The sequence below is a fragment of the Platichthys flesus genome, chromosome 15, assembly GCF_949316205.1.
Source record: "Platichthys flesus chromosome 15, fPlaFle2.1, whole genome shotgun sequence".
NCBI lineage: Eukaryota > Metazoa > Chordata > Actinopteri > Pleuronectiformes > Pleuronectidae > Platichthys > Platichthys flesus.
In genome coordinates this window covers 8,379,855-8,445,489 of record NC_084959.1, presented here as the reverse complement: position 1 = coordinate 8,445,489, position 65,635 = coordinate 8,379,855, and the positions used below count along the sequence as shown (strand labels likewise).

The 65,635-nt window shown below is 42.2% G+C and overlaps 1 protein-coding gene across 2 annotated transcripts; it reads left to right on the top strand.

Annotated features, from left to right (window-relative positions):
• Positions 1-31,706: 31,706 nt before the first annotated feature.
• Positions 31,707-64,083, top strand: cpeb4b (cytoplasmic polyadenylation element binding protein 4b). Of its 2 annotated transcripts, XM_062405689.1 has the most exons (11): positions 31,707-32,127; positions 33,009-34,249; positions 45,095-45,185; positions 50,175-50,225; positions 54,712-54,735; positions 55,968-56,138; positions 56,371-56,460; positions 56,804-56,922; positions 57,042-57,156; positions 58,022-58,203; positions 59,241-64,083. In XM_062405689.1, exons 2-11 carry the CDS (start codon positions 33,056-33,058, stop codon positions 59,466-59,468), a joined length of 2,265 nt encoding a protein of 754 aa, XP_062261673.1. In that variant the 5' UTR covers positions 31,707-32,127; positions 33,009-33,055; the 3' UTR covers positions 59,469-64,083. The 2 variants fall into 2 exon arrangements, with proteins under 2 accessions (XP_062261673.1, XP_062261674.1); XM_062405690.1 differs by lacking the exon at positions 54,712-54,735 and having other exon boundaries at positions 31,708-32,127.
• The last annotated feature ends 1,552 nt before the right edge of the window (positions 64,084-65,635 follow it).

Here is a 65,635-nt window from a genome sequence, read left to right as displayed (position 1 = left end):
AATTGAATGACAAAATACACACTCTTATACATTATTTACAACTAAAGTTACTCATTTAATAAATCAGTTTTTGCTTCTAAATGAAAAGATTAATTCAGTAAATGAACAGCTTTGTATAATTATCACCCTTTCTTCTGAAAATGACACATAAAAACAAAGACTGGTTCATGTAGCTCTACATTTCTACTTTTAGCGACGCGGTGAGACAGGCCACAGGACTGAGAGTCTACACAGGTCCTAACTCAGGGATCTCGCTGCGCTCAGTCCATAAGTTGATTCTTTGTTCAGCATTAATAATAAACCTGCAGTGAAGAATGGAAATGAGCATTAAAGATGCACCTGGGACCCTTAGAATATGCAAATGAAGGGGAAATTAGGAAAAATACAATTTGCATGATAATTGCATCTGTTGCTCGTGCTCTACAGCCCCACGTTCCCTCCACAGACCATCGGACTGGAGCTGATCCCTCTGAGGGGAAACTGTCACAGCACCACCAAATTGTTGCAACGTCACTGCCGACTGACGCCATTATTTGTATGCACTTCAAACCAGTACCACATCTGACCACACAAGGTTTTCTCTGTAGTCAGTCCACATTGTGCACCCTGCCCCTCAGGCTCCACATATTTCTGATCTGGGTTTGGATGTACTGCACATAAGCATTTTCTCAATTCCGCTGCTGCTTATAAATACAGGCTTTGTTGAGCTCAACATATCGTTTATATAGCCTCAATTGAGTTAGACTTTCTTTTATTCCTGCTTTTGTTGACATGATTTTGAAGGTTGCTCTGTGATATTTATCATTTCTGTATCATATTTGGCCTTGTCAGACGTCTGTTTTTTTTAGTTAATGTAAAAAGTGATTTCTCACTCACTTTTCTGCCTTTGTGTTCAATCTTGATTCCACACAAAGTCAACTCAAATTGACCTTTACCTTTGGATGGCCTCTGAGCAAAATAATCAGTTAATTTCAGATGATACTTTAGACAGAAACAAGAAAACTATTGATTTATTTCCCAAAATAAATTATATATATATATGTTTTCATAGATTTCTGTCTGTCACATAATGAACTTCGACAATTTATGATTCTCTGTTTCCGTCCCACCTCTCACAGAGACTGTTTTGTGCCAGACACAGAGGAATTAATGATTTGCCTTTCATTGTTATCAATGATCTCATTATCTCGTTACATTATCATTTTCAGATTACATATGAAGCAAAGTTCTTCATATTTTATTTTTAAATAATAAAAGCAATATCCCAGCCTGAACAGGTACTCTGTCTTCCACTCAATTCCCCAAAGTGCTGCCGTCTGCCCACTGTTTAATTGAGCTATTCTTCATTGTAATTACTGGGACAGAGTGGCCTTGTGGTGATCTCTCTCAGCGTTTCATTACTTGAGATCAATGGGGGCTTGAGTGACACATTTGGCACCGAATCGACTCTGTAACCTGTGTTTGCAATAATTACAATTAAATAATAACATATTTTTAAATATATATATATCGGTGGTATTGAATCCAACCTCCTAACTTGTCAACTCCACAAATGGTTGTGGGTTTCATCTTGCTTGGCACCGGGAGTTATCGCTGTCAAATTAAAGTCCAGCCTCACAAAGAGAAGTTTTCATTTGATTTTATTCCCCTACAAATGCCTCCTCCTCTCTTTCCTCTCCTCTCGCTCTCTTTCACTCGTTTCATAAAGCTGCCTGATCGTGGCTTTCACCAGGAGGCAGATTATTGCTTTCCAGCTAACACCATGGACATTTCATGCTCAAGTAAGAAAAGGGATTTAAGGACAGAAATCTAATCTACTGTAGTGTGCCGTGATGAAATATCAGTGTAATATCTACCGAGAGGCCTGAGAGAACCTCGATAGAGAGTCATCGCCAGATATGATGGAGCATTTCTAATCCCATCTTGTCCTCTCTGCCACCTTCCTCCCATTCGTCTTTCCTCCTTTCCTTTCCTTGCTTTTGTTGCCACCTTGTATTGCATTCCGTTTCTTTCCTATTAATTTCCTTTTTTTCTTTCCTTTCCTTTCCTTTCCTTTCCTTTCCTTTCCTTCCCATCTCTGTGCATAATCCAGGAACGTCAGAGCCGATTGCGGCTGCTCGGCTGCATTAGCAGGTGTAATCTCAGGGTCGTCCATCTCTCATCTGCAGATCTCCCTCTGCAGCCTCCCTGGTGCTATTTATGGCTCACATGAACACGCAGCAGCGTTGCTGAGAGGGAGGCAGGGATTGGGAGAGCCTTGACGGGAGGAGGGGAGGGAGGGGAGGGAGGGGTTGAGAAGCGCAGGGTAGCCTTCCTGAGAAAGCACAGGCGGAGGCTATAATCTGCCTGCACGCTGCTGTCGATGCCTGAATTAGGTTCGAGGGCCGCATGCGCCGCACTGATCTGAGGTGATTGTGTGGGATGTTGGATTTGCATTGGGGCCACACACCGGGTTAGATCATGTAAGCTCACGCTGGGGCGAGTCTTGAAGGACGCAGCCCAAACAGGGTCAGACAACATTCCTCTGCACCACCAGCAGGACTGTCTACTGCCTAGCATGCCACATTATCCTCACAGCTCCAGCCACCCATGCATGTGCCTTCACACAGCCCTGTAATGGGAACAGCACTATCAGCACTTTGTCTCCACTCAGTTATCGTGGTGGTGGTGGTGGTGTGTGTGTGTGTGTAGGGGGGAGGTTGACTGTGGGTCGACATGTTAACAAAACACAGTGAATCCCCCTCTCCCTCTCTCTCTCTCTCCCTCTCTCTCTGCTCTGTCTTCGTCTCTACTCCTCTGCTGCTCCACCGCTGAGTTTGTTTGTGTCCAGCCAGCAGTCCTGAGAGCGAAAAGCTTCATCAGCTGAATCCCTGGAAGTTAGCTGTCTCACTCAATTAGGTCTTGCTGTTCCGGACACATGCAGCTGCGGAGGTGCACTTCCCTTACCTCGCCTTTCTCTCTGTGCTGCCATCTTGTTGTCCTTCATTTAGTCTCTTCTCCTTCCTCCATCATAAGCTGCTAATCCACATACATATTCAACAAATTACATTATCCATACGGAGCCCAGGGCAGCCTTTACTTGCTCCGCCTGCCCAGTAAGACATGGGATTCCAGGTAGAACCCTTACAGGTACATTTGTCTTCACATAACCAAACAGGCCATATAAGAACACATACACGGAGAGGATTGGATAGGAAAGAGCAGAGGAGGAGGAGAGGGACAAGACGACCCCCCGAGGTCCTGAGATAAGCAGTGATCCCTTTTCTTTTATTCTTCACATCCTCAAAAAGTGCTGAGAGGATGCTCACAAGGGCAGTGTCAACCACTGTACACACACACACACACACACACACACACACACACACACACATAAACACACACACACAATCACACACTCAACCCCTTCAGCCATACATCCTGTCATGTGCTCGGCTTGATCCTACAGTGTGGACGAGCCGTGTGCTGCCTCCTGACCAAAGGATTTTCCCACACAAAGATCGCACTGTAATTAGCAGTGACTGTGTGGAGGAGCTCAGAGGTTATTTCAATATTTGGTTGCTCTTGTTGCAGCACTGTGCAGGTGTGAGCTACTCTATGACCTACTTTTCCCTGCATGTTGTTGCAAATCACGGCCTTTTTGTCAACTTGAAACGATGCAGTGTGGGGACGAGATGAATGTTTTGTGATACTGATACAACCAGGAAATAAATGATGGAAATGTAAAGCGTTGATATCTGGAGCTAAGGCCCCCGTTCTCAGTGGCAGCAGAGCAGAGTATGGCCATATGAAAGAAAGTGTGTTCAAGATCTTTAATGATTCTATAAAGTATATAATGATCAGTTCTTATTCAAATAGTTTTACAGAGGTTTGGATTGAGTTTTATGATACTTTTTGAGGCCACAGTTTGTGGTGCGGGACAACCGGTCCTGCAACACACAACAACCTATTTCTATTATTTTGTCCACCCTATATCCACCCATATCAAAAAGAAAAAAATAAGGGAAACACATCTCTGAGGAAAGCAACACATACAACCGCACCCCTTTCTTCATCCTCACCATAGTCACAGAAGGTTTGAAACACTAAATGAATTTAAAGATCAAACACTTTTGTCATCTCAATATTTCGATTTTCAGCTTCCTCTTACAAACAATTCTTCGAACATGCAGTTGATATCACAAGAAAATCTGTTGGAAAGTAAAGGGACAACGGCATTGTTTAACTCGGACGGCTGCATTTCTGAATCTTAGACCACATTTTACTTCTTCAGAAAGACCAATGGGGCAGCATTGTGATGCAGTGATTAACACTACGGTATAAATCCCAGTTCGCCCGGGGTCTTTCTGTGTGGAGTCTGGATGTTCTTCTGTCCAAAGACATGGACTGTGAATTGACCAATGTGATACGATATTCTGGCGACCCTCTCATCCAATTTCAGCTTCGATAGGCTCCACCCCCCCGCTTCGATAGGCTCCACCCCCCCTCCTTATGACCCTAAAAGAGATAAGCGGTAGGTGATGGATGGAGAAAGACCAACGACAGAAATCTGAGAGATCGCATCAAGTTACAGGAGCTAGTGGAACAGAGGGTAGCTGTAACGTGATGTTGCAATCTTCTTATAAATAATGCAAATAGAAAATGTGTCAAATCAGTAACATTATTCCTAATCTAACAAGATCTAACACTAGATCACAACTGCTGAGCAACCACATGTGCTAAACTAAACCATCTAGAGGGGCCACTGTCATTGGTTGTTTCACTGTCAATTGATAAACAATAACCACCTATCATAGTATGGGTTAGTGTTCATGTGGGTTTTATAAGGTTTATTTTGGGCATAGGCATTCAAATATAACATGAAGCGGATCATCTGCCTCAGATGTGTGATATCCTCCATTTGTTAAAGACATAAAACAAACTGGGATTTTTTGTTTATTTTCCTCTTTAATATTTCCTCTTGATTCAAACAGCCGTGCTCTAATCCACCGCTCCTCTTCATGACTCTTTAAGCTCCTGTAGCAAGTGAGTCTGCACCACTAAATATAGCATTTCACAAAGTCAGGCAGCAGGTGATGAGTGTGTTCCTGTACGCTCCCTCCTGCTTTGCATGTTAGGCGTGTTTGTCTTCACAATGCGCCGCTGTGGCTCTGTCCCTGTGTTTGAAACGCTGCTGTGAAATTCCTCCTCACACCTGACCAGTGGAGTGGAGATGAAACATGATGACTTCTGGCCTCTTTAAGGGGGATGATAATTCGCTTGTCAAATTGTGTTCTGCACATGGTCATGGGCTGGTTTCCAAGGCGACGCTGTAATTCCCGAGTTAACTCCGGCAGCCTCACTTTTGTTTTTAAACACCGAGCGGCGAGCGGAGGGCGAACGTTTGTCATTCACAGACATGGCTTTGAGTGGGGAGCTTCACAGAGAAGTGAAAGCTGGTCATGTGATCTGCGTCACATGAGGGTTTCTGGCCCGCAAAGACTGTGTGTATTTGTGTGTGTATGCTTCTGTGTGTGTGTGTGCATTTGAGGGATTTTTTTTTTTTGTGCGTGTCTGAGCACATGCAGAAGCGAGTAGTGTATGTCTATGTCACATGAGTGTATAAGATATGTTGTGTGTCATCAAGCTTGTAGCGAAGCAGATGTGCTCCACAGACACACACACACACACACAGAGAGAGAGAGAGAGAGAGAGAGAGAGAGAGAGAGAGAGAGGGTCACATGGATAAGGTCACATGGGCTCACCATGTGCTGCTGCTTGAGGCCTGATGAACTACCCTCACAAAACAATCCTCCTACTGTGTGTGTGTGTGTGTGTGTGTGTGTGTGTGTGTGTGATTATGCTGATAAAAACAGAACAATAAGTGTGATTCATTGTGTCTTGTTTGTGCGACTGGTATTTTTGCAGTCTGACAATGAGGAATGGGTGCGAAAAGGGTGTTATGTTTGATTTGTTGGAAAATAAACCTCATAAATGAAATTATTTTTCCTGGTGAGGTCTTTGTGTTGATCGGTATTATTTTGCACCATATTGATATTTTCAGTAATAACACACAATTCTATGACTTGTGAAAACAACTGGGACAATTCTTCCCAGTCTAATAAAATGTGTATTCAAACCACAGAACTTGAATATATACAGATTTGGGGGTTTTTGTTTTAAACCCTAACCACATATTAGCGTGAGATCAGAGTATTGAGAGATGTGAGGTGTCTGGGATGGCTTTAGACAACAGGACCACAGATTGTAAATGAAAATGGACGACACATCTCCACTGCATTTTAAAACCAATCAAATAACACGTAGGCTACTCTTATACTCTCTGCTATCTCAGCTTCTGTATCTCCATTGAAGCAGTTGGTGTTAAGTTTGAGAAAACTAGTAAACAAAAGTAAAAACAATCATTCTAAGAAGAGATTATTTGAGTCTTAGATTATTGACCCTTGCGGGAATCCTATTCCATCAATGCAGTCATTGTTCTCGGGCTATATTTAGCATCAAACTGGTGTTTTATTTTCGAGCAGATGACTCCATTATGGGAACAACGTCACCGCCTCTGCGATATAATCCTGGATGGAACTGAGAATCTGAAAGATGTTATTACTTATGAAGGGATATTGGTTGCATTGTTATAGGTTTAAACAGGTGCTGTGAAGATACCAGGTTTCAAATCAATCAGGGTTCTGACAATGTGAATGCATGTGTGTGTGTCTGTGTCTGTGTGCCTTTGTTGTTTCCCTCAGCTGCTCTGTGGTGTCCTAATGGGGCAGGAATAACAACAGGAGATCGTAAACAGCAGCTGTGCCTGGTCAGACCGCACTGGGCTCTCCACCATCGAGGTACAGTCTCATGCAACTCTGTGTATAAGATGACAGAGTTCAGCAGGAAAAGACAGAGCCAGTGATGAAAGACGTGGGAGTGAATTTCACAGATATTGTGTCGAGCGTTAGCGGCAGAGGTCTGTGTCCGCTCGTGGCTGGATCACTTCTGACTGGAATATTCTAGATAAATTGCCATACAATTTTGGTTCAGAAAGTTGTGGTTCCCTCAGGATTGAGCTCGATTGCCTTGGCGACGCGATGATTTTTCTACTGGCACCACTAAGGTTGACATTTTTGGGTTAAAGTCAATTGCCTCAACAACCATTCCGGAGATTTCCATTAAATTTGATGCCCAAATGTTACCATTGGGATCAACTGTGATAACTTTGGTGATTCCCTAAAGAAGCATCACGATAGTACCATTAATGTGTTTGTGAGCATATATGAGCCAATTTCCAGCACAAGTTAGAAATTATGTTCATTCACAACTGAACTACAGCACCAAATATGTGTTATAGGAGATGCAGGTGGATTAGGATCAGAAGGAACTGTTCCAATGTAAAAAAAAAAAGGGCACATTGTTAATGGGGGTGGATTTGCAGAGGAGGGATCGTGGAGTTACAACATCGCGAATGTTCTTCTGTAATAAACCCAGACCTCTATCTTCCACTGACCTTAACCAAGAGCCGTGAACAAAACCATAAAAACGTGTCACACTGTTGTGGTCAGGACAAATTGTATCCCTTTTATGAAAGATATTTTGGGACATTTCATCTTTATTGATAAGCCTTTTTTTTATGTAGCGCCCGTTTGCTTACGGTTGAGCACCATATTGTCAAATATGTCCATTAAGAAAATATCCTCTCTCAGAGTGTGATCCTGTTTTAAGTTAATGTTTTTATAGGCTAACATCGTAAGTTTAGCAAAGCAATCAAGTGTTCCAAAAGATTGTAATGAGCTGCTTGCAGAAACGAACTGAGGAGAATCAGAATGCCCCCCCCCCCCCCCCCCCCCACCTTCGGCCTCTATGTCCTCATGTTGCGTATAGCAGGTTGTCCGTAATACACACAGATAACTTTACATCAGTCCTCACCTAACTCCTACCTCACATCCTTTTCTTATATGTACTTTGGCTCTAAAACACCAACACAGCTCATTGATGAAAATGTGATGAAGCAATGAGAGCTTATCTGGAGCTTTTAGTAAAGTGTGTGGATATATTGTTGACATTTGTTTTGCCTTGAGTGCCCATTCTACAGCTTAACAGAAAACGCTGAAAGATTTGCTTTTTTAATAAAATCCAATTTTTACTAATCTCCCTTTTAAAAAGGTGTTGAATGTCTTCACACATCCCATGGGAGGAATCAGTGGAGATGATAAACACTAGCCTTCTCACCCTGCGTGTACTGGCAGTAAAAGGAACACTGGCACAGAGAGCAAAAATTATGCTCGGTGTTTGTTTGGTTTCTTCTTCAAGCATATTTTAATAAGCCTGGCTGGAAAAGGACAATCACAGAGGAGTCGTGACGGAAAGAATTAAACGGCAGCCAGGGGTTAGAAGCAGATCGAGAGAGAAGGATGAGGCTCTGTGAGCCAGAGAGAGAGAATTCGGCCGATAGGATGGGATTAACTGTCCAAACCAGTCTGTCATCATCAAACCAGTCTGTCATCGTCATCAACGCAGATCTGGACATGGAGCGCTAGCGTTCGTTGCTACGACGACGGTAACCAGAGATACCCGCGTTGGTGTTCAATCACATGAGGTCACCCATTGTCCCCCGGGGAATCAGATCACCCCCGGTACAGGCAGCGCTCTGTGAAGTGGTACATCTACGTCAAACTGGGCAACCTGAACCAGGCCGTGGCGTCTCATGGGATTGATTATATTGAGGCACGAGTGTCGCGTTCCAAATCTTTCCTCATCTTTTCAGGTAAATCTGAATTCAAATGTTGGAAAAAATTCCTGCAGACTAAAAGTATTTCAATTTAAATTACAACACTTTTGGTCGTCTGTGCTAGAAACTAATTATTACCTTTAGTTATATCGTTTTTATTTTTGAGCGACGTCCTGCAGCTCTGATAATTATGACTGATATCAAAGGAGGAAGTCAGATGAAGGACAAAATCCATGTAAGAACGTGTGTGAAGTAATTCAACTTTCTCATTTGCAACCCACTGTTCCCACGTGAAAGGGATCCATGATGTAGAAGTAGATGTTTTAAACAACACAAAGAACTGAAGAAGTTTCATCAAGAAACTCAACCTAGTCCAGTTTTTTGTTTTTATTGGAATTTACCATGACCTGGATGACTGAGAATCTTCACAACCACAATTGAGTGTTTCATAGAATTGTCCAGTATGAAAATGAAAAACTTAAGATATGTTTATTCATACCAAACACATGCACAGACATGCACAACACACCCATGCAATGGCAGGCAAATTCAACCTCTGCATTTAACCCATCTGTGTGCAGGACACACAGAGCAGTGAGCGACCATGTACGGCGCTCGGGGAGCAGATGTTGGGGGAGTAAGGTGCCTTGCTCAGGGGCACTAGACAGGGTAGGGAGACTCTTGGATTTTTGGACAGATCAATCCAGGTTCGTCTTTTGTTGTCTCTCCGTGGAGTTGAACCAGAGACGAACCAGAGACCTTCTCTGCCCATAGTCCAAGTTTCTGCCACTAGACAATGTGCAGTAAATGGAGGGCTGTGGCTCAGGAGTTAAAACGGGTCGTTCACTGATCAGAGAAGGTTGCTGGTTCGATCTCTGGCATCATTACCAAGTAAAACTGTACTTGGGAAAAATGTTATTGTATATTAGTGTGTGCTAGTGCAAACATCATACAGTACACCCCATTAATAATGATTATTATTGACACAAAGGTGAACAAAAACACTAAAGAGATAAATAAATCATGTGGTTTTTGTTTCCTTACACATGAAGGCATCTTCAGCTGACATGCTTCTGGGATACATCTATTGAAAAGGTTCATAAAATTGATTTTACATCATCACCTTAGATGCTTTTGGGAAATTAAGCTGTGAAAAGTGCAGAAGTATGTGTCAGTCCACGTTTTTGAGGAGATCTAATGTCCTGAGAACTGCAATGATCTCATATTGGACTAAACTTCAAGACTGCAAATCAGTATGATTTTTTAAAGTTCTTCAGTCCTATGGTGGTTTGCGTAATTTGTTCTAATTGAAGTGAAAGTTACTGATAACAGTTTTTAACAAGTTGTATGGACTCAACATTACCAAAACTTTATCTAAGAAATGAAGTTAGTTCATCTTAATGAAGCTGAGGGAGGAACAATCTAATCCTGTTTTTAGCACCAGAAGTTGTTGTGCACAAAAACTACCAAACAGATTTCTATAAAATGTTGTGGAGGGGTGGAGCATGCCCTGAGGAGAAATCCTGTTTGGTGCAGATCGGGATCAGGGGCGGATGCAGGATCTTTTTTCTTTTTCACTTTCTTAAAAATTGGGAGATAGGACGTGATTTTGATTGATTTATCATATGGTAATTCATTGATCTTGGGGAAAAAAACCTGGCATGTTTACTGGACTGATATTTATGAGTATGTGAAATTTGGACTTTTGGACTGTTAATCAGCTGAGTGCCTTCCCGGCTTCACAATGCAAATTACGCTAGTGGTTCTCAACAGCACAGCAGAGACATGTCCCAGGATATCATTTATATACATTATTCAGTTACTTCACCAACAGACAGGAAGTATGGTGACCTATTAGACCCTTTGGATGTCAGTGCTGCTGTGAAGGGGGTTAACAACACCACTGAGCCGCTGCAAGGCGAGCTAAGGAAACCAAAGCATAATGCCAGCAGGGGAGGTGTTAGCTGCGTCCGCTGCAGCCATTGTTCAGCTCGTCTCTTTCAGGTCACATGGAAATTAAAGGTGTCTTTATTATATAGTATTAGGGCAAAGACGGAAAAAAAACAACCATTAAAGACGATGGTGACAAAGGAGTGTGTCAGGCAGCACGGAGGTGTCCCAGGGCTAATTACAGGTGTCAAGAACAATGTGTATGTTATGGAACCAGGATATTAAACATAGATGTGTGTTGACATTGGGGTCAGAGCAAGTGACTTGGAAAAATATTACATACAAATATTTTGAAAAGGGTTGACTGATCAACTGTGATGATAAAATGATACAAACATATACATATATATATATATATATATGTATGGGTTCCCTGGAATTATAAATACAAATGTTTTTTTTTGGAACCTGACAACTACATCAGAAGTGATTATTGATAACATACAGGGAAAGAAGATCCTCTTCTCTGACGCCTGATTAGGTTTCTCAGCTGCACTCAAAAATGTGGAGTAGTTATTAAATTATTTAGTTTATTTACTCACTTATTTAACAAGAGAAAAAAAAGCTGTAACCCCTTGTGCAATTACAAATTTTGTCACAAGGGGTTGAACGAGCAACACTGTGCAAATAAGTCGACTTTCATTCTTCTTCTTCATTTATATTTTTGAATGTTAAGGTTTTATGCTAAGCTAACAAGCCCTGACTCTGCTAGAAGCTCTTCACTTAAATCCAAAACAATTAGGAGAAGAACAAAGGGAAATATCATCATCATGGACTGTATGATGGTGGCTGGCTGCAGTAAAGTATATCCCACCTCCTCCATGTTAGCAGATGAGACATAGAACAAACAAAATAGGTATCAGTTATTTGTCGTTATGAGACTGAGTCACGATTGGTCGAGCACGTGTATCAACCGGACTTTGCTACTGTGTCCCCAAGTGTGAATTGGCATTTGGCTTCATTTCTAGATCGTGGGAGGAAGAGAAGACGTGTCATCCATCTTTATGGTTGCTGATTCAATTGCTAACAGTTGCTAATTCACACAAACAGCAGCCACGGAACAACATTACCATCCATTTGCAGTGGCGCTTCTGGCCAGCTGGTGATTGCAAGTCCAATATTCACTTACTCACTTTCAGCCTCTCTTCTGAACTCCTGGGGGGATTGTGTGGCTCCTCAGCAGATGGCTCTACTAAATGTTCCTGAATTCACCAGTTAGTTGCAGACTTCTGTCTTTGTCTGTGGGTCTCAGGTAGTGGATTACAATTTTAGAGCTCTGTTTTGGTGCTGTGGCAGAAAACCCTACAGGAGTGTGGTCACTTTAAATCTGCTGTAAAGGCAATTATCAATTTTTTCATCACTTACTCAATTTCACAGTGTAATTCAATACGTTGTTAATATGCGATATTAGGAATATGTCGATGTCACATTGATGGATACTTTGCTGCTGTACTATCCACTTATATTGTACTGCCTTGAGATGGCATGACGATGATTTTGTCTTGCTTATCCTATTCCATTCAGTTTCCCTGTTGAGAGATGAATAACATATATTGTATCGCATGGCATCTTATGGTATCATATCTTTTGGTATCATATCATCTAAAAAAAATTACATATATATATCAGTCTGGCAAATGACTGTATTTCGTAAAATGTTTAAATATGCATATATTATTTAATGATTACATAATGTGAAAAGTACTTAATTGCTCCTAAAAATAAGTAGGTAAATATAAGTATCGACTTTGAATAGTATCTTTGCACCATATACTTTTGTGTTTTGTCTATCCTCTGCTCTCCTCTCTTCCTTTCGACCCATTACCAGATGTGACCTATCACAGGCCCCATCTGTCTAATGCACCTCATATCTCCAGTGGTGCCATCTCCACAAAAAAGTCCAGGCTGTCTCTCTCTCTCTCTCTCTCTCTCTCTCTCTCTCTCTCTCTCACGCACACACACACACAAACAAACACAATCTGCCATAACATTTTTTTGCCACTGATTACCCCACAGTATCTAATGTATCTCTTACAATCAGCTTCTTCGGGTGATGTCCCACTTGTGCCTCATGTCCTTTCATACGATGCTGCAGTGATAGTGAGCCGGCGTCATTGTACATGAACATTAAAGGACTTCACCTGAGTCTGTAACGATGTGCGAGATCACAGATTTAGCAAGTTTTCCACCTAGATGGTGTTTTTACTGTGAGGCTGGCTCCATTATTTATTTATAGGCAAAACTCAAACCTCGATTAGGACTGACCTACTTATCTTTTCGGATACCAAAGCCTGGCGTTTCCCTTCACTATCTTTCCTCGAGCAGACTCTTTCTGCAACTCCTCCCTCCATCCCCCTCCTCTCCTCTCCTCTGAATCCTTCCCCCTTTCCGCTTTGCGGGCTGTCACACAGTCACTTCTGTTGCTATGGTGAGGCTGTGGGTGCGAAGATGGAAGGCCACGTATCCAAGACCACCACAGGCAGAGAGGGGAAGGTTAGAAAGAGGTGGAACAGAAAAGCAAAGACATGGGGCGGGATGAGTCGGAGACAGCAGGAGGTGAAGAGAACAAGGGCGAAAGAAAACCAGTCGGGTTTGGGGTGCAAAAGTGAAGGTGATGTGTGGAACCAGTCTGTGAATGTGAAGGTTACAGACAACAATTTAGTTCCACCTGTCCTGAAACTCAGTTTGAGGAACGTGAGGGCTGATGTTCTCCTCTTTCTTCACTGCTGCTGACAAGGTGCCCTTGAGCGAAGCGTCCAACCACGTGGAATTTGATGGTGTGTCAGCAGCAATGTGAATGAGGCTGACGCTGAGAAAGACACTGAACAGCATCCTCGGATGATGTAATGTAGCTCTGCCGCCGTTATGTATTAGATTAAGCTCCCACAGTTTAAACAGCACACGGTGCATATGCTGGATAAGCATGTTAAACAGGAGGAAGAGGAGGAAAGAGGAAGAAGAGTGTCACTGTGATGATTCATCAGTGCCATCACGTTCTTCTCTGCGGACTGTGCGGCCTCAGAAATAACCCCACCGTCTCTCCTTCATGTTGTCATGGTAATCCCTCCATCTTCTTTTTGATACCTGTGGCAATCAGAGGCATCAGGACACCAAGAAGAAAACGAGGAGGGAGAGATAAAACAGCAAAGATATAAATTGTGCGGAGTCACATAAACAAATACGCTGGGGGGAAACGGAATCTCTGAGTGTGAACCGTACAGACATTGTCGGCAGAAGCCCGACTCAGAGAAAAACAGTGTCAGATGTTTAGAGCCGGTGACTCGTTCCTGCACCGGCAAGTCTGTCATAACCTTCACACGCCAGTGCTGAAAAACAAAATGGCATCTGTGTTAGAAGTGACAGTGCAGTTTCGCTTTCACAAAGGAGCTTCTCAGGAGGTTAGGGTGGATGCAGCGAGTGGGCAGCTCTTGCTCTTTTTACGGCCCTGCCCATCTTCCCTCTCTCTCCTTCCCTCACACACACATGCTTGTGTGTGTATTAATGTTGTCGGAGTGTGTGTGTGTGTGTGTGTGTGTGTGTGTGTGTGTGTGTGTGTGTGTGTGTGTGTGTGGTGTAGTTTTTGGGGGCTTCAGAGGCAATCCTGTCAGGTGCCTATGTGGGACAATTACCTCCTATGGGGCCTTTTTAGATGAACACGCACTATCACATGCACACAAACACACCCACACACATACACACACACACAAATGGATATGAACTGAAGTGGAACAGCAAGGTCACAGTTTTTTTCCGGGTGCCCTGACACCCTCCTGAGAAGATGATAAAAGCTGAGAAAGAGGGAGAGGAGAGAAGGGGATATTTCTTCATAAATGATGAGTTCTCCTTGACCCCAATTATAACAGTGGGATCAGGTGATTATCATTTTTCTGTGAGAGAAATAGAAAGAAAGAGAGAATGAGTTAGATGTCTGCTTTGCTGGGAGGGTTTGAGCCACAGGAGGATTATTAACTGACTGAATAATAGCGATGGACAGAGATGACAAAAAGGGCAACTGCTTTCACAAATATTTAAGTCAGATATAAATTGGGTGGGTTCTATAGAGGCTGCAATCACCATTATGTTGTCTTAATATTGGAGGACACATTCCTCATTGTTACTGAGGCTTCGTCCTCTGAGGACCATGCATATCTGTAGAGAATTTCAAGACATATCTTGACATTTGTTCATTTTTCAGTTGCCTCGTGCAAATGCGGCTCCAGGGAATAGCCTGACCTGATAATAATTGCTTGGCACAATCCGAATGTTCTGGACGTCACCAAAATCATTATACGTCACTCTCTGGAAAAGAGGTTCACTCTTAACCTTTCACTGGGTTTATTGAATATGTACCACAATGACTTTGCAATGTCTAAAAATGGAAGATCCTTGCTCAACATCTGCTTTTGGGAAGTCAAACGCTGTGTAGCCTGTTCCATGGAAAAAAACAAACACCTTGTGTAACCTCAGAATGGCTGAAAGGAAGGACTTCTTTATTTGCTTTGAAAAAGATAAGTTACGCAACACAGAACATCTTGACCAGTCCTGGAACATCTGTAACTAGTTGAAGGAAAATAAACTGATAATAAACCGATTGCTACTGAAGACTGTGATTTGTTTTGTGAAATGATAAGAGTTGTTCTATAATAATTATTAATAATCACAATATTTGTATATTTGTATATTTATATGGGCACATGTATATCTTTTATGTTTGTATATCTACATGATACATCTTAGATAGAATAATTACTGTGATGTGGTAATTATTTGCGGTATAACTACTAGTATGAGTATAGCATTGTAAATACTACTATTCAGTATTGTATATTCTATGACATATGATTATCTGTACAATGTGTTTATACAATCTCATCATTAGTTTTAGCCACATTGTGAATCTAACCCAGTGGGGAAGCAACTTTTGGTTTTTGAGTGGCTGACAGCTGTAATCATTGTATTGTAACGTACTACAATTCATGTAAGGTATGTCTTCATTTTGCAACATTGCTCCTCTTTTACTCACTATTCTTCCGAGATGTAGTTACCTCCTAATCTGAGACATCAAACTGACAATCCCAGAGAGAAGATGTTCAAACATGAAAACATCAAAATGCCACTGCTGCTGACAGAGACTGGATGGACATGAAAATATGCCAAATTACAGGCTCTGTTATACTAACACACCATCATCCCTTCTTCGTGCCAACCCTCCCCCCCTACATTAGTGCAGATAAACTGCTGCCTTATGACCTTTGCTCCACTAAATGCTCCTTACAGATTGCAGATCTGGGCGCTGAATTGTGTTATTTGACTTGCATGCACCTGCTTGTGGGCTTAAAACCGTGTGAGTCCACAATGTCTATTTCTTTACATTTGTCACATCTGCTTGGAAGCAGCGATGTGTCACTCAGATTTCAACACCAGCTTTAACAGCAGCATCTGAAGTGTGATAGACTAATTGGATGACAGCACATCTGGTGATTCCAGCCTAAATAAAGAGATGACTTATACATTTCAGAGGGATTTTCTTCTTTCGGGTCCTTTGAGCCAGATTTTGTACTTTCCCATTGGAAAAGAAATGAATAGAGTGACTCAGTGACTGAACAGGCAGCTATTAGAATCACTACAATACAAGAGTCCACAGCCATGATAGCAGCCCTGTGAGGCTGCACTTAGGCACAGCAGTGCCTCCAGGTAAAATACTAACCCTGACAAAGGTAATGTGCTGATGTTTAGCAGGTTCAATTTAGCACGTACAACATCCTAGTTTATCCTGCTGACATTCGCTGATCATTAAGTACAGGTGAAGCTGATGAGAATGTTATCGGTTTTGTATTTAGGATATTTACTCACAAACCAAGGCTTTAGGCAAATTAGAATTTAGTAAAGATTCATCCTCCAGGGACCATGAATGTCTTAACCGAAGTCTGATTGTTTCAATAGCTGTTAAAAACGACATAATGTATATAAGGATGGACAGCAAGTCTCCACTTTCTCCCACTTCCCAGAAATGAATACAAAATGTTCTGGATGCAAACGCTGCCATGTCAGGGGATCGAGTTGTAGTATCGAGGTCTCACTAATACGCCAATCGACCAATCGTGGGTCCACACAGTGCCAATACTGGGCCACAGCCAAAACACAACCGGATAAGCCAAAACTGGACCAATCGGGAATCAAACATACCGACAAAATGAACATGTAAAGACACAACAAGAAGTCCCTGAAATGACAGACATCATCGTTAAATTTATTAAACATACTTTGACATGTTAGTTTGTTCCACTAACATGGATTAGGTGGCTTATAGGACCTATATACTGCAGCTCTTTGAACAACAAGAACTCTCAACTACAATGATTTCGAGTCACGTTTAAACAAGATGTATAAATTTAGGGTTAGTCAGGGTTTGCGTTTGCATCATGCTCATTTCACCAAACCAATGGAGGATGTGTCTGTTTGCAGCACAGTGTCTGGATATGTTAATAAAAGGCAAACACCACCTCGTGCCCCTGCACCACCTACACTTTAATGTTCAGCTGTTTCTGCATCGTTTCATCATCCACAACAACAAAGTTGATGCTCAAAGGAAGAGCAAAGGAGAAGACTTACAAACAATGCTTTATAGTGCTAATGTTTATTTCTTTATTTATTCAGCATGGCAAAGAGGTGCCACAATAAACTAACACAAGGCAACAGATAATGTTTGATAAAATTCTTCTGCTCCAACAAAACATGCTGCCTCTTACGTTCTGCAGTCAGTGGTGTTAGGAAGAGAACTAGAGCAATCTGTCTGGTCTCAAGCTTGATATGTAAGTGTTTGTGTTGGCAGTACTTGGCTTTAATAACAGTGGTGGCCTGTTGAGTCGAAATATGAACTTTGTGATACACTGACTTTCCAACTAATGGTGTCTGTTTCCACTACCATTAAATGGATTGCCGTGCAATTTGGTTCACAAATATATGTCTCTGTCAGGATCAAGGGTAATAAATTTGATTACCTGACTTTCCAGAGATGAAATACCTGCAAGGCTAACCGCTCTCACATTAGCTTCATCTGAAATTTGGAGCTATATGGCTTGAATTAGCAGAAGTTAGCATTCCGCACTGCCATAATAATGATCACTACATGAAGGTCATGACATGTTTGTTAGCATTGTCGCTTTGAGCATGTTTGCAGCATTAGCGTTTAACTGAAAGCACAACTGTGGCTTCAGTACAGCCTCGTCGCAGAGCTAATAGCATCACAGTTTAATGTTGGTGCAGAGCAGGAAGTATTGCAGTATTTGCATTGCATCACCTCTGCAAGGATCACCTCGTACTGTTAATTGAAAGGATCAACTCAGGAAATGATTTCTGATTTTAAATGATGATCCTGGTGTCTGTGTCGATCTCTCTTATGCATCTGTGCATGTGTGTGTTTGTGTGTTGGTGGTGGTTAAATGGCTGCCAACAACTTGGCAGAGCTTTGTTTAGACCTCGCTGTGCATCTCAATGACTGCAGACACACTGCAGGAGGAGAGCGTGGTCCACACTGGCAGAGAACTCAGACTCATCTCTGGGTCTGAATTCCTGAAAATCAAGGTGTGTGTATGTGTGTACTTTTACTTATATCTGTGAGGACCAGGAGCATGGACGTTACAGAATGAAGACATTTTCGGGAAGCTAGTACATTTTTGGTCGGCCCCCACTCAAAGGACTATCTGAGGCTTAACGTTTGCTTTTAGGGCTAGTGATGGTAGGGGTAAGGAGTTGGGAAATGCATTATACCAATGAGTGTCCTTGGATAGAAGTGTGTGTGTGTGTGTGTGTGTGTGTATGAGACCTGGTGACTGATCTCTGTGATAGTCTCTGCCTGCTTTGTTCTGCATGTCCAATGTCATTATGTGTAATTATCTGTCTAAAATAAAAGCGATACAGTGACCCACGCAGGTTATTAAAGGCCAGGATATGTGACAATGAACAGCTCTTCTGTGTGAGTGGGTGAGTGAGTGAGTCCTTGCATGTGAGAGCAGACACACTCCCCGGTTTATGCATGACTTGCATTTATTCATGCTATGATTGTCTCACTGTCCTCTGGCAAACCTCTTCAAATGTTTACTGCCTTTGCACACAGAATTGTACGTGACCCCTCACACAGCCGTAGCTGCGAGCCATCGGCTCACGTTATCTCTGCTTGGGGTTTCAGATCATGCAGCAGCCGGCTTGTGTTTGCCGTTCCCAGGGGGAAAACCTTTTACAACTTTAACAGTAAACTTTCGCAGACTCCGAGGCAATTTTAGATTATAAAACTTTATATGGTTAATATTTAAGAGCGAGGAGGCAAATCGAAAAGGAAAGGAAGTAACATGCCGACCATTAAAAGTGAGACAAAAAGAAATGCTGTCAACCTCCTGATGCATTTCAGAAACATTAAGACCATCATCTTCTTTCTGGTCAAAACAATCCTCTCATATATCACTGCAACATCCTCATTCATGTCGTGTTTGATCTTTTTAAGGCTTGTTTAATTTTATGGTGCGTTGCCTGTACTAAACATACCTGTTTGGAATGGGCCATTTAACTTTGGTATTGCTGATGGCGGCTTTATTGAGCAGCAAAAGTAACCTGCAGTTACTGAGCTGCACAAAGTAAATACTAGCTGCAGACATACTGTAGGTGAGGACATGAGGGACTCAGCGCTGCTGCACAAAGACTTATCTAGCTGTGAATTAAAAAAAAAAAATAATACTGGCAAGCATTGAAAAGCTAACTAGAGTACTTTGATAGGCGGGTGGGTAGTACCTGCCACATTTGAAGCAGATCTACAGACAGACAGACAGATTCCTCACATGAAAGTGAGAAGCGTTGGCGACCCACAACAAGCCCCAGTTCATAATCCTGTAAAACAATTATTCAGCAGAAATTCCCAGAATATCACAACCTCCTTTCAACAGTCATGTGTGTCTAGTTACTGCCTACTAACCCACTCGTAATGCGTTCCAACTGTGAGTTAGACACATGGACAGATTATCAAACGTGCATTTCCAAGATGGCGCCCATTCATCCTAGTGAAAGTTGCTTTCCCACTGTGCACTTCAAATAAAAAAAATCTCTCTTCCTGGTTTGTTCATGCTCTGCACATCCACAGCCTCTTCTTCCCTCAACTCACCAGAGGACATTTAGCCAATCCTAGGCCAGGGAACGTATTTTACAAATATATGAGGAAAAATAATTGAATTTGTTTCCAAGCGTCCTGTCAACATTTGGGAGTTGGGTATATACTTTTTTTCATCAGCTGCTGTCTCAGTTATTCACCAGAACAAACTGGCAGCTCTTGAGGTAATAAAGCTGATCTGAGAGCGAGGGATTTGTCTCGGCGTCACATAAGCTACAATAAAGACTAAAACATACAATGTAATCTCCTTATCGAAACCAGCGACTCAAACATGACAACCTGGAATGATCCCTGAAGCAGGTGGCGTTCTCGTTTTCCGAGAATATGCAAATTCATGATAAGAAAAGCAGCGAGCACGATTCGGTTGCATATAGAACAGAGGTGAAGACAGGCTGACTGCTGCGTGGCTGTCATCGAGGTGGTTGTGGTTGACTTGGCAACCAAATCTCTCTGGGGTTTGTTGGGATAGAAACAGGCTGATGATTATTTAGATATTCTCTAACTTGAGCATCTATTCATCTGCAACCTCATAAGTATGTATTAGGTTTTCCCTGCTTGAAAGTATCTTTAAGTGTGTGTTTCTGCAAAGATTTTCGGTCAAAATACTTTGTGATATTTTGTGACTGGAGGAATTACTACATCAAAATGTAAAATGTGTACCTGCTGAAATACATTGTTCAATACAGCTCAGCATTTAAGAAATTGGACTTTTGCTGCTGGACTTTACCTGAGCATCCACCCACGGTTCTGCAAGTTATATTGGATATATTTTCCGTCTAACAGTTTGCTGGATGTTACTGCATCATTCAGTGGGTGCAAAACCATGCTTGTTGTTTCACTAAAAGCCTGAAGGACATTGTTGCATGACATCAATTTCAGTTCCTCCAGCACCACCGCCGTCACCTTTCCTCTGCTTCCTCCTCCTGCTTCTCTTCTCCCCCGGCCGCTAATCGCCTGCGTTTCTCTCTTCCCATCCTCCTCAACCCTGTCATCCTCCTCCTCCTCCTCCTCCTCCTCCTCCTCCTCCTCCTGCTCCTCCTCCTCCTGCTCCTCCTCCTCCTCCTCGTTTCATTCGCCTGCTCTCTCTCTCTCCCTTGACTCATCATCCTTGTCCTCCCTTCTTCTCTATCGCCCTTCTCCTTTTGTATGAGATATAGGACCTCGGGGACTCGAGGCTGCAGTAAAACAAGTCTGATGCCTTCAATATGTCCTGATGAAAGTCCTTGAGCAGCAGGATAACAGAGACCCACCTTTGGGATGACGCACATGCGTTACACACAAGATCGTTTTCTGCTTACAAATTTACCCGGCCAGTGCCGACCAGTGACGATGCCATTCAGACCTCTATCAGTGCCCCATAACACGATCATTAGAAAGCTGCCTTGCTCTTGAGCTAGGTCTTTTTCATTTGAGTGTATGTACATGTGGGGGTGGTATATGGGTGGACCTCTATGATGTCAGGTAGTGAGCGTTTTGAGGCTGCGTCTGTGAGGTTGTAAATGTTTGATGGGGTTTGATCCCACCATCTGTCCACTACTGCTGGCTCAGAGAAAGAGTGTGTGGAGAGATCGGGTTAAAACCGGCAGCACAAACACAGACAGCGATTTAAAATAAAACAATGTTAGATTGTCATCGTGAGAGGAGAATTACAGAGGACTGACCGTTCATCTTTAAATGTGTGATTAATGCACATGCAATGCAGAATGCACACAGCGAATAAGCCTCACCATATAAGCTGGCAGGCCTATGGCGTTTGCATTTTGTATCATTTACATCCTTTGTTGATGTGCAACATGAATAAACATGGCTCGACAGTAAAGAGGAAAAGCACAAAATGCTCTTTGTCTCCTTTAACAGCACAATAGAATCTCATTATCATGTTCTGTGACAAATTCACATCAACGTTTAACTCTGCAAAGCTACGTTGCCCCGATGCTTTTATCCAGGAGAGTTTCAGAACATTGTTAGGGAGCCCAGGAAAAAGGTCAGTTTATAATTCCAATGTTCCAATGACTGCTTTTGTATCAAAGTGGATAACAAATTGCAGACTGTGCATAAACACAAATAACAGGAAAGGAGTCAATTTTGAGTGCAAACCTCCACCACCATCCCAGGCCCATCATACACAGACATTTAGATGCTCTGGTTTTCAACCAAACTGCTAAAATTACAAAGCTTTTGAAAGAACGACAGTGGCATGGGGCCTCATGGGGGGGGGGGGTTCCGACCATGGTTTTGTTGCAGCCTCCTGCAGACAATCATAGATTTTAAGGGGCTTCTCACAATAGTGTTGTCCCTGTGGATTAGCCATTCTCTGGGACTTCCTGTCATCTCAAGCCACCAGGCCTGCTTTGCCTACCTTGTAGTTACGCTCCCCTGTTTATGTATAAACCCTTTAGATGCTTAAAAACTGAATCCTCAACCACATTAGAGAAAAACAAAAGCTATTGTGTTTTAAAGCAACATTCAAACTATGATAAAAACCAAACAAGTGATCATGAATTTAAACCAGAAACAACTGAGGAGATAACATTTGCTATTGTTCTTCTGATATCACCATTGCAAATGATAAAATCATATTCAGACTCTCTAAGCAGTTTGTTTAGAGAGTGATTTTGGGTGATAAGCAAATATGCATGAACACACAAAAGGCCATTTTGTTTGCATGCATGCAGGAGAGCAGTCACATTGCTGTGTGCCTCCCATGACCCCAGAGGCTGGTGACAGGCCGAGCTCACAGCCACTGCGATTTTTAACAGATTGATCATCCATGTGTTGTACTCCAATCAATGGCTCTAACTACCAATGGACCAGATTGTGAACTCTTTATTCCGAGGTCAATAAACAAAACAGATCCTGGGGGGCCCCGAGGGGTTGGGTTGGGTCGAGCTAGGTTCGGGGGGGGGGGATCAATCTCTTCCACTAAAGGCCTCTGCCTCATACTGCAAAGGTCACAAAGTCTTTCTGCTTGATAATAATGCTAACGCAGCTTGTACAGCAATCATCACCAGTCCAGACATCAAATAGGATTAATAAAATCCTGTAAACTCCTGTGACCTCATCCGCGACCTTCCTCTTACAGTAGCCCTCCCTCCGATCAGTTCGGGAACCTCCCAGTCTGGAGATATTGTCTGAGATCAGCGTTTTGATAGAAGATTCGAGAAACCACATGCACCGTGTGTTATGCAACTTTGACCTCACTTTCAGAAAAGCCAGCAAAGAAAAGGTAGCCCTCCGCTACACCGCTGAAAATAATGTCAGTGATCGAGCTTTCTGGTGACAGTTCTGACAGGTTCCAAGGAGCAAAAACTTCAATCCACCTGTCAAATCTTTTATGAGCCAAGTTTGAGAGAAAGTTGAGCGAGACTTCAGTTCATTATGACCGAGAGCGATAACCTCAGTTGGCGTTAGACTTGAAGGAGCTCTCACGTCTGAAGGGACTGTGGCGAGGAAGGAAACATCCTCGCTGTGGAAGAGTAATTAACAGAGACCAGTCTGGCTCTCAGCTTATAAATCTTTGACAGAACGAATCACTTCTTCTTTTCCAAGGCTCTCACCAACCTCCCACTGATTCCTAATATAGACGACCATGCCAAATGAACCTGATAAAACTCATCACATTAAAATTTCTCGCCGGCCTGACAGTTAACACAATATGCATTTATGAATTTTCAGCCTTCATATTATTAATGGGGCATACATCTTTGTAGAAAACAGCTTAAAATGAAACACTGAAGGATTTTCTCATGCGCCAGAGGAAAGAGGAACAGTTTACTTTATTGAACAAAGCAAATAAAAAAAAAAAAAAAGATAAGAGCAGAAGTGAAATAATATTTAGCGTGTAACTTTTGATTAGACACACAGTGTAACAATCCCAAAATGAAATATATGATTATAAAGATTAATTTAATTTCACAGCTCACTATTGAGGTGAGTAAGGGGGGTATTTGGGATAGTCAATGAATCAGTGGACAGTAAAGTTAAATGTTAAATCTATAAAGAGAAACGGAATGATGGGGAGCCTGATTAAATAGGTGAGTGAACAGAGGCTTGGGTTCCAGACAACCCGGCTCTTCGCTGCATGTCTTCACTGCTCTCCCTCTCCTGCTTTCACGTTGAGATTGTCTCCTAGCGACAAAGGCCGACCTCAAAAAACTGAAAATAGTGAGTGATTTAAGGACACGTTACTCTTGAGGCTTATCAATGTTTTGCATACCGCAAACAGTATCTCGTTCCATTTGGGTGGCAGCGTTATAGGTCGGAGGCAGACAGCTCACAATCAGCCAGTGGCTTGATTCCAAGATGTGATGCAAGGAGAGAGTATACAGTTTATGATAGTGTGACGTGGCCCTCATACATATTGGCACAAAACCAACCCAATTAAAGCTCACAAGTGACGAGTTGGATATCAAAGCAATGCCTGGTTGCTTTGCTTTTCCTGCTTGTGACATAAGGCTCAGTCTTCAATTCTTTAATTCTCAACACATAGTTGAAGAAACTAAGATTTGGAGGATTAGAGAGTAGTTGGAGGGAGCGACACATTGTCTCGTCTGGAATCCTGATGCATTCGATTTAGCTTCATCCGTTGGCTGACACACACACACAGACACACAGACACACACACACAGACATCACAGTACATCGCAGTATCCTGGGAGGGACATCTGTGCCAACTGATAAGAGACACTTGGAGCTCCACCTTAAAGTTAAAGTAATGTGGAAAAAAAACTCAAGAAGCCTGAACTAATTATTTTAACACACACATGCACATCTCTCTATAGTTGTGAGGACACTCGTTGACATAATAGTCATTTATTTCCTTGCCCCATACCCGAACCTTAACCATCACAACTAGATGACTAGCCCTTACCTTAACCTACGCGTAATTTAGTGTCTAAGCACGTGTCTGTGTGTGTGTCTGTGTGTGTGGTTGGTAGGGTGTGTCACAAAAATGTCCTCACATTGATGGTATTGAACCAAAATTGTCCCTCATCACTATAGAGAGACGTGCGCAAACATAAACACACAGGATATCCAAACAATCTTGACACAAGCACACATTCATTTTCTTTTTAGTGACACACTCTTCCACCCACAAACACGGACAGACAGACAGACACCCCCCCCCCCACACACACACACACGCACACACACACACACACACACACACACATACATACGCACACATAGACAGAGACACACACACACATGACTTGCAGGGCTTTAGGGAGGACTTTCCATTATTGATGAGGCCACATGCTCTGTACCCTTATTGGGGTAGGGGGTGGCTCATGTCTGCTTGACTCAGCATTCCTCTATCCATTGGTTTTTATTTTAGCCTGGGTCAGCACTGCAAGTGTGCATGTGTGTGTGTGTGTGTGTGTGTGTGCATGTGTGTACAGACACACAGGAAAAAGAGAAAACAAGAGGGTTAGACACACACACAATGAACCACTCCAACGCAGACTAGACAAGACGAGGAAACAAGCCAAGACAGAGAGCAGCTCACAGGTCAGCGGATAACCAACAACAAGTCTGATGTGAAGATCAAATTTCATCCTCAGACCCTCAGAGCTGAAGAGGTTCAGGGAATCAAGGCCTCAAGCAGCCTCAATACACAACGTTTCCTTAAAGAGGGAGAGTTTTGGTGAAAATCTTTCATTTTCCTGGTCGTTGGGCTTAGTCTGAGAGTTGTGGAATTTCTCCTCCCGCACTTAAACAGCGATTTACACCATAAAGCCATTGATTCAGAATTGTATTATTACATTACAATTCATATTTCAACACTTTAGTAGGGATTTGACTTGATACGCGACTTGAACGTCACTTTCAAACCCAAACAAGCAGCTGAAGACAATCACACCACCTCATCCACCCGGCAGCTGTTGTCTGTTGTCCTTGCTCCTTTCAGCCTGTCCCTCAGCCAGACTCATCAGCCATGGAACAGCGCCCAGAAGGTAAATGAAACCGCTCCTTCTTTACGGGCATGGTCCCTCAATTGATTCCACACACATCTGTGCACATTCTTTAATTACACACACAAACACACACATGCACACACTTTATGGCCCTTTGGCAAATCAATCGTTTCCAATTGCTTTCCTTGCAATGATTGATTACAAAAATAAAGACCCAAATATATGAAAATAAGCAGGAGAAGAGTCACTTTCACATGTCACGAACATTGAATGAATGAAAATGTAGTGCAATTGTGACATTGCCATGGCAACAACAAATTCATACAGAGCAGACTATGTGTAGATATGAATTCTCTCAAGAAAAGAGAAAGACATTCAGATATAGTTTATCTGCATCCTTGACCCAGTTTTTCTTCGCAGAAAGATCAACAACATTTTGGGTAAAACAAGAAACTGTGTTTTCAGATTAATATAAAATCTGCTTTCACATATTCATCCATGAAAGTTTGGCATTAGTATGTGGAGTTCTCATCGGATTGTCATTGTTACCACCAGGGCAATAAAATATTAATATACCAGCACTATTTTTTTATCCCACAATTCTAATTTTGACCATGTTTTCTTTAGTGCCTCTTTTAAATTTCAGAATATTTCACAGATTCAGGTTAATAAATTGTTATGTGAGTTTTTAAAACACAAATTTTCAATCTCTTGTCCTATTTACTTCTATGCAGATGAGAATCAGACAAAAGTGAAGACCGACAAAAGAAAAAAAAGAGCAGATTTCCCAGTTTTGCTCAAAAACTTCCAAATGTTGTAATTTTAAATATGTGTCAATTCACATAACCACATATTTGCTCAATTTTGGGCACACACAAATACATACACACAAACTTGCGCATACAACCACTCACACTCAGACACACACACAGACTGCCACATCACAGACCCCCAGCTGCTGCTCTGCTGTAATTTATTATCCCTTCTGTACCCAGCGGAGTCATGAAATCAGCCTGGCCTTTATGACACACACACACACACACACACACACACACACACACACACATACACACACACACACACACACGCACACACACACACGCACAAACACACACAAACACACAGACACTGTCTTTTTCAAACAGTCATCCTGGCTCGCTACCCAGCAGAGACCTCTGTGACTTAATTAGTATAGCGTCCCAACAGAGACCACAACAGGGCAAAATGCACCGGACGGATGAAGGATGTGAACAGTGTCAGGCTGTCTGGAGAAAAACCACTGAGGGGAGGAATTGCTCTTTAATGTATGGATAATTAAGATGAAAGCTTTTAGGGGTTTTATATTCAAAATCATTTCAATAAGGTCATGAATCAGTTCGACTGTGGTAGAAATATGAGAAACCTCACCAATCGCCTAGGTTTTTGTGTGCAAAGGCTAAAGAATAGTGTTGAAAATAAAGCTCAAGATCTTTTACATCCCAGCTATATGCTAGTGATACTATTATGGACAGAACGATTTACATGCTTTTATTTGTTTTGCATCCATCCCTCAACCAGTTTTGCCCCCCCCCCCCCCCCATCCTCCCATCCTCCTCTTACATATTTGCTTTTTGCATCATCTAATTCCCCACCGCTCCACCTTGTACTCGGAGGTCTCTTTGTTGTGTCCCAGAGCCACTCAGGTTCATGTCCGCACCGTTTTGTTAGCAACATGAACCATCTCTGAATATTTCATAAGACATAAACACAACATACAGCAGCGACAGCAGCACATCACAAGACTGTTCTATCGTTCAAAACTAAATCTCCCTGTAACGGCAAACGTGCAAAACTCCAGATAATTTGCACAAATACAATAACTGCTGGGTCAGGACCTCGTATTTCCCAAATGTCAAGTTAGACAAGAGTTTGACTCGTCGCGTGAATAGGCTGCTGAATTTCTTTTCTTTTTTTATCCATCACATTAGCAGGCACATGTTCTATTTAAATTTTCAGATATAGGCCATAAACAACGCATCTTATGAGATTAGCATGTGCACAATTGCATTGAACAGCACACTCGCACCCACACGACACACACACACATGCACTCTGGGAGGAATTGCACCATAATTATGCCTAAGGTAGAGTCGATTAATTTTTTAATGGATTCAATGTTTTATTCATAGCACCTATCCAGTCTTGGATATGGCACAGAGCGCACACACGCACGCACACACACACACACACACACACACACACACACACACACACACACACACGTACACACACACATGCCCACACACTGCCAGAGAAAGAACACATGGTCAAAGTTGTTATTAGCTATTTCATACAGTAGACAAATTACATCATATCATCAATCACATTATCTCAGTAGGATCACAGAGTTCCATTTTCAACTGAAGCTGTAAATACAGAAAATGTCAATTCCATAAATATCTATGCCTTTTCTGCTTTGGGCATTGTTTTCATGTTGTTCCTGGACACGGACGATTTGATAAGACGTTTGTGAGAGAGCGAGTGAAAGACAGACAGCGGGCAGAAGGAGGAGAAGGTGTTGTCTCCGGAGTTAGGCCAGTCAGACCGGTTATTCTGTCCCAGAAATCCATTTACAGGACCGAGCTCTCCGTCTAATCACCCTCCCCACTGAGAGATGAATACTGTGCCCTATGCAGGAGACAGTGTAGAGCTGGAGCACATTTAGGACTATCAAATGTTGCTCCTTCCTCCTGCTGCTTCTCTCCCTCCGGTGTATGGTTAAGAATTCACTTGAACACTTTTGCTTGTTGAACAGAGATTAGAAAACGAGGAGAGAAAATGGAGGTCACACAAAGGAATGATGGGAATGAATGATATCAATGTGGAGCTGCCGTGCAATAATAATTATAATGTGGAACATAGCTGCTGCATTATTACATAATTATGATTAGACGATTAAATTATTTCACTCTAAATTATATTAGTCCAGAGAAAGTAAAAGGACAGGAAAAATGTTGCACTCTGAAATCAGAATTCAGCCTCGTAAAAAAGGAAATGATTCATTTGGAAGTTAAAGAGATTTGGGCTGATGCTTCTTCTTGTAAAACATTTTCCATCCCCCCCAATAAAATCTAATTGGATTCCAGATTATGTAGACCAGCCTGGTATCACCAAGAGACATAAATAACACATACTTATCCTTCATAAATGTTGTTTATCATCGCTATTTGGGGATTTTCTGTGTTTTTTGTGTCATGGTCATAGACAAGCATCAAATGAGGAATCAAATCCAAGCTCACTGGAAAACACTTGAGCAAGCATCAGTGTTGTGAAAATTAACTGCAAGGACAGACACCATCAGAAAATGTTACTTAATGTGTCTTTTCCCTTTTTTGTTTGGCGCATGTCCCAAACACTAACATGGAGGAGTTGGGGTTTATGACTTGTACTACAGCCAGCCACCAGGAGGCCATTGAGATACTTTGGCATTACTTTTAGGATGTTGATGATGTAACCCCTAACCCTTCCCCTGTCCCTAACACTGACTAAACCGAAGAGGCGTTATATTATGTATTATGTTTGTAATTCCATGATATGATGTTGGTGGACAAACGGTTACGTTCACATTGCTTGAGGTGACTGTTGCTGTGGTTTAGGGAATGGTCTGTCTTGGGAAACAAAGGACGTTCACACAGAAACAACTTCAAAATGTGAAATTTGTCCCTAATTGTGAAAATGTAGCTTTATGTTTATCATCTAATTGTAATTGTCAAAATATAAGACTCACTTGTGAGGCTACACATCCCTCCAAATTCTATCTCCTGTGTGGTTATTTGCGCAGCTCAAACCAATTTGTTGCTATCAGATATCAGTAATCTATTTTTTTAATCAGATTACTTCAAGCCGGTCACTATACGGAACCCTGCCAATAGCGGCCCCCCCACCCTGCTCATCCTTTCTGTACACAGCCGAACACTACAGATCCCCTAATTTATCACCCTCTCCCAGCTGGACTTGAAGTGACAGATTTATTAGATAGCCATTTGCGGCTGCATGTAGCTCTGCCAGTCGAGGGTCGGTGAGACTGACGGAGTCAAAGCTGTTTGATGACCTCCAAGTGATAATGACCGTACAGCGGAGAAGGACACAGAAGAGGACAGAGAGGGAGATAAAGAGATGTGCCGAATGGTGTGGGCGGGGGATAAAATCAAAGGGTTGGACGATCAGACATCCTTCGGAGAAATCGAAGATGGGCAGATCTCTAAGCTGGGCTATGTTGTGATTCACTTTCGTGAAGGTATTGTGATGTATCACAAGTTAAACTATTGTATCAGCAAATGCCATATGGGAATCAGAATAAAGGATAAGGAAAAATATCAGATAAAATACTTGGATGGTAATACAAGTTTTTAAAGGAGGTTATCGATGGACAAATTCAAGGGGGTGTGTGACATTTTAGGGAAATATGCGTACATTTGTACCACTCTCCTGTGTTTCGGCTAGATAAAGAGGTTCAGCCAGCAGGCAGTAAGCATAGCTTAGCGTAAAGACCAAAGAGGCCAATGGAAAGTGCTCGTCTTACTCCGTCTAAAGAAAGGTCAAAACAAAGGCACGCCTACAGCTCATAAAGGCCTCAGTTGTTCTCCTGTGTAGACACCACAGACTTGCTGTTCTTCTGTTGAAATAACTACGCGGATGCAGAAATTCTTCAATAATGTAGGCTCATGTTTTTTCAATCAGATGGAATAACATGAATGACATGATCTTTCCATTATCCTGGAAGGGACCCTTAATAACATGCACATTGTATATTGTGTATAAATTGTGTTGTGCATTGTATATAATGTATTATGTACTGTCTATATATTGTATTGTATATTGTCTACATTATCTGTACTAACAGAGTGTTACCATTAGCTGGAAACAATCTTCTTGTGTGTGCTAACTGGCCAGATAAACCTGATTCTTATTCTAACTGCGCTCACATCGCACAAGCTCACTCATCTACTCTCGCTCAAAGGTCACGTGACGACACCAGCAATACTCAGCAGTAACTACAGCTATGCAGCTGTGCTACTGGAACTAGCAATGCTACCATAACTAGCGATGCACATCTTGGGCGAGATCTTGTGCGCAGGAACGCGTTTCTCAGGCAGAAGGATAACAATTGACATTGGGGCTTAAAACATGGTGTAATTGACACCAATTCCAGTCGAAATTGAATGTCGGGCCTTACAGACACTTCAGTCACACCCAAGAAGCAGCATGGAGGATTTTTTATATTAGTTTTCTGTTTTTTCTTTATGTTTAAAGATGTTGCCACTTCAATTGTATTGGATTTGGCTGCAACGCTGCTTACCCCTTAAAATTCAAACCTGTTTTCAAAACACCTCACAACCCCCCCCCCCCCCCCCCCCCCCCCCAATGGCAGAGTGGTGAGCAGATAATGTCTAATCTTTCATTTTTGGTTCAACCATATTTGCTTTTTCGCGATGTGTTGCATTGAACAGAATGACAATGCTCAAACATTCCCCTTTATTTATTTATTTTCTTCAAACCGTTTCTGCCGTGGCACACAGGATGCGTGATGTAAAGCAGGTCATTCCCACTCGTGCACGGAGGGAGCCTGAGATTAAAACGCTCGGGCCCCGGTTGCTCTTTTCCATCCTTTCTGGATGGGAGGTGCAGATCTCAGCTTTCTCACGACCCGGTACCGGCTGCATCGTGAAAGGACACGACCGTGCAGCAGCAGCGATTCTCTTTCCTTTTTTTTTTTTACAATGATTCCGACCTCAGTGGGAGGGGCTTGCGGATGACAAGACTGTGCTATTGGTGTGCGGCCGTGAAGCGATGAGGAAATCGGGCGCGGCTGCCGGCACGCCGACCAACCACACGCCGAGGTGTGGCTCTCCGGGGGCGCGGCCGCGGTGAGAGGGGGCGGCGTCAGAAGCGGAAGTGAGTCTCGGCTGATCTCTCGCTGATATTCGGCCACAGTCGGTTCCAGGAGACAGGGGCAGCCAAGAGACGCACCGGGATCGACTTGGCTCTGCCGGATAAACGACCAAAAAATCAGACGAATTTGATCTTAAATCAAACGAACAATGAACCGCATCGAGTGAAGGCTCGTGACAGACCTGCGGCCGAGTTGACTCCACACACTGCCACGTTAACAAAGCTGTAGGGTGATACGGTCCAGATCTGAGGCTGTGTCATTGAGCAGGCAGGACACGTCAGGAGAAAAGGGAGAGAGAGAGAGAGAAAAAAAAAGGAGCTGACCGACTGCACTGTACGAGTCAGCCTTCAAACCCGCCCGTGGAAAGCTTCCCCTGCCTGTTCCACGACAACACCTCGCTGTCAGCCGGAGGGAAGCGTCTCGACAAAGACAACCGGTCGAAGGTGGCGATCAGAAGGTGAGAATCCCGTTTTTCTTCTCCTCTCTCCGCCTCTTATAGCCGGCTGCCCGGCTAGCTAGCATCCGCGCTAACCCTTAGCTAGCTAACGATCACGACGGGTGCACTCGCTAGCTTGGCATTTAACTCGCCTCGGTCCTTTTGCGAAACCCGCTCGACTCCACTGTTCGTGTCATGAGAGAAATGCATTTATGAATAACATGGCGTGACACTCCGTATTGGACGCGATTCGAGTAAAGCGAGCGATCGAGCTACATCTGATCAAATTTGAGGTTGGACCGGCAGCTGTCAAACAAGGTCGAGTGATTCCAGTCGGAAGTGCCGCTGTTCAAGTCTAATTTATTCAAGGGTTATTCGCATTCACAATCATTAGACGTTGTATTGTGGGGGATGGCTTGTCTGTCAATTGGGTTGCATTAGAAAAAACGTCTCTGAATGTGCGTGTGTGTGTGTATGTGTGCGTGCGTGCAAATGTGTGTGTGTGTGATCTCGACACACACACACACACACACACACACAGCAGTGCTCCAAGCTCTTCTGGTGGCTGCCAGCAGCTCAGCTGTAGTCGAGCTGGCAACGTCACGGGGTTATAATTAGCTAAAGATGCGATGTTAACTGGTTTGCTTTTGTCCACGGCTCTGCAGTAATAAGGTTAGACTGTTCAGAGCAAGAATGATCTCATTCATGACAGTGTTCTGTGTGATTATCATATGTCTAGGAAGCCTCTGAGTGAGTTGAACAGACCCCAAGAGGTATAAATATGTATAAAATGTCTCTGTCCAGGATTTGGTTGTGTGTAAACGCCTTGATCTGAAGGGGGGGATAAGAGGGGCCAGTTGCTAACTCGGTGCATGCCATCCTGTGTGCTCTTCTCTCAATAGGACCGAACGATCACGGGATAGCATTTGTGTGTGGGGGGAGAAAACAAATGGGGGATTACGGGTTCGGAGTCCTAGTTCAAAACAACACTGGCAACAAGTCTGCATTCCCGGTCCGAATCCACCCGCATCTGCAGCCCCCACACCACCACCAAAATGTGTCGCAGAGCCCTGCTGCCTTCATAAACAGCACCACAGCCGCAGGGAATGGCACCACGGGAGGCTCTCCCTGGCTCTTCCCTGCCTCTGCCACCCACAACAGTGTGCAAGACGAAATCCTGGGGGGGCCGGAGAAGCCCAAAGCACAGCAGCAACAGGAAATGCAGGAAACGCAAGAAAAGCAGCAGCAGTTGTCCCCTGGGAGTCACCAGGACGGTGGAGGCGGCGGTGGGATCATTTCAGAACTGGAAAAGGCCCGGTCAGAAGAAGGCAAGACAGACAACGGCACGTCTGAAGGTAGTAACGGAAAGGAGAAGCAGCTACGTCTCGAGTCTCCAGTCCTGGCAGGCTTTGATTACCAGGAAACGTCTGGTCTCGGGGGAACCGGGCAAGTCCAGTCCAGTGGAACCTCGTCATCGCTCACTGGCTTCAACAACTGGTCGGCTGCCATCCCACCGGCGCCATCAACCATCATCAATGAGGACGTGAGCTTCTTCAACCCGGCCTCTGCCAACAACGGCCCCCTGCTGTTCCAGAACTTCTCACACCATGTCAGTCCAGGGTTTGGTGGGAACTTCTCCCCCCAGATAGGACCGGCGGCGGCCTTGTCCCAGCACCACGCGGCTCCCCCGCCCCACCCCCACTTCCAACACCCTCACAACCAACACCAGCAGCATCGACGCTCGCCGGCCTCTCCACACCCTCCACCGCCCTTTCCGCACAGGAATCCGGCTTTCAGCCAGTTGCCGCATATGTCCAACAGCCTGAACAAGCCCCCGTCCCCCTGGGGTCCTGCCAGCTACCAGAGCCCCTCTCCCTCCCCCGGCTCCTCCACCTCCTGGAGTCCCGGAGGAGGCTACAGTAGTGGTGGTGGTGGTGGCTGGGGAGGATCTCAAGGCAGAGATTATCGCAGAGGGCTGAACGGTGGGATGACCCCCATCAACTCTATCTCTCCACTGAAGAAGACGTTCCCTAACAACCATGTGGCATCCCAGAAGTACCCTCGAAACAGTCCAGCAGGCTTCAACCCCAAGTCCTGGGTGGACGAAGGAGTTGGCCGCAGTGATAACATCTTCCCCTTTCAGGTCAGTTTACCTCTGAATAGCCTCATTGTATGCTTTAGAAATAATTCTGGTGTTCTTTTTCATTCTGTTCTATTTGCATTCTATTCTATTATATGTGCTTATTAATAAACATTAACATTTTATTTACGATAGCTCGTAATTTGATCACCCTATGCACTGCAAATGCTATTTTTAGAGATGGGGGGGAGGGCATGGATTCACATGATGCGTTTGTTTCAGCGTCAGCGTAGAAAGGCGTCGTTGGGCTCTGTACCTCCACAGCTGTATGTCCCTGATGATGACTAATGTGACTCTGTCACTGCAGTGGTGTGTGTGTGTGCCACGTATACAAGCCGGGGGGCTGGGGGGAGGAGTCGGGTGTGGGGAGTCGAGGAGTGATGGAAAGAAAGGGATGGGGAGAAATTGGGAAAGTGAGAGAGGGTGCGAAGAGAAGGATCAGACAGACGCCGAGATGAAAAGACAAAAGAAGATGAATCTGGGAACAGAAGACACCTTTATGGGATGTCCTTTATTCCAAACAAATAGAAATAAATAACAGAGGTTATATTGTAGATAGAAGGACCGAGATCTTTACCCTTTCAACGTAGCAGGGTACCAATCCATTCTATTCTGTGAAATTAAGCGTAATGATTTTTCAGGATGACCACTTAATAAATAACCCAGGTCGAGGCCTGGTAATGCCTAGCAACTCGATTTCAAGAACACCACCCTGCTCATAGAGTAATTTTGAAGCTGGAGGCCCACACAATGAAGATGGCGCAAATAATTGTATCGTCACATGTAGAATCCGCTGATAGAATTGATTGAAAGAGGTAAAGGGAGCACGGATATAGATTCATCTTATTGATCTGGCTCATGATTAATTGTGTCGTTTGTTACAAGGAGGGGTGGGTGAAGAGGGTAAGGTTGCTATTGGCCCAGCTCAGCCTGTTGACTTAATGAGAGGATTCTTTCAGTATCATGAATATTCTGTCTTTATCTTCGGACAATGTGTCCATCCATTTGCTTAATTTAAGGTCAGTCAGAGCTGCGTGGTCACAATCAATTACTCCATGTGATCTTGGGTGGAGCAGATAGTGTTAAATTGTCTGAGTGATTGCCTGCCTCTGTTTTGTCAATTTTCTGTCAACAGCTCAACAACATTACTAATTGGACTTAGAGACCACTAGTAACAGGTATAGCTTCATTTCCTGGCCTCGTCCATCCGCGGAGGAAGTCAAAATCTCTGGTTTCATGGAGACATTTTCTTCAGGAATAATTAAAAAAGCTTATTATCTCAATTAGAAATGTAGAAAGTGATGCTTTGACCCTTTTCAGGTATTTTCTTATCTTCACTCGCAATTACTGACGCGCAGCACAGGCCAAGCAGTGAAGGACTTTGTACTGACATGTCTTGACATGCCCTGAGTATTTTGTGCTGAATAAGTAGCAAAGCTTACCTCTGAGCAGCAATTTACCAGCAGATAACAGCCTAATTACTGTTGGAAGTCATGGGGTTACGATCATACCTAATGTGTTTTCAATGATTAAGGTCTCATTTATATTTTAAAGTCATATTATCTCTGTATATTTTGTCAACTTTGACAAGCATTATATTTAAATATTCAGGATTCAAGATTCAAGAGTTTTATTAATGAAATGCTTGAGTCACAGGCTCTCTTCTAACAATGCTCAAGAATTAATAAAAACGAACAAAATTTGAATAAAATAGTGTAAAATAGAATATCAAAAATTTAAAATATGAAATAAAATATATATATCTAAATTAGGACTGTGAAATGATTACAATTTTTAATCAAATAAATCACAGGTTTCTATGTATTACTCATGATTAATCACATTACCGATTTCTCTGTATATTTTTGTGAAAACAAACAATTTATGATAAAAGACGGATATAAATATATTTAACATGTTTTCTTTTAATAATCATAAAAAAACAAAACAATGGTGCTGCAACTCAGCAGTTCTTTAGCAGTTCTCTTTCCATATGGAACATTGATATAATCCTCATCCTAAACAGAATTCGGGCTTCTTATCCATTGTATGGTTGAATAAAACTTTTTTCTTTTCTTTTTAAATCAAACAGAAATTATTTGACCTTCTTATCCATTCTTTTTATAGGATGGTTGAATTTTTTTTTATAATTTGTCAAACAACCATTAAACACACCATGACACAATCCAATGCCTCTAAAGGTCCTCTTAGCTAGTCGTTCTTTAGCCAGTTGCTGAGGCAAACTAACTTGTTTACATTCTCTGATAGTAAAGCTTCTTCTGCCCAAAGTGTCCTGCGAGCGAAGCGGGTTTGGCGCATTGCACTTGAACGCCCCTCGCCAACCAACGCATGCTTCGCGTTGCGGTGATATTTTAGGCGGGTATTACTACTGTTAACATCTTCCCACAGAGTGTACATATCACCTTGGTTTTATTGAATGTTCGATCTTTGTTTTTTTGGAACACGATCTTCCTGTCCAGAAGGTTCTCAGGTCTGACTGCATTAGAGCGGCGACTAGTGCAGAGTGGGCAGAATTGTGGGTATATTGGAAGGTCCTTGTGCGCATGCGTTAAATGCGTTAAAAAAAAAACCCGAATTAATCCTGTAATTTAATCATAACGCGTTAACGCGTTATTTTTCACAGCTCTAATCTAAATATATATACAGCTGAAGAAAAATAATAAACTTAATAAAAGTGTACCAATTAATAATTGTAGATGTGAAATAAAAAGGGCCATCAATTTACACCCTGCTCAGATATTTGCTACAGAACCATGATTCTGCATCCATTTTGAGCAGCAGCACGTCCCTTCTGTTTCATCCCCATATCAGATTTAAGCTTAAGCGAGCATTACTGTGGCTGTAGCATGTTGCTATCCCTCGTACTTCAATCAGATCAGCTCAAGTAGCATTGTCCCTCTGCCCCCTTGATACAAGGGCAGATGGAGGATAGGTGTAGAATGACGTTACACTGCTTGTGTGTGAGTGTCATTGTAGTTTAGCTTAGACAACAATATTAATATTAAGTTTTGTCCGTGTGTCTCTGCATTGACATGCAGCCCTAAATCTCTTAGATCTGGGATTGCCGAGTGTGAGGTGATAAATAAGTTCCGTGATTTAGGATACACACACATTTCTACACAGAAACACCTCTCTTAATTTCCCTACAAAATCAGACATCTCTGCTCCTGCATCTATGCATGTGTGAAAAAGTTGAGTTTATCATATTAGCAAATGTGTGCACATTTGCCCTAGCCAATTTTTTTTTTAAACTGGAGCAAATGTGTTTCCACATCACTGTGTGCACCCAAGTGTGTTTCTCAATCATTTTGCCTACAGTATGTTCACATCTTCCAATGCCATCTGGATTAATGTCACTTTTAAATATTGACTCACATCGTACAATGCAACAGCTGAGAAGCATTTAGCACATACACTTAAGAAATTAGGGCTTGGTCCAAATATGGTGTAGATGAAATGAGCAAATTATGTTCCATATATCATGCGCTGACAGTATTGTTGTTCTCTTCTATAAATTGATAGAAAAATGTGTCATTTTTGGTCCTTGCATTGACATTGATCCTGTTGCAGCATTGAAGCCGTTACTGTAGAAACCACTGTTAAATTATTACAGAGTCAGTCAGTGTCAGGTTGGTTCGTCAGACGCCTCCTCTGTAGTTCACTCTGAAAAATATGTTTGTCAGGGTTTGATTTTGACTTTCATTTTCTTGATCTGTATTTAGATGTGACATGAAAATTGTCACGTCTGTGGGACCAGTTGAGTTGGGCCATTTCCTCTTTACTCACTTCCATTTTACTACCACTGCTGCAGAAGGGTTTCAGTCAAAACTGTTTGATCAAGAGCTTCGTTTTACCTTTAAAAAAAAGACGGCAGTCAGTGGTGCTTGTCACTGTTTGTCAGAGATCATGCACCGTTCAGATGACTGATGACACATGTTGCCTAACAAACCCCCCCCCCCAGGTTTGGTAATTAAAATACCGTCCCTCCTGTAACTCTGCACTAAACACACGCCATGAGGAACTGTTGTCACACTATTCCAGTAGCCGGCTCCAACTGCCACGCATAGTTTCCATTTTAGCACTGACACAACAGATGAATGCTCAGTGGCTTTTGACTTAGAAGCCTAATTGTTCTTCTTATGAACCATCTTCTTATGTTACTTCACTGTAGACTTTGTTTATTAGTTAACTTTTAATGCAAATGTGATTGCAAAACACAGCGTTAAATCCGAAAGTTAACCCGAATATAATTGTAAAACTGAAATATTGCCATTAAGATGCTGTGCAGTAGATATAAGTGCATACTAAAGGAGACATTATGCTGACTTGAAAAGGTTTACACGCTCTGATATTAAGAAAATACATCACTTTCCTCAATCTGTCCATTTTGGCAGCCCCTCATTTTATCCTTTGTCTGAACACGTTTGGTTTTAGCTCTGTTCCCTTAAGACCTATTGGGGTTCAAAGCTTCCTTTACCATGGACCTTGAGGCTTCTTTTGCAGAGCATCTATAAGAGCTTAAAATCTCATAACAGTTACTGATAACTTATCAATATGGTCACTGTGCTGCTGTATGACAGTGCTTGGCTGCTAAAGCTAAGACCCCTCATTCTGCTAACCTTCAGGAGGTTTGGCTTCATGGATTTGTATGTAAATTAGCAAATGTGTTTAGACCATTTGGTGGATAGTATCCAAAATGGTGTATGGCGCCATGGCACATGTATGTGCCAGTGTTCCAGTACCATTGCTGCTGCTGCGAAAAGCAATGCAGTTGGCGTATTAGAGCAGCTTTAGCATTTACGTTGGGCTCTTTGCCAAACAGTCTGACTGGTAATGCACTGGTCAGCTGGTAGCTAGCTTTAGAACAGAAATGTGTACTTTTTAATGCCAGGAAACCCTGTTCCACACCCTCCTGTATCTTTCTCTCTCCTTCTCTTATTCTTCACCTGTGGTATTCACAGTCAGAAGCCTGCTGCTGTGTCAGGTGTACTAGGCTGATTTGGCCAGTGACCATGGTAAGACCTGCAGTGCCTGATGGCGAGTAAGCCAGCACAGGATATTGTCTCAGTAAGCTACCTAAGTAACCGATGGTTAGGGCTACCTCCTCACTGTTTCTGTAGCTTGCATTTACATACACTGCAGACTTATACAGCACTGCTCTTTAAAGATATGTTATTGAAGAGTTTCTTCAGATCTGCAGTGGAAACACCTGTTCTCTGAATGCTTTACCGTGTGTATCTGTAACATTACTGTGTCACAGATACACATTTTCCGATCAGATCACAGAATGCATGGTCATAATTTCTTAGTTCATACATATGATTATATTAAGAATATCTTTTGTAATGTCGGCCTTCAGCAAGAGCTAATTAATTGAAAAGCTAATTTATTTTCGTAATCAGACCTGCCGAGGTTGAATTATCACCAGGTGAATATTCAGTGAAAAGGTGGGGAAGTTGAGCAAGAGTTGAAGCCAATGGTCCCATTAGCTGTTAGACTGGTGAAGAAATGTTTACATTTAAGTAAGGCGCTTGATTCCTTTCAGATAAACCTCCTTCCCTCATTTATGACAAATTCTATTACTTACATGCACATCTACAAACACTCTGAACCATTATGAAGCCGGAGGTTTCACTCATTACCTCAGTGGTTCTTTTTATTTTTCTTTGGACTAATGAGCGGCCCGAGCTGCGCTGGCAAGAACACAGCTCTGCTGCGCATACAGCCTCATTGTGCCCTTCCCACACCCTTGACGCTCTGAAAGAGAGATTGTGTGTGTATGTGCACATTCTCATGTGTGCACGAGTCCTAATTAGTCCCTGGCCTATGTCATCCCCACATGTGTCTTAACAAAGGTAGAAGACAAAGCAGAGTCCAAATGGAAGTGTCATAATGTATTTAGCCTAGCTCAATTGCATACAATAAAAGAGCCAGTTCAGTGTAATCCCCAGGCAGTGCAGATCCTGCTGGAACCCGGGCCTCTGTCACTCCTGTCACACCCCAATTGTACGCATGCACACACCGTCCAACGCTCCATTCAGCTGCAGCACCAGGCAGCAGGTTGTTTTTGACAGTTGGGGGTTTTTAATGTCATAGCAGGCCTTTGAAATACTTAGACCTGAAAGAAACATTATCACAAGCATCAAAAGCTCAACCTACTTCCCTTTCCCCCTTTTCTTCTTAGTTTTTTGTGCTGCCTTGCTTCAATACCCGCTTTCCCTCTCTCTATCATCCATTTTCTTTCATAGCCACTATCCTTTTCCCGTCTCTGCCTTGGGCTTCCTCTCTCCACGACGTCTCGGAGATGTGATCAGAAAAACGGAAATGTAAGGCACTTCATCCCGGGCGATGAATGTTACATGGATGTCTGAAAAAAAATCACACTCCCCAAAACCTCCTATATTCTTTATATTCTTTACATCCTTCACCCCGCTGCTTTCCCAACTCTTTCACTTTCCCTCGACTTCCAATTTTCATCAACAGGCAGGTGACACGGAAGATTAATGTTGGAGTTAATCACCTGCAGTATGCTCTATTTAATCATGCTTTGCAGCGCTACATGTCATCAAAATCAGTCGGAGGTTGTCCTGTCTGTTTTATGGTGCCGAAGATTAAAACCTGTCTGGAGGAGCCCACTTGCAGTTTAGCTGATCTGTTTTGTTCCTTCAAACATTTTTACTTTTATATAAAAAAACTCAAACCTCTACCTTGAGTTCCCTGGAGTCTGCATGTAGAGTTATCTGTTATTTTATTCACGATTAATGATTTATCGAGGAAAGGATCAACAGATTTACATAATCCAGGCACATACAGTATAGATTAGCACATTTAATGATTCTGGGTAAAACTGAAATGGCAGCAGGGCTCGCTGGAGGCTGCGTAACGCCAATCGATGCAGACAGTCACAGTAAGAAGGTGTTTTTCTCGCCTCTCTGATCATTTCACCTTCAACCAGACTGTATTATGCTCAGTGTTCTGTTTATCCAGGCACACTGGGCTACATTTCACTGCTGCCTGTAAATAATATAGTGTGTCATGCCATGTTTTCTATGTTTATACCTATGACCTTGGGTTCATATGGGCAAGCTTTCCTAGGCACACAATGACAGAGACTATCCTGTAAATTGTGTGTGTCTAGCTTGAGTATCAGTGTGCGTGTGTGTGTTTTTGTCTCTGGATAAGACAAGTGACCATAGCAGTGTGTTTGTGTGTAAAGACCCAGCAATCTGTCGGGATGAGTGCTTTACTGGTCAGCTGGCCAGTTGTTGAGAGACGGCGAGGGAGAATGTTGGATGACTCTGATGATTAATCACCGTGTGCAACTCTCCAGGCTAATGCTTAGCAACTGCAGAGCTCAAGCCAAGCTTCCAGCTCGGCCCATCTCTAGCACAAAACGAATTATTTTTCTTCTGAGACAACACAATAGGATTACCTTGCAACACTTAAATGAAACTGGTACCACAATCTGTGCAAAGGCTCCAGATAAAAGGAAAACTGCAACTTGCTGTGACTTTTTTTTTGTATTTGTTTTGTTTGGATTATGTGTTTTGTGTGCTTGCCTATGCTAAGATTTACCTTCCAGCTGGGTATACTTGCCACAATAACCAGTCCCAGACCAGAAAATAGTAGACACAGTCTGGTTTATAACCCTGCGTTGATATTTGTTTTGAGGGAGAGTGATCACTGGGTGTGTTCCTCCACCACGCCATCGCTGTTCTAGTCGGTTCCTTCAGTCAGTGTGGGAAATCTACGTCATCGTTTTTAAATGCCTCTAAAACACACGGTTGGTTGTTTTGGCAGCAATCGTGCCAGACCTCCATCTTCAATCAATGGCAGATGAGATAGCAGAAGGAGCCATTGAATTTGGTGAGCCACTGTAGACAGCACGCAGTAGATACCTGCCGCACCATTGTGCATATGCTTCACTGACGCAGATCTCTGTTTCTGATCCCTGTAGCATTTGATTCCGTGTTCGTGGTGTAACGGAGTATGCTGTGAGCTTTTGTCTCCCAGCTGGTTTTTTCTTTTCGAATGATCTCCTCAGACACTGGCCTACAGTTTGTTGCAAGGGTGTGACCTGACCTGGTTGTTGGATAAATACTAGAGGTTAGGCCCCAGATGCAAGACAAAGCAGTGCATCATAGGAGCGACTGACAATACAGATTACTAACAGGTTGCCTACATGTTGACAGGCAATTTCGGTAACTCTTGTTGGGCAAGGCTCGTCAATTATCAGCCAGGCCAATGGCAGATTTGATCTTGCAGTCTTGGTCTTAGGGAGTTTTTTCTTTCAGATATTTCAGGAGAGGTGAATTTGACAAAATGATTTTATTTGCTTTAATTGACGTGACTTGCAGAGCGTCATGCTTTATACCTCTTGTGTTTTGTCAATGTGTTGGTTTTAATCCAGGAACCTGAGCCCACAGTCGTCACTGTTGAGACTGCTGCACAATAGGCAAACAACATCTCTCTTCAACAATGAGGTCCCCACGTAAACGGTTGCTATACTAACTGACAGGCATACATCTTTTTAATTCCGCAACCTTTCCGCAGCCTGATACAAAGCTAATTGTGAATAGTCTCGGGTTGACATTATGTAAAATGATAATGGCTGGTTTAGACAATTTCTTGGACGGTATCTCTGCAACTAGTTCCTATTACTCCAAAATATATCCTGCTTTAAGGTGACACACATCGGAGGATGACTGGAAAAGAAATGGGGAAGAGACGGAGGATAGAATGAGACAGTCAGACACGTGAAGTTGAGTGCACATTTAGCACAGGGAAGGACTTTTTTAAACCAACGAGCACAAGTTGAAAAATTCAGGAGAACATTAGAAACCGTAGGAGTGCAATGATAATATATCAAATAATTTGTTACTGCTTAAGAAGGGGATCAGACAAAGAAGCTCTTTAAACTGTATAATTAAAACGAACAGCTCTATAATAATTCGTCCTTCTTAGTTCTTAACGCCAGACAGTCTGTGTAGTCCTTTTAGACTTTCAGGACATCACTGCTCCAGCAGCTGCTTTTTGTAAAGAGGTCATCTGGCCCGTCCTGTGCTCAGCCAGCGCTTCACAGCGTGACTGGGTTCAAATCTGTTTATTGAAGACCCCTCCAAGCCGATCTGCATCAAGTCCTCTCGCTGTTTTGGACCTTTGCTCTAACCATTGGATCAAGTGATTTAGAAAATATATATATTTATATCCAACGGTTCGTCACAGTGACTTATCAACTTTTGTTTCGAGCCCTGTGGTTTCAACTCTAAATGTAAATAAGTAGGGTAGAAATTCCAGCAGCATTGTGTGCCTTAACTGTGGCTGTGTGGGACAGGAGGAGCCCCGAAGCTTATTAGTTTGTTTACTAGCTGTTGTCAGTCAGTGGCTGCATTTTTTGTGGGGGTTGAGGTGGAGTCGAGTCAGAAGCCTTATCACCAAGGCACTTGGAGAATGTGCGAGCGTGTTTGGGTAAGAGCAAATGTTTTCGGTGCGCGCGCATATTTTCTGTGTACACATGGGTGTGTGTGGTATGCCAATGATGCCCTTGATTCAGGTGGAAATTGGCTTGGCTCCTGTTTGTTTCACTGTTGTCTTCTAATATTGTGCCTCATTGAATGAGTGAGTTTAGTGCTAAGACAAAGAAACCAAATATAACATTGTTTAATTTAAATGGTTCAGACGCAAGTGGCTACCTGGTTGAACGGAGGCTTGAGGCCTCCTGCAGCACCGCTGGTTTGTGTCCAAACGTGCCCTTTAAAGTGTGTCTTCCCCAATGTCAAAAATAAACACAAAAAAGGGTTCACACACCTGTGCCACTGACATGTCTGAGGTATTGTTTGAGCTCCTGCTTTGTGGCGTGTCCGAGTTGGCCAGGGGCCCAGACAATTAAAGCAGAACCAACTAGAATGTCACTCAGTAGAGCGCATAACTCCGCAAGGCCCGACAGTCCCTTTAAATCAAATGAAGCCAGACAACATTTCACACACTCATGGATATTAGTTCTCTCAATGTGCCTGACTGGTTCCCTGGGAAATCTGTGAAAATGTCAGGAAGTCTCAAAGAAAGGCATCTGTCCCTTTGTCTGAATTTCACGCAAAAATGGAATGAGTTTTTTTGGTCCAAGTCTTGTCCTTCAACAAGTTTGGTGGCAATCTGTTCAGAAGTTTGTGTTAACCTGCTAAAATACATTTAAAGATGTAAAATAAAAACTGCCCCTGAAGCAAAGTATTTTTCTAAGGTTGATCCAAGTTTTCATGTAGAGAATATTGGACTATACTTCACTTTAGAATACCAGTGATGCTTATGTGAAACTGGGACCTTCTCTTAATGTGTCTTGTTTGTAATTTCCCACTATGTAGGTCAACGTGCATTTAAACCTTCACACAGTATTCTGCAGTTCTTGCATGCATGCAAGGAAGAGAGAAACGCACACCGATATAAATGAGGCAATCTTCTGAGTTTCCAAACGAGAACAAAGTACAAACACATCACATATGAGGTGGAAAGCATCTGGGTTTATTTATTTTACTAATGCTCCATTCCTTGGTCATAAATGTCCAGGCTTGGCTAAGAGTGAGAAACAGGCAGAATTGCTAACGAGGTAAATGTCCTTGTAATAATGAAGATGAGTGCTGCCTCTTCTGCTTGTGTTGATCAGCTTTTGTGAACTGAACCGTTGTTGCATTAAAATAAGTCGATAAATGTGCCTGCCCCAGTTGTTCCTGTGGAGCTGCTCCGTGGCCACCTGGAAAAAAAACTGTTAAAATGACTTTGAATCACGTGCAACAAAAATTGAACGTGCTCCTCTTCTTTATCTCTCCTCTTCAGGAACGCACCAGGTCCTTTGACAGCTTCAACATGAACACTCTGGAGAGCTCCCTGATCGACATCATGAGGGCTGAGCAGGACACCCTGAAAGGTGAGCACGTCAGCCGTCAGTCAACAACATGAAACACTTAGTAGACTTACGTACAGTTAACAACACATATACGTAGTGATCAGACTCAAACATCAGTGAGGGCAAAATAAAACAAGATTTAACAGATCATGCATAAACCGTATTTATTTTCAGATAGGAAATAACCAAGTGTATTTGGATGTCCCTATGTTTCATACACATTTATGACATTATTATTAATAGCACTCTTGCACCTCCCACCATCATGGTTCCCACGCATCTGGAACTGACAGAAAATTTAGAGTGTCCTTTAGTCGTGGAAAAAAGTAATTTGATAATCGCAGACCTGGCCAAGATGCAATCAAGTTCTGCACTTCGTGTGACCAGTTTTTGACAAAAGACTCTTGGAAAATGTCCTGGAAAGATCCACAAAAATGTTTTCCTAATAAGAGTGGGAACCCTTAAATATTCTTCCAAACTATGTCAACTCATTCAAGGTGACTTTCAAAAGATCCAGATTGATTATAAATCGTCCAAAAATAACACTATCAACAGATTATAGAGAATTATGGCAAGAGACACATATTGAATTGTAAATTGAGCATACGCTGATATAAATATACTTATAAAGATGTGTGTCACAGTTTTATATCTCACAGGCCACGCATCACGTAGGAGCGTTACGCTTGAATTAGAGCCGGTAACCACTCACACATTCACACTCACGATACAACACCTCGTCCTCCACACATCAGACATCTTTTTGTGTTATGACCAACAACAAAAAGAAAGGTCATTCTGTGCAGTGCTCGGCTCACACCTCTGTCCTCCACCTACTTCCCTTCCCAGTCTGAGTTTCAAAAGAAAAACCACAACAAAAAGTGTTTGCTCACTTTGACTCATGTTGAGAATCCACCTGAGCGTGGTTTATGGTAGGAAGAGTACAGGGCTGATGGATGCTGGGGCCTTTTGTTTAAGAGGAGGTTTATGTGAGAGATGGAGGGATGCCCATTCATCTCAACTGAAGTTGTTGGCAATCATTAGTTTCTAATGATCACAGCTGCTGAGCCTCAACATCTGATGGATGATAAGTTCTCTCAACACAATGACTAAGTTGTTTCTGTCTAAAAAAGAAATGAAAAAGAAGAAAAGTCTGACACAGCTGTGATAAACATAAATGCACATTGTGGTTGTTAATCCGTGAATGTCACGTCACCAGAATGAAGATACTTTCAATTACAAATGAAACATCTGGTGTGTTCGCAAGGTGCAATCTTATAGCTTTCAGTTTCAAGATTGTTTTGTTTCTAGGTGAATGTGAATCACTCTTCAAGGGCTCTGAAACTCGATCCAATGTGGATTTAATGAGAACTGATGAGCGTTTATAGACATGTTGAGTATGTGTGCTTTATATTACAGAGCAAGGTCTGACAAGGAGCATAATCTATTTGAAATTGAGTTATAACAGACTTTGGTTATTGATTAACAGAGACAAGCCAGTGTTTGTTATTGGCTGAAAGGCGTTGGGCAACACTTGCTCAGTGGAAACCCAGAAATAGGTTATTGAATTCAGCAGGTAGCCGCTGTTGTTTCATCGTTAAGTGTTTACAGTAATTATTGACTGACACTAAGCGTTGTGACCAGGGTTATGAGCCATTGTTCGAGGGGGAATTGCTTGTCAGAGTAGTTCTGGTAATGATCATTGTTTGATAGGAAACACATTTGATTTCTCAAGGGTGGGGTGCGGTGCTGGAGATAGATTTGCTACAGATAAGTTTAAGATGTCTGCCATATTTCTCCGGAGTTTCCTCTCCTAATCCTTGATAACAAGCGATGCACAGAAATGTTTTATGGTTTGGTTGTCACAATCTATCAGCGAGCTCAAGCACCAGAAACGATTTACTTGTGTATCTGTGTGAGCTCAAACCTCAAAATGAAAGATCTCAAAATGGCAGTGGCAAAAAGGTTTTCTTTTTTCTCTTCTTTCCCTTTTGAACATTGAAATGTTAAGTGTCCCGGAATGGAAAATCAAAGCTAGTCCCCCCGAACTCCTTTCCTCCCAATCTCAGTCAAAAATTTTAGTAAATTATTACCTGTTTAATAATGCTGCCTGTATTTGTTCTACAAAAAATGCGTAGACACACACACACACACACACACACACGCACACACACCAGTTTCACTACCACAATACCATGGAGAGGGAAAGGTCCGAGCACTTGACACTTCACTGTCCTATTTATTTCAGCCTCACACCCACCGAGTTCAGCCACGTCCAGCTGTGACCTAATGTTCCGCTGTCAAACATTAGTAAATCTTCCCTTAATATTAAGAGAGGAGAACTGAAGTTAACTCTGGAGCCACGTTCTTTGGTATCCTAGATCCAACTGTGCTGGCACAGATTCCAGCGGCTGTGTGATCTCGGAGCGGGGCACCAGGATAAAAAAACACGTCTTCTCAATTGAAAGCAGAAACTTTAGGAAAAGACTTCATATCATATCAGTTTGTCATTTTTATCTTTTCAATCACTCCTTATTTGTCTTGCTTTCTCTCCATCTTTTCCTCAGCCACCGTCTCCTTCAGATCAGTTTCTCGTACTGCACCTCATTCTTTACTGCGTTCACATGATGCATCATGCCTGATCCCATTCCAGATTCCTTTTTGTCTTGTAGCCTTTGGCATGCTGCAAAATATTGTACTATTTATTACTCTTTTTCATAATTATAGTCCAGACTTGGCAGTGTGGTGTAGCTCTGACTTGCGTGAGCTCTTCCCTTTATTCCCTCACAGCGAAGTAGAAAGAAAGACATAATTACACCACATTTTCTTTGTGCGCCGACTCCTCTCCTTGCCGACTGACTCCTGCTCTCTCACACACACGTACATGCACGCACACAAATGTAACAAACAAGGACAGTGTGAACACACGGGAGCAACTTTTTGACACACATAAGCAAAGCACAAACTTCTCCTTCCAGCGGAACATGTTGAACAATGTGAGAGCGATGAAGCCAGGGAAATGGGCGAGACAAAATGTCTACAGCAGAAGTGGCTTTGAATCGCTTCCAGCATTGTCCTGACTGACAGAAAGGATCTCTCTGTTCTGCCACCACTCTCACACACACACACACACACACACACACACACACACACACACACACACACACACACACACACACACATACACGCACACACACACACCCTCACAAACACCGTCACACGGCACTGTGTGGTGTGTGCTTGTGTATGCATGTTCTTTAGCTGTTGCTGTACATGTATGCAGCCAACAGCATGCAAATATGGTTCACCGAGCGGGCACGCACAGCCCTGCAGACACCCGGGGATGTGCCGTGCTCTTTCGCCCTCAACATAAAAGCCTCTCAAAATCCAATGTGTTGTGTTCTGCTCAAATGGACTTTGATTTCGGGGTGGTGCACATATCAGCAAATATAACTGGACTGAATTACAGAGGGAGATAAAGTGGTGAATTCTGCAGTGCGGTCTGAAAGAATTGAGCTTATCTTGTGTTATCTGGTTTGGGCTGGAATCTGTGATTTAAGCTTTGTTAAGCCAAATGTGCCGGTAATGTCCACATTGTGATGACAGTGCGTTAATGTATGGAAATCTGCATTGTAGTATGATAGCTGATTGAGCCACGGGTGGTCCGCCCTGGTTTCTGTTCTCTGTGAGTCCCAGTTCTGTATTATGCACCACATCTACCGATGACTGTGGGGCTCAATAGACAAGGCGTGGGGGAGGGGCCAGCAGATTTCCATGTGACTGAGGCACTGGAATGCACCAATCACAGGGCGGTCCGTACCCGTACAACAATGGTTGTACTATTTCAGCTCTTTCATCTCATTATCCCTCTGCAGCAAGCGGGCCTTGCATAACTTCAGAGCTTGTTTGGCATCATAACATGTATTTGTGTGGGTACGTGTGTGTGTGTGTGTGTGTGTACGTGCCTGGCAAATAGCTCCATGTAAAATGTATGATTTTCGGCTCGGATGAGGAGAGAGAGGCACAGATAGGGAAATGGAGGTCGATGAGAGGGAGAGGGCTTGTTGGTGTCCCACAGATGTAGCCTCTAATGAGATTGAAGTGGAAACAACACTCGGCTCTCTGCTGCCACAGCCGTTTCTGCATTAGCACTTTAATACATGCTTCCATATAAGCCAGTTATATAAAACTCAAATCGTGTCATTTTATTTGGAGAGTGCTAAAAAGTGCCTTTCAACAAAGTCAGTCTATGGAACAAGGACATGAATAATCACTTAGAGCCCAACCAATTGAAAATCGGCCAATATGAGCATTTCACATACATATCAGTATATGTATATATATATATATATATATATATATATGTACAAAAGCAAAATATATTTTATACAGTTATAATAAAGAGCTTCGGTTTAATAGTTTTTTCTTTGTCTTTATAGTTATTTATATTAATGTTTAGGGTTAAACTGTAAAATATCAAGATTCAATTACGATTACATGCCATACAGTCTTTATACTGACTCTATGCCTGGCTTTATACTGACAATGTTTTACCTAACTACCGACAAATCTGAAATTTGTGCATCCTGATGGTATTGGCATCGGCCCCCTCAAAATCCATAATGGTCAGGCTCTATTAACAAGGTCACAACCTTTTTCCCAGTTGGGAGTAGGCTAATTTAAAGTATAACTGGTTTCATGCCTCTGACTGTGTAACTTTGATTAATGTGATTTTCATTTTGTGATTTGTTTCATCACAATCATGATTCTGTTGAAAATACAAATGGACTCCATATATATAAAAAGTGTCTGCATTTCTCCCACCCTGAAATAGAGATTTTTGTATGGAATAAGGTTTCAGCATTAAAAGTTTCTTACGTAAATAGCAGTGAGGTCAAAACTTTCCTAAAATAGCTTTAAAGCTGGTTATTATGTAAAAACTCATGTATCACATTTATTCACATGTTGTCTCCCTCATCTTAAATGTTTGTGCTCTGTCTCCCTGTGCAGGTCGTCTTGGGTTCCCTCATCCAGGCGGAGATAACCCTCTGCCCCTCAATGGTGCGTATGGCCATTGACGTTATAAATTATAATCATAAATTGTGTGAAAACTTTGATGGCTTCTTTTTTTGTACAAATTAAAATGATCAGCTATCCCTTAAAAAATATTTTTGAATGAATTCCGTGCCCAGGCCCTTTTATGAATGTCTACATATAATGATATGGCAGTTTTTCACATTTGCGTGATAAAAGAGTAGTATTAACCAACGAGCATCTTCACTGATGACCTTTCCCTTTGTTTTGTAATGTTTGTTGTGTCCTCCCCTTTCATTTGACTTCTGATATTGCAAAGCCAGCAAATGAGTAGCTGGATTTTAGGGGGGGGGGGGGGGGGGGTAGGGTAGGATGGATTGAGGGAATAGAACTTGAAAGAAGAATGGCCTACTTTTAGTGCACATACCCACTGTATGTGCACTAAAACGTCCATAATTTAAATAGCGTGTTGTTTTTGTTTTGGGAGACATATGCCTTCATTTGGTAGACACAGTACAGAAGCAGACAATACGTATTTAGGAGATGATGATGATTCAAACCAGGGATGTGGTTTGAATTTGTTTTGCATCTTCGACCAACATGCTGCTGTAAATCCCTTTGTTATATCGTTCATTCGATGGCCCCCACAGATGGGGCTATGTTTTCCCTTGTCAGCTTGTTTGTTCTTGGTTGGTTGGTTTGTCAGCAGGATTAAGCAAAACCTACTGAACAGATTTCCATGAATCTTGATGGCAGGATGGGACTTAGGCCAAGGAAAAAAGTCATAATATTTTGGGACAGATCCGGACAAAGTGACTTTTTTGGGACATTTCACAGATTTCCCATGGAATAATTCATGGATTTTGGTTGAATAATTCAGGCACAATCCAATTGAATTTAGCTAGGTGCCATCCTAGTAGTGAAAGTGGTGTGTTCTTTGTGTTCTACTTTTGAATACAATCATCCGTTCCTCTGTTAATACAAAATATGAGGATATACAGCCCATTGAATTTGAGATAACTCACTCTTTCGAGTGTTTCCTCATATGGTCAGGTTGCACTGAGCAAAAAAAAAAAGCCTCTTAAATTGCATATAAATATCTCTGCCTCTCTGAAATGATTGAAAAAAAAAACGTTTGCCAAATCCCCTTGACATGTGCTGCGGTTTCCACAAACAGCAGTTTAATATTCAGCTACCTCCACCGTGCCCTTGCGCAATCTCATTCCCTTTATCATTGCGTAATTGTGTTGTTGTCGCTTCTGCCTTCTGGTCTCGGGTCAGGATGCAAAACAGGAGAGGCCAGTAGTTTCTTCACAAGATTGCCGGGTCACATGGTGAGATCACATGGTCAGGAGCTGTCATCAAGCCCTGAAACAGATGGTGCCAGCGGATAGAGGGTTGTGCACACCACTCTTTCTGTCTTCCTCTATCTCTCTCGTCCTCTCCCCTTCTCTCTCTCTCTCGTAAGCATACACAGATTGCATTCCCCATTCTCTTGATCTCTCTTTCGCTCACTCTCATTTTCTCTCACCCCACACAGCTTTTTATCAGCTTGTTTCTTCATCTCTTCCAATCTATTTTCTCTCTCTCGCTCACTCGCGCACGCACACTCACACACGCGTCTTTTTATAGCACCCTCTGCTCTCCTTCATCTGCTTTCCTGTCTCTTTCTGTCCGTCCTCTCTCTCTCTTTTCAGCTCTCTTTGACCTTCTCCCCCAGAGTTAATGTCCATCTGGGTTGGAAAGTCCACGGAGGGAGCTGAGGATTATTGCTTGTGTGTACTGGCCAGTTCTTCATCCTCTCCGTGTTCTTATACGCTTTCAGCTGGGTCGATGCTTTAGTCTCTGAAGTGTCCATATTATAATACGTTTCACTTCGGCCCTGTGCAAAGAGAAATGATTTCCCAGTGAGCGTATTCAGTAGATTCAGTAGAATGAGCGGCTTTCGAATTTTAGCAGGAATCAAAGAAAAATGTGTCCGGGTTATTTATTAAAAACGTTGAAAAAGTATTATTTATTTTTTTACTCATGTGTTTGTTTATTTGTCAGCAGGATTATGCTAAATCAACCACCCGATTTTAATCAAACCAACAACATGTTCATTTTTAGGGGGGGATGAAGGCATTTTGTTTACTTTCTTTAACATTGCGAAATGTCACAGAATTGATCACGATATCCATTAATCCTCCATATAAATCTTTATATTTTGACTTTAGGAACTGGAGAGTCATGTAGGGTTGTTCTCTCTTGAAAGATGTATCTGCTCTACTCGGAGACATTTTAGTTCCCTACGTAAGAAGGTTAGCTTTTAATCTCTGTAGGTTTCTTTAGTTGTTTCTCTTTAGTCTGCACAAAAGCTGTTGGGACAGATTACCACAGAGTTTGGTAGAAATGGCGCGGTATGATTGCCACACTAGATTTTGAAACACATCACTCTCAGTGTACAGAAAGCTGTGCACTAACTTCATTTTCTCCTCAGATCTAATGCTGTATAGATTTAGGAGATGCCCGGGTTCACCACTGTTTTCCTCCAAATGCCGCCTCTGGTTGCCATGATTACAGGACGAGCACACAGGAGCTACCTGAGGAAAGATCAAGAATCCTAATGTCAAGCGACAGAGGCACATAGCCTCATGTGCGCGGGGGGGGGGCCTCACTTTGCTTGCTGCCCCTACTGCCTTCCTTGGCCACAGGGCTGCTGTCGTGTTTACTCTGCAAACAACGGAGAATACAACAGTCAACGCTCGCTCGCTGTCATAGATGCTTTGTGTTTAGGCTTTAGGAGAACCAAACTTGAACATCGTGGATCGTGACAAAACTCTAGTCTTGTGCTTTTACTTCTGTCATCCTCATTAAGTTTATTGTTGAATAATTGTTGAAATATAGCAACCGAGTCTGCTGTTTTCATGGTTGTATATTCTCTGTTTGTGCTATTTGAATTAGATGCTGTGTAGTGTCTTGGTTCACTGACGCAGAGGGTTATTGGTTTTAATTTTACTCAAACTGAGTGAACTGGATACACTTCACAGGTTTTTAGTCAGTGTTACTAAGCTGTTGTCCTTGTAACTGTCCCTGGGCATGTTTCTATGCATGCCTCACTTTTTCACATTTCCTCTGCAGGGCCCGACATACGTGACCTTGACTCTAAAATTCAGCAAGCGCGTCTTGAAGAACTTGGGGAATTAGTTTTCCCTTCATTTACTTTAATAACTGGAATACATTTCTTAATCTGCAGCTATGTTGATTGAATATTTCTGTTGTGGATCTGAGGCATTTAGTTCATGTTGTTTTTCAGAACGGAGCATAGGAGTAAATGCTTTTAATTTCCTGAAGGAGTGTTCAAATATCGTTGTTGTGGTCATTTGTTTTCTCCTCGAGAAGCCTGCCTGCTGTTTGTGAGGAGTCGTGTTTTGCTTGAGTCCGGAGCGTCATGGCTATTTCTTGTTTGTCGGTGTAGAGTTAAGGTTACCGTGCTATTTCTGTCAAGGTTGCCAGGGTTCAGAGCCGCCTGCTTCGGGGAACTCGGTCCAGGAAAGTCACAGCATCAGTATTTTTAATGTCCTCGGAAATCTATATCCTATTCAATTTATTTCAGTTCTCAGTTTCTATCTCTAATGGTTGTAATGTCTTTTTATTGTTAGGGAAATGATTAATTATATTCATTATTGTTACTTTTTTCTTCAGTTTTGTAAAACTGATCTGTCCTTTATTTTGATATATTTAATTTGATTTACATCATTAATCTCTGTCATTATTTGAACGTCGATTTCATGGGGTCTTAAATTTGAAAAAAAGTCCTAAATATGTTCATGGAATGCTATTTCTGTCAAACTTATAAAATTCATAAATGTTTTCGAGATATATATTTAGGTGGCTTATATACAGTCATGTCTCCCTTTATTCTAGTTCTTTCTCAATGATACAGATATTAGCATGCTGTAATAAAACTACAAACATGACCAACGTGGGACTGATCAATGATCACAAATAAAGACCCCAGTCGGGATGTATACACTTGGCTTGGCTATAAGGAAGACCGTGGATACCTACTGTCTTTTGCCATTTTTGTAAGATAATGTAGCGTATCAAGGGTTATAATCAATTATAGTCAATTGCAAGTATTTCCAGGATTCTTATATCCCTTTATATCTTGACATGGGTCTTGAAAAGGTTTAAAAGTCTTCGATTTAACTGGTTGAAATATGCTGGGACGCCGGTGAAACGCATGAGATAAAACTGTGGTGTTGACAGGTTCAAGCTGCCAAGTTATTCACTGCAATGTCCCTAAAGCAGAAACTGGACGTCATCTTTATGCCCCAGTCAGTAAAGCAACATGTTGACAGTCGCACAGGCTCATAATGATTCACAGCTGATTGGTAGAACAGAGGACAGGGAGGCAACGGGTCATCCCTCAGCTGTTAGGAGCCGTGTGGCACTTTTTTTGGAGGTAGAGTGTATCACACGTCTTTTAATAACCATACTCTCCTTTGGTCTGTCCTTATTCCACATGCAGCCAGGAATTATAGCAGGAGACGAGGTAACCTATAAGCATGGAAATGCTCTGTCACTTTTTTCAGCATAAATCTTTGATATTTTGACTTATTTTTGTCATGTTACAAATGTTGTGCTTTTTATGATTTCCTTGGTTTCGGGCCATTGGTTTTGCTGCTCATATGAATTTTGAATGGCCCTTTGCTTTGTTATTGTACAGTGAAGTGACGTCTGTCTGCATGATTGTGTCGAGCCTTGTCACGATGGCATGAAACCATCTTTAGCATCTTTCATCCCATGAATCTGTCTTTTCTCGTTCAGCGCAAATCTGAATCTTGTCACACGCCAGTTTTGCAGGGTTGTTAATTCACTGCAAGTTGTTTCCGTCACATTTAGCTGAAAGTTAATGAGGCACACACAGTGTAGTTGGTGATTTGCACACACATGGCCCAGTGGACACACTCACACACATCACGTACTGTAAGCTGAGGCTAACTCCCTTGCATAAATCTTTATAAAGCAGCTCAGAGTGGGTTGGTTGGGAGCAGGAACAGGCCAGGGAGGGCTTAACCTCTCCAACACACACACACACACACACACACACACACACACAAACATGCACACAGTCCACTGTGAAACTATTCACACTGCCTCACTGAGATGACTACTGTGTTTGTCCAGTTCTCCAGGGACGGCACAGTTGCTGCGGCCATGTGTGAGTCATGTCACCAAATTAAGAAACAACACATTTAGTCAGAAAAAGACATAACATGACATTCTGTGCTCTTATTTCTTTTTTTTTCCGATCCATGTGATTTCTTATGGTTTGAATCTTAATACAACGTGTAAGTTCTCAATGCTACAGAACTGGAATTTACTCATGTTTATGTATATATCAGTTTCACCTGTTTCTCGGCACTCGTCCAAAGTTTTTATAATAGTTAATTTACAGATGTCAAAGAGTGGTAGACATATTGATGTTGTGGTTTTAAAGCCACACGGTGCTAAAGGAAATAGAGAAAATGCTGTATGTTTAAATATGGCCCCTAGACAAAATACAATTTATGTGATAAGTTATATTGTTGTTTAACAATCTTAAAAGGAATGCTTTGCCTGTTCCCCCCCCCCAGCTGTCGCTGGGTGACAACAGGTCAAATGAAAGTGCGATTGCACAGGTGTCGTTGCTGCCTAGGTGCTACCATGACAACGCCGACCCCACCATTACCTCAGGATCTAAACCTCTCCTGCTCTCCCACACTCTCTCTCTCTCTCTCCCAGGCCACTCCTCTCTCTTCCCCATGGAGGATGGTTTCCCCGATGACGAGCGTGGTGATCAGGGTCTCGCCGGACTCGGATCCCCGCACTGCTTCCCACATCAGAACGGCGAGCGCGTCGAGCGCTACTCACGCAAGGTCTTTGTCGGAGGACTGCCCCCAGATATAGATGAAGGTAAAGGAAACCACATCCAAAGGGATACGATTGATATGCCACATCAGTCAATATTTACAATGATTTAAACATTTGGAGATTGGGAGAGGATGGTACAATATATGTCATCATCAAAAAGCTTCTTACTGTATAATTGATAAAATCCTGAGACATGACTTCGTCTTTAAATCTTCTTCTGTGCTTCCTTCTAAGAAGCTGCCTGTGAGTGAACCTTCTGTTTGCTTTATTTCAGATGAGATCACAGCCAGTTTCCGGCGTTTTGGACACCTGTTTGTGGACTGGCCTCACAAAGCTGAGAGCAAATCCTATTTTCCACCCAAAGGTTTGTGATATCATAAAACTAAAGATCGTCAGAGCTTCTTCATAGCGAGCTGTACTGTCTTTAAATGATCAAGCATTGCTGCACAAGTCTGTGTTGTATATTGACAGAACATCTTCCTTCATGGGAGGAAGACGGGCAGATGATACAACATTATCAACATGTGTGCATCTGTTCAGTGTCGTTCTGTATCTGAAGCATTTGTTAACTGTTAACTTGTCCTCATTCTGTGAATGCAGAACGTCCTGATCACACACCCGTCACAGTGATCAGTGCACAGATATCAGGATTCTTCTGGTCCCTGGCAGCATGAATAAACCTGCTGTACTTTCAATTTTATCTGTAGGATATGCCTTCCTGCTGTTCCAGGATGAGAGCTCAGTGCAGGCTTTGATCGATGCCTGCATCGAGGAGGACGGCAAGCTGTACCTCTGTGTGTCCAGCCCCACCATTAAAGACAAGCCGGTTAGTGGAAACACACACACACACACACTCGCATCTCTGGCCAGTTCCACTGAACTCTGTGACACTTGTGGTCATGAATTTGCATCTATTTGAACCTGTGGGTTCTGTTTGCGTGACAGGTCCAGATCCGCCCGTGGAACCTGAACGACAGCGATTTTGTCATGGATGGATCTCAGCCTCTGGACCCGAGGAAAACCATCTTTGTGGGAGGTGTCCCTCGTCCGCTCCGAGCCGGTAACCCTCCACTTTCATATGTTGATCTTTTTAAGCAGGTCTCCACAGAGTGTATTAACAACAAATGTGTTTACTATGACAACAGGTTGGAAGTATAATGTGGATAAGGGCGGATTTCTGTGTTTTTTGTTATGTCATTTATATAAGGCCTTATTTTCAATCACCCTTTCCATTAATCTCTACTTTCTTATACTTTTGCAAACACTATGTTTATACACCAATAGGCCGCACAAAGTAGCCGTCCCTCACTTCTTATGCCTCATTTCCTCCTGATCTTTGAAGTGGAAGCTGTGGGCGAGACTGTCCTGTAAGACGCTGCCGTGCTGATCGCCTTGTATTCATAATAAACATTAGATCTGCAAGAAATTTGAGCTTAAAGAGTCGCTGACCTGAACTGGTCCTAACAGGAAGTAGTCTGAGGCCGATCGAGCTGTGCATTTTATTCTTATCACGTGTAGTGGACCTTTCCTGCTGTGTAGAGTATGTTCAATATGTTGAAAAACAAACTGCCATTTGACTTTGTCTTTAACAAATTATCTCCCCTCACTGTGAATATTCAGCTCCCTTAAAGAAAAACACAAAAACTTAAGTAAATACATTTGTTTGAATTTCTTGCAGCCATCTTAGCAGCTGTCTTCAAATGCACCACCCTCATGTCTGCCCCATCAAACAACCCTCATAATGTTCCCATGTTTAGTGTTCACTGGCTACACGAGTTTATGTGTAAGGTCTGTGTGTGTGTGCGCACATTTGTGTTAAATTAAGCCAGAAGCTTTGTTCATTCGCTCGTTATTCCCTCTGTGCCTTAAACTTGTTTTTGTGAATACTTTTGCTCATCCAGTTTTAATTGTGTCCTCCTGTGCAGTGGAGCTGGCCATGATCATGGACCGCCTGTACGGTGGAGTTTGCTACGCTGGCATTGACACCGACCCGGAGCTGAAGTACCCGAAGGGAGCGGGGCGGGTCGCCTTCTCTAATCAGCAGAGCTACATTGCTGCTATCAGTGCTCGCTTTGTGCAGCTGCAGCATGGAGAAATCGATAAACGGGTGAGCAGAAAGAAAAGAGAGCTCAGTGTTTTTCGGTACCCCCTTCTCAGTGCCCACACTGTTTCCCCCAAATTGCAGAATTTAAAGTGTCCCCCCCCCCCCCCCCCCCTATTTATTTTCTATCATAGCTATCAACAGTTCAAGTTAGGTTGGATGAGCATACATGACAAGAATAAGAACACACTGCGATATTAATGGCACAGAAAAACTAAGATTCTGTGAAATAGAGTCGGATGATATTTGGGAAACATGCTGAATTTGTTCAACAGCAACATATCCATATTTTTTCAGAAGACATGTTGACTTGTCATAGGGGAGAAAGAAAAGCAAACAACATGGAACTGAAGATGCTAAATGGAATTCATCCATCCTTTGTTTAATTATTTACACCCGTACATGTCTTACATGTCAAAATGTCCTCTGTCAAAAATTCCACACGTCCCGCCGCCCCCCCTTCCCGATCTGCTGCATGTACTGACCTTGTAGTCACACACAGTACACTCAGTACACACAGTATTATGTATGTGCCCTTGCAAGCTAATGCTAACAATGACTTACGACACACTGCTGTCAGCAGCCGAGGAATTAAAGTCCTATGTGCAGGTGTGTTCGACATCTTACAGCGGCCTGTAACCGACACAGATATTGTTCACATTTGCATAACATGACATTGAGCGTGTTAATAAGAGAACGCTGCTTTTTCAGTTCCATAATTCCTGTGCACATGTGGTCGACTGGACGTCTTGTCACATTCTCTGGCTAATAGCAGAACCCAGCTATGGTCAGCAATGATGTCTCACAACTTTTAGAGAACAATTCCAGTAGTTTTCTATCCTGCTGGGCACAAAAAATAAGACATTTACTTGTTACACTTCCGCCCCAAAAAATGGTTGTGGAATTAGATTTTCCACCTCCAGGCAGCCATCTGTTTCATTTCCTCATTTTCCTCAGTCTTATTTCTGTACATGCACTGAACAACATCTTAAGAACTATTAACTTGGCATATGGCTGATGAAATGACTCCCTCCCGATTGCAGGTGGAAGTGAAGCCATACGTGCTGGACGACCAGCTGTGCGACGAGTGCCAGGGAACTCGCTGCGGCGGGAAGTTTGCACCGTTCTTCTGCGCCAACGTCACCTGCCTGCAGTACTACTGCGAGTACTGCTGGGCGGCCATCCACTCGCGTGCCGGCCGGGAGTTTCACAAGCCCCTGGTGAAGGAGGGCGGCGACCGACCCCGTCACATCTCCTTCCGCTGGAACTGAGCAGACGCCAGAGAGGGAGAGGGAGAGGCAGCAGGGGAGCAGGAGGGCAGGTAGTGCAGGAGTCGCAAATCATTGTACAAATAAATGCACTTTTCTGTTGCTGGTTCCTTTTCGCTCTAATCTTCACCAAACCTGTTTTTATTTCTCATTTCTCTTTTTTTGAGTTAATATATATCTATATTTTGAAGATAGAAAAGAAAAACTGGAATTATACCCGAATATGTCCAGCAAGGAAAAAAGATGTGTAACATCATTTTATTTATGCGTTTGATTTTTTGAAATATTTTTATTAGTTCTCAAAAAAAATCATATATAGGAAGGTTTGAGGTGTGAAATGGTACTCTGCTATCCAATTTGATTTATTTTATTTTTTTTCTAAACTATGTATTTGATTTTGATACAAGATGTCCCGAAAAAAACAAATACTCTTCATGTGACATTTGGTTCTTTTGTAGCAGAGCTGTTGCTTTTCGTTTTGTATCGAGTCTCCGAAGCAGCATCTCATTGGCTGTTTGATCTCTGAGAGGTGCGACCACGTTTTCTATTGATACAAGAGGCTCCAGAGCAAATGTGAATCGAAAAAGGTGTTGCTAAAGAAGAGTGCACTTATTTCCAGTTTGTAAGAGTGCAGATACACTTTACGAGACCCTTAGTTGTTAACCAAAGCTGAATCTTTAATTAACTTTGAAAAACACAGAGGGCCCACTGCAGAAAAAAGAAATCCATTTGTTTTTCTCTCTCCCAAATCAAAACGTTTTTAACCTCTTTTTTATTTTATTTTTTTATCATAATTTCCAAGTCCACACAGACGTTTTGATGTTACTTGAAAAAATCTCAAAACAAAATTTTTAGCAACACATATTTGGGTTTTGATCTCCATTTTGACATGCAAAAACTAATACCTCAAACTCAGCTGCTAATGTGCCGAATACAGGTTAAGGAAGAGAGCGAAAGAAGGAATGAATGAAAGAAAGAAGGCGAGCATCATCACCTGCTGCTGTTCTCCTTTCCCTCAGAAGCGTTAATCACAGGGAAGTGACGCGACAGGCAGTGTGTGACGGGACTGGTACCGTTTTGTACTCGCTTGCTTCATAACCTCCTTATTTTTGTAATCAAGCCGAGGGTTGTGCGAGGGACTGAGCATCGTACAGCATCCAGTGTATTAGGGGAATGTATGGCGTAGTGAGGCTACAGGGGAAGACAGGCTACCTGCTACACAGATAAATCCAGCCCCAATCCCCCCCCCCCCCTCCTCACGTCTGCCTGTGGCCTCTGCTAACAGAAGGTATAGGGCCTCGTTCGTGGATCAAAACCCACTTTCTGTGTCTGCCCACAGCGGAGCTCGGATACAGATCTTTCAGGACCGAGGTTTAGGTAACTCCTCGACAGGGCCGGTCAAATGGCCGCCTTTTTATTGCAGTTTTCACGGGGGAGGGGCCGCCGCCAATCGGTAGTCGCCTTTTCATTATTTTTCTTTTTTTTATCCATTTGTGCAATTCTCCCAAGTCTTTGACAAACAAAAAACATTCTAGTGCGCATCCAACAGTCCGCCACATTTGACGAAAGAAGCAGTTCAAACTGATTTCCAAATAGTCGGCACACATTTGAGTCGTGGAGGGTTGTGGCCTTCTGGGGCGAAACCCTCTATCCTTTCTCCTGCCAAGTTAGTCCAACTCAGCATCCAGTGTTTTTGAAGCATAAATGAAGATAGTCTCTGCAGTGTGCTCTGCTACTACACACTCGTGACCCACGTGCAGTGCGCTCTTGATAGCCGTGTCGCAGGTCCAGTCGGTTGTACCCAGTGGCTTTTGGGAACCAAAGATGGCTGTGCAGTAGTGGCGTCATACTGTAGCTCATTTCTTGTCTCGATTTTTTTTACTCTTTATTTCCTTTTTTTATTTCCTCCAGGAGGTTTTTTTTTTTTTTTTATCAACACAAACCTTTTTCAAACAAAATATGTCACTTCTGCCCAGTTTTACTTCGCTGTCAAGCCCTGATGAGATCCAGCAAACCAAAGATTGGCCTTGGAACACGATATATTTATATATACACACACAGTAATTATGTATTTGACGGTGCAGACAAAACCCATTAAAACACCAGAGGACAACCACATAGGGCTTGCAGGCGCACAGACACACACACACACACACACACACACATAAGGCCTCACACTCTCCATAGCTCAAAGTGGAGGTGCACGCCGGTAGGCATAAGTTTTTTTTTTTATTTCAAATAGATCTGCACATTTGGGACAATTCAACATCGAGTGCACATTCACACAGCGAAAAAGTAAAAACCAATCCTCACATTCGTTTGACACACGTTAGGTCACTCAGTGGCATCCTCACTAGCCGAGCATTTAAACATGGCAGGGAGTCAGTACAGAAACTTGATAATACACACTAGTGAGAATCCTCATATCGGCGTGGTGTCGTCGCACCAGTTTTGCACCCTGGACATTCGTTTTGTGGGTGCAGTGGGTGAGCATTTTAGAAGTTAAAACACTTTGTGAAGAATTTGCTGTTAAATGAGATGAAAAAAAAAAAAGATTATTTTATACATGGCCTGCTGATTTTTGGTACAGTGTTTTCTAGCTAAATTATTTTGTCATGCACATATAAACATTTATTATGCACTACTTTTCTAAATATTTTTTCTTTTTCCAACAGTCATTTTAGGCACATTTTTCACAAATGGGGAAACTCCTTTTTGCAATACCTCAATTTTTCACATTGTGAAAGGTAGCTTTTGTACTTTTGTTACTGAGAGATCTGCATATATGGAAATGTTCATTTTAAGAAAAAAAAAAAAAAAGTTGAGTGATTTCAATATATATTATTTTCAATTATGCTTTTTATACATTTCAGTGCTGAGGAATCTATACAACTAAGTGCGCACTTGTGTTGATGCGACTTCCGATCTGCAGAGGAGAGACCAAAGTGTATCGCTGTCTTGGTCTTAGCTTTTCGTACGCTAGATGTTTCCAGTCAATCTGGTCAATAACGGCATGGCGAGAAATATATATATATAAAGGAAAAGAAAAAAAAAAATTGTAATTTGAAATTGATGTTAACGTCTCTAAACATGGCTATACTAGTTGGAAATGGTAACTTCTGTCTTGGTTTCCTCTCTATAGATGGAGCATAACTTATTATAAGGAGAATGCAAATTCGGTTCACGCCTAACGCGGAATCTCGTATCACAAGGATGGATGTTTGGTGTTTAGATATTTTAATATTTGAAAAAAAAAGTATATATATATACATATATATATATATTCTTGAACTTGCCAACTAGCACCTATTGTAATCCGTAGCATGCATGACAAAAAAAAGAGAAAGTGACAAGTACATGAATTAGCTATTAAATTTAATTGTTGTGGTGTGCACCAAATGTTTCTCAACTATTAAGTTGTTAAGGACACCCCACCCGATCCCACTCTCACCTCACCTCACCCTTGTCCCCACCCGACCCACTCGACCCCTGCTCCCTTTCGACACGTGTTGATCTCCTCTCCCCCCCCAATCGCAGACCTCTGCAGGATGCACATGACAAGAGATAAGATATAAGACGAGAAACAAGACAGAATCTCACTTTAAATCGATTGTTTTGGGAGTGCATGACTTTGAGCATCCTTATAAGAACACTGTTTAAAAGACTTGAGAACTCATCCCCGCTGTCTGTCGAGGCGACCTTATATAGACCTATCTGGAGGAAGGGGAGCTTAAAGACTTGAATGTGGTAAATGTTGCAAGTTAACTTCAAGTTGTTATGTGCAATACTTCTTTTGAACCTTTTTCCAGATAAAGACTCTTTGCAATGTAATTCTTTAATGCCATTTTTAATTGCAGACATTTAATTAAAGAAGATGTTAATATGTTTTTCACAGTCATTTTCTACTGTTATTGTAATCCTTTTCATGCTGGTGTTTGTAAAAAAGAAAAGAAATCAAACTATTTGTACTAATATAAATAATTGAAGTTATTTTTAAAACATTAAAAGGTTTTGTGCTCATTTGCTTATTTTGTTTATTTTAAGCTACTGTGATTGATTGCATTGTAATTATTAGGTCAACAATGTATTTAGCTGTTTATTGGTATATTTTTAATTGGAATGTATAATTGATTTTTATAATTTTGATCAGATTTTTGTTATATTTTTGAGGTGAAGCTTTTAATATGTTAAAGTGTCTAGTTTTTACTAATTGCTATATTGTGCTCCACAATATATGGTTCACATTTTCTGAAGGAAAATAAATATTTAAATATTTGTCTGTTGTTACTTAATGGCAAGATTTCAATAGTTTTTAACTGTGTATGGGAAGGTTGTTGTATTTATTAATAGCATTTTTTTACTTAAGATATCACCTTAATTTTTATTGTCATTTCACTTTATAAGTTCCTATTTTTGTATTTTCATTTCTAATTAAGTTATGTAATACGGATATGTCCATATTTCTAGGAGTTGGTCTGTAGAAGTGCTAGTGAAACGAAAAAGAAAAATCTAATGTTATTTAATTGTTTGCAGCCAACTATTTATAACAGTATGCATAATTTTTAAATATTTGTAATGTGAAATGTTGAATGAAATAAATCTTAACTGTGATGAAAAACTTCTGCTCGTCGTGCTTTTTTATTTGCTTACTGCGACCTGACCCAGCCCTCCCTGTCTGTGTTGTAATGTTGTGTAATATTAACGTATGAATGAGCCTTTTAGACATTGACACAAATATAACGTGTGTGCTGGAGGCCGGGGTGACGTCACGTGGTACAGAACTGCATTGTTGCTTGTAGAAGTTTCAGAAAAACTCGAAGCCACAGCCAAAAAAATCACTTACAAATGCCCAAGCAGAGCCATGTCAAACCACTAGAGGTCAGCAAAAACAAAGATGGTGAAAAGTAGTTCTCTCAAACTCAATCCGCTCTCTTTGAATAAGGCAACCAAATCAAATCCAGTTTAAACTTTATATCCAATCCATTGATTCTGATTGTTTAGTTCACTATGAATCTACTAGCTCTTGTTATTACTATAATAATAGTCAGAAGTGGAAGAAAGTGTCTGACCTTGCAACATGCAGTTCACATTAATATGTGAGTTATATAAATATGTGTGCAGCCCTTTCAGTGGAGTAAGAAAATAAATCAATGACTGATAACCGGGCACGTGAGCTCTCGTTCAAAGAGTGCAGACTGGGTCATGTGTTGTTGTTTTCTCCAATTCTAGGAAAAACTGAACAAACTGAGGGAGGGCTCAGTAGCACCACCTCCTGGCTACATCGTGCACTGTGAGGGATATTTAATTTAGCATTTAGAGTCCACGTGAAGTATTATGTTCTCTCAAAGAAGATAAAGAAGAAATGCAAACATCTAAAATCCAACAGGTGGATGAACATCTGTGTTCCGACACTTTTATGCAGACCAGGCATATTTGTCTCTAAACTACTACTTGTTTTATGTTGTTATGATTTAAATTTGGAGGATTATGACCATACAACATCCGTACTGAGGGTGTCACATTAGCAAAGATTGATTTTAACATTGAAATACAAGTTCCTACATGTCTTTTTGATGACCTGTGAACCGGCTGTAGATCGCTCAGGTAGTCGGCTGGAACAAGTCATCTGGTTATTCCCCATAGGTGACAACTGGTGAAGGTGCCTTTAACACTTCTACTTAAAGCCGCAAATCACGCTCCAATGCTATCATCGTTTCAAACTTAATGGTTAACAAGCCTTACAGATCAGCTGGTTTCATACATGTTACTTTTTTTGTCCCTACTTTTTTATTTGTTTGTTGTTTTTAACCTGTGTCTAATGTTTATCTTTCCACAGTTTTTTGAGTAAAATCTACTTCTGAGGATAAAAAAAAAACAAACAAAGCTCAAATAAACTGTAGATCTCTCGCCATGACCTCACAACAACATTCCGGTTTCTCCCACGTGCACATCTGTCTTTTCGATTGTCTGAGTCACAGCTAATCGGATTATAGATAAATATTTTTTTATACAAACAAACGATGTTGACCACCAGCTTTCTGGATGCGTTTTACTAATCAAACCGCCAGATGGCGCTGTGGCACCGAAGAGAGTTGTTTTGGGGGCCATGTGTTTCACGCTGCTTTCATGTACTGTGGGAAATATCGATTGTCCGACTTGTTAACGCATGG

Bases quoted from the DNA above. Each gene is read 5' to 3' on its own strand.
- cpeb4b (XM_062405689.1), top strand. From the start codon at position 33,056: ATGGGGGATTACGGGTTCGGAGTCCTAGTTCAAAACAACACTGGCAAC. The intron at 45,186-50,174 runs GTGAGCACGTCA...CTCCCTGTGCAG, and splicing joins TGAGCAGGACACCCTGAAAG to GTCGTCTTGGGTTCCCTCAT. The intron at 54,736-55,967 runs GTAACCTATAAG...TCTCTCTCCCAG, and splicing joins GAATTATAGCAGGAGACGAG to GCCACTCCTCTCTCTTCCCC.